Genomic DNA, 60,948 nt, shown 5'->3' with positions numbered 1-60,948 from the left:
CTTTAAGTAATATAATCATCAGGGGCTATAGTTAGGTTTCCCCACCCCCTATCAGCCAGCACTCAAGAGTGTTTCCAACCTAATAGTACTTCATTAAACAATCCTGTTACACTCAGCTAGACACCCACGGCAAAGCCGCAGTGGCAAGTAGTTTATTCAGATGCATATTTTGGACCATTTCTCTAGCACAAGCAATCTTAATTAGTGACTATATCTATGTATTAAAAATCATCTGGGGACCGGTGGCTCACACTTCTAAACTACACCGGAAGCTGAGATCTGAGAATCATGGTTCAAAGCCTGCTAGGGCAGATTAGACTGTGAGGCTCTTATCTCCAATTAACCAGAAATGGAGCTGTGGCCCAAGTGATAGAAAACTAGCCTTGAGCCAAACAGCTAGGGAACAGCACCCAGGTCCTGAGTTCAAGGTCCTGGACTAGTTAGTACTCCCACCCCTATCTTCAGACACACACAGTGATGTGAGTCATTTGGGCATTTTGTGGTTAAGGGGATGTGTCTGGTGCTGGAACGCAGGGGTACCCTTTATTCTTCATTCTTCCCCTGTTCATACCGCATATCACTTGTTGAAGAGTTGCCATAATGTTTTCCATAGCCTTTAACATTTCATGCTTCCAGTGCCTCATGGGGATCTCATTTCTCCACACGCTGGCAACACTAATTATTTTTCTTTGTCTTTCGTTAAATTAAAAGCATTCTGTAGGTTGACTTGTTGATTTGTATCTCCCTAATTTGTAATTTATATCTTGAATGTGCCCACATGTCAAAGGCTAGGTCCCAGCCTGTGATAACATGGAGTCATGGAACCTTCATGGGGCGGGGCTTGGTGGAAGGAAGTGAGGTTATTGGGGGCGTGTCCTCAAGAACACTCTCCCTTTTTCCTTCTCCTCTCTCTTCTCTCTTCTCACCCCACCTCTCCTCTCTCCTGGTCACAATGAGGTAAAAAGCTGTGTTTCTACTGAAGCCATGATGCTCTGCCTCAACATAGCCCCAAAGCCATGACCAAAACTTCTGAAACCAGAGCCAAAATAAACTTAGGTTGATTCTTTCAGGTATCTGTCATTTGTCCTTGGTCTTGCAGAAATGTCTGCTCAAGCAAGACCTTTGCTCATTTTCTTTTTTTTTTTGGTCCGGTTGTGGGGCCTGAACTCTGGGCCTGAGCACTGTCCCTCAGCTCTTCAGCTCAAGGCTAGCGCTCTACCACTTGAGCCACAGCGCCATTTCTGGCTTTTTTCTTTTTGCTTATGTGGTGCTGAGGAATGGAACCCAGGGCCTCAGGCATGCAAGGCAAGCGCTCTACCACTGAGTCACCTTCCCAGCCCTGATCATTTTCTTTTAAGTTGCATCCTAGCCCAGCTTTTTTTTTTTTTTTTTTAAATTATTGTCACTACTGAGATTGAACTCAGGGCCTGTGCTTGCTAGGTGAGTTCTCTACCACTTGGTTATTTTCAAGCTTGGGTCTTGCTGCATCTAGCATTGCAAGGTAAACAGGTACCTAGAAGGGGGATGGTGTGGTATGAGAAAGAAACACACAAAGACATTTTCAGGAACCAAAGTGGAGAAACTAGGGGACAAAGGCCCCTAATTCTTCTCCCAAGCAGTTATTATCTAGCATGGAGTTATAGGAAAGGCAGCAAACTTTATACATAACTAGTGATGAGTAACATCACTTCTCTAACATCATTCTGAGAGGAAAGTAACCTGGAGCCAAATAAGCTATTAAGCTAACACCCTTGAGTAAACTGGCCACTTTCTTATCTTAGCCTTAGAGAAACGTTAGGGAGCCAAGCCAAGAATAAACTCTTAAGCTCTCATTCATGAGTAAACTAGCTATCTCCTTATCTTGGTTTGGGAGATGGGTGGAGGACAGGGCCTAGGGCCATTCTTTTCTTATGCTCACCTCTGCACTCTGCCTCAGTGACCCTTGTCTCTTAGGCATCCCCCCTTTGCATGTAGCCTAGGGTGCTTTCAGCTTTGCTGAGGGAGATCTGTGGTCTTCACTTTTTTATGTTCAGGTCAGCCTGGGCTTTAATCCACCTACTGAGGCTTTCCCGATTGGCTGGTGTGGCAGGTACATGCCATGGAACCCAGCCATTGTGCTGTCCTCATAGCTGAGTGGCCTGTGGCACTGTGCCCATTCATGAGATAGAATCTGATGAACGTCTGTACTTGTTGAAGTTGCCTTTGAATCATGATCCTCCCATCTCTGCCTCCTAAGAAGGTATGGTTGAGCCACCCGTGAAACTATGTAGATCGAGCTAGCCTTGAACTCATGATCCTCCTGCCTCAACTTTCCAAGTGCTGGAATGGCAAGCATGTACCATCACTTCTAGTCCGTTGAGTTTAAAGACTTCCTTATATATTTAAAACATTCCTATTCTCTCCTCCATTTACTTTGGACATTAAATATATGATGAGTATATAGCACAAAGATCCCCTTCTTCCCTTCTTTGGCATAAACTTTTACTGGCCACCAATCGTGTACCAGTTGTGGCCCTAGGCTCTTGTAATACAATGGAGAGACCCTGGTGTGGTTTCCAGGAGAAGTCAGGTGATTGAAGGTCAAGTTAACATGAGGAAAATGTCACAGCTTCCTCCTCTGGCATTTGTGAGTACATACACTACCAAGTGCACCTTTGCCAGACTTGCCCAGTTCAGGTGAGGGTGTGTTTACAAAGATCTTGCCACACATTGAGAGCTTCCAAGGTGATTCAAAGTATTCCTTGTGTTCCTGAGATGAACCATTTCTTCCCCTTGGGAAGAGATCACGTTCTGTCTGGCTTCTAAAATGAAACTACCTTCAGTGACTCAGAGACCTGTCTGGTCAGTGGCCCAATTGCATGCATTTATGGAGTTGGGAAACATAGCAGTGGATTCACTGCTGATCTCTATTTTTTTTCTCAACTCCAGAAGAATTCCTACAGGACAGATATAGGATGTTATATTTGCTCCTCTCTTTAGAAGTTTAAACGTTAGTATCATACCCCTGGAAATACCTGGGTCTAGATGTGGGTCTTTTTTCTTCTTTTTTTTTCTTTTGTTTCTTTTTTTGGGTCCAGTCGTCGGGCCTGAACTCTGGGCCTGGGTGCTGTCCTTCAGCTCTTCAGCTCAAGGCTAGTGCTCTACCACTTGAGCCACAGGGCCACTTCCGGCTTTTTTCTTATGTGGTGCTGAGGAATTGAACCCAGAGCCTCAGGCATGCAAGGCAAGCGTTATACCACTGAGCCACCTTCCCAGCACCCCCTTTTTTTTTTCTTTTTGTCAGTTGTGGTGCTAGAACTCTCAGCCTAGGTGCTGTCCCTTAACTCATAGTGCCACTTCTGGTTTTCTGAGTGGTTTATTGGAGATAAGAGTCTCTTGGACTTTCCTGCCCAGGCTTGTTTTGAACCGGGATCCTCAGATCTCAGCCTCCTGAGTAGCTAGGATTACAGGGGTGAGCCACTGGCACCCGGCTAGATGTGGGTCTTGATTTTCAAAGCTGAAACAAAGCCACAGACTCCCTCTTCACTTGCTGTGTGTCAGGCCCTTTGCTAACCCCTAGGGTGCAATGGCTAGCCAGAAAGACCTGAACTTGCCCTCCTGTCATTCCATAGATCACGTCTAATGGCCTTGAAGATTGTTTTAGTTTTATTGGTACTGGGATTTGAGCTCAGAACCTTGTTGTTGCCAGGCAGATACTCTACCACTTGAGCCATATTCCCAACTCTTTTTTGCTTTAAGTTTTTGTTTTGTGTTTATGTGACAATACGAGGGTTTGAACTCAGAACCAGGTGTGTCCCTTAGCGTGTTTTCTCAAGGCTGACACTCTACTACTTGAGCCACAGCTTTACTTTGAGCTTTTTTGCTGGTTTATTGGAGATGAGAGTCTCACAAACTTTCTTGCTAGGTCTGTTTCAGACTGAGATCCTCAGATCCTGAGCCACCAGCACCTAACGTATATATCCTACTCTGTGGTCCTATCTCAGTGGGCAGGCTCAAACTGAGGGGTTTTCCCCAAAGAGTTATAATTGTATTTGATTCCAGAAACATTAGATTTTATCTAAGATGCATTAAGGCAGATTATAATACTGCCTTCACTTCCTGATCCCTGATTCTGACAGTCTACAACACCTGGATTACTTGGGTCTCCAAGAGTGAGTCTATGGCTACACAAGGAGAAATAGAATAGCAAAAGTTTATTGGAGAAAAAGACAGCAGAGTCCCTGCTAAACAGAAAGTGCCCTTTTTAATCTTTATTATCTTTAAGTAGTGGCAGGAAGGAGTTGCCATTTAACAAAGCAACTTAAGAATACAATATATCTTGATCAATGTTACCTCTTTCAACATTCTCACCCATCCCTCCCATAGGAGGAGTTCCAAGGAAAGGCACCACCTGGAGGTATTGTATAGGGTCATTGAGGTGAATCTAGGAGACAGTTAGGTGACTCAAGATCATTGGACAGCCTGAAGGCTGAGTGTCTGCACGTAGTCTGCACGAGCTTCCCACGTGTTCTTCTGAGTGGGTAGTCATTCCCATGCATACCTCTGGGCTCCAATCAGCTCGTCGTTTACATGCAGGGCCAGTGGACCGTGGTGTGATGCCCAGGGGCCCACATTCCAGACTGTGCCAGATCGTGGTGACCTGATGTCTAGAGGCCTGCATGGAAGGCTGCTCAGGGCCATGGTGAGGGATGCAGGACCTCAATGGGCAGGGAACTTCGCCCTGATTGCCCAGCCAGGCTCTTTCTCTGCTCTCACAAGGACTGGGGAAAAGAACCTTTGCTCATCATTGTAAAGAGGGTGATAGCAGTGCTGTAGGTTAAACTTCTGGGTGGCTTAGAAGTGGCTGGGTGTTTGCGAAGAGCCACATTTACTAACGTTTCTATCAACTCACTTTCCTGGATAGGATAAGTGGGAGGTCTCAAGTTACTTAGCTAATCTGATGGGGAGTCAGAGTCTGACTTCTGGATTGTCTGACTCCAAAGCTTGCTGGCTCACTGTAACAGCAGGCAGGGCATGGAAGGTGCCCTGGCACCTGACCAACACTTTTCTTGGAATAGAGAGCACATTCAGCCGCTCCAGTGCTTCTGAATGTGGCAGTTAGGTTCTCAACCCAGGAGACTGGAACTGCCGCTGCTGGGTCCCTTTGATCTTCTAATACTCTATACCCTGTTTTGTGAACTGGGAGGACCATACACAAATAACTCAGAAATAAAGATGGAAGAAAAAAAAATGTACTTGGCCTGGGAAGGTGGCTCAGTGGTAGAGCGCTTGCCTTGCATGCATGAGGCCCTGGATTCGATTCTTCAGCACCACATAAGCAAAAAGAAGAAAAAGCCGGAAGTGGCGCTGTGGCTCAAGTGGTAGAGCGCTAGCCTTGAGCTTAAGAGCTGAGGGACAGCGCCCAGGCCCAGAGATCAGGCCCCACGACCAGACCCCCCTCCCCCTCAAAAAATGTACTTGACAGGAGGTGGAGATGTAAGGATCATGGTTTGAAGCCAGCTCAGACAAGCAAGTCCATGAGACTCTTATCTCCAATTAACCACCAAAAAGGCAGAAGTGGAGCAGTGGCTCCAGTGGTCTAGTACTAGATTTGGGTGAAAAATTTCAGGGTCTCAGGCCCTGAATTCAAGCCCCAGGACTGGTGTGCACATGTGAACACATGCATGCATGCATGCACGCACGCACGCACGCACACACACACACACACACACACACTCACCTTGAAATCCACGGATGCCATGATATATATTTAAATAAATCCAGAATTTAAAAACAAAAGTTAACTTAATGAAAAGAATAAGTTGAACAAAAATGGTAGAGAAGAATAATTTCTTTTCTCTGAGTTAAGGATTTATCTTTATCACTAAAATCTTTTCAGGGGAGGATGGAGGTTAAACCACTACCAAGGAAGTGACAGCCACAAATTCATAGCTTCCTGGTGACCCCCAAAATTGGGACTCACATTGCTGCCCAGGACCTGATTTTTTCAAAATGATGTGCAATTCTCAGCAAAGTTCTGAGCAAAAAATAGTAAACGTCGTCAGTAACGATGTGGCAATTTATAATATCATGTTGCAGTTATTAATAACATTTGAACTCTAAATGAAAAGACTCTGAAAATGCTTGTGGTTATAGCCTCACTGTGTGTGGGGGGGTTTCACAGTGTACAGGTATATGAAATCATGTACATGTTAAAGATATATATATATAAATATTGATTTGCCAATTATACCAATTTATTATGCAATAAAATTGGGAAAAAAGAAGCTGAAAACTGCATTTATTCAACAATGTAAGGGAAACAGTCTGTATTGTTTTCAATGAGTAAATGGTGAGATTTAGTAATTTTTATGATAGTCCCCACTTAAAAAAAAAAAGATTCAAAAGCTAAAGTCCTCAAAAGAAAAGTGATAAAAAGTTATCCAAGTTTCAACATCCAGTTAGCCTTCAGGGAATCAATAAAAAAAATTGCAAAATACACTGAGCTCCTTAGTACCTAAATTGATAAGGATGTAAATATTTAACTAGAATTTGAGATTTATCTCATTTTTAAATCAATGAACACTGCAATGTTTTCTTTCTTTCTTCCTTCCTTTGGTTATTGGTGTGTGTGTGTGTGTGTGTGTGTGTGTGTGTGTGTGTGTGTGTGTGTGTGTGTGTGTGTGTGTGTGTGTGTGTGTGTGTGTGTGTGTGAGTAATGGGGCTTATATTCAGGACCTTGTGTTCTCAAGAGGCAATACAGTGTTTTCAAAATAAATATTGCTTATAACTCTCTGCTTCCCTTTTTTGGGCAGCATTGAGGATTGACTCTGGGCCACCAGCTTACTAGACAGATGCTCTACCATCTGTCTATTATTTTTGAGGTAGGGTCTTGCTTTATGCCCACCCTGGGCTGTGCTCATCCTACTCGTGCTTTCTTGGAGGACAGGTGAACAGCATTGTTCCCACATGTTGTGTTTCTCCCATAGCTGGCTGCGGTAACAGGTGCTTTGACCACTAGCCATTGCCAGAGATGGAGTCTCAAACAATTTGCTAGGGTTAGCCTTGACTTGTGATCCTTGGGTCTTCACCCTCCTCCCCCCATTCCCAAGGCTTGAGCTACCATACCTGGCTCTTACGGATGTTTTTGACTTAGATCTTTTTGTTCTTAGTCTAGATTCTTACTTCTGCCAGCTATGGTAGTCTGTCATCCCAGCACTTGGGAGGTTATAGCAAGAGAAACGTGAGTTCAGGGTTAGCCTGGGCTACATAGCAACTCTGTCTTCCTTCACCCCTCAGCAAAATAAGCAAATAGATTGGATTAAGTGTCTCAGTAGGGAACATAATGGGGATGGGACACTTGGCTTGGGAAAATAACTTGGCAGACTGTTCTTTGGTGACACTGCCTGGTCTCTACCTTGGACTTATGGCTTTCTCTGTCCTTGAAAATGTCGAGATTGGAGCTAAGGGTGTGCTTAGTGGTACAGCATGTGATTAGGAAGATGAGGCTCTGGGTTTTATTCACCGTACCAAAAATCCAACCAACCAGTCCTTCCCCTCAAAAGGTATGTGATCCCTTTAAAAGAGCTGGAGTGTAGCTCAGGGACAGGGTGCTTGTATAGCAAGTGCAAGGTCTTCCCTGGGTACTATCCTCAGTATGGAGAAAAAACAAAACAAAAATAAAATGAAAGTATTAGAATGAGTCTTTGTACTTGTCTTTAGCTTGAAAGTCTATATCAATAATCCACTCAAGCCATGGTTCCAGTTTGGTCTTTTGCTGGTTAATTTGGAGATGGAATCTCACAGATTTCTTTGCTTAGTCTGCTTTGACACCACAACCCTGCAGATATCAGTCTCTTGAATAGCTAGGATTACAGGTATGACATATTATGGCAAAAAAATATTGTTTTTTCCAAGAGTGATAATGAGCTGACCTTCCTGGTTTCATACATGGAGTCTTATTGATTGATTGATTTAGCAGGGCTTCACAGGCTGGCTTTGAACTCAATTCTTTTGCCTCAGTCTCTCGAATGTGAGTGTTGTGCCATTGAAGGTGATCACCATGTCTGGGTGCTGAGTCTCTTTTTTAAATTCTTGCTATTGATTTCAATAGGCCTCACTTGTAACTTGGTGAACTGAACTGATTGTCTCCCTCCATTCCTCTTCCAGAATTTTATGTTTTCATTCTCTTACTCAGTTTTGCAGGCTTACAGTCCCTTGCTCCAGGCCCTCTAAGAGGCCTGCTTGCTTTCAGATCTCTGGCCCCATGCTAAGAACTCACCCATTGCCTTTGCTCTTACACATAACTTAATAAACTTATCAGGCTGGTGTGACATTCCTTTAGCACATGACAGTCTTTCAGCATGTGACTCCTCTAGCAAGGACCAGTTGAGGATGTGGCTAGGAAATAATGCTTTGAAGTGGCCTCCTGCTTTCACTCAAGCTGCTAGGGCTTTGATCCCAGTGGGTGTCACTCTGCTGGGGTGAAGAGAGTTGTGGGGACCACCCGGGCTTGTGAAATCCCAGGATCTGATGCCTAATAATGACCTCTAATGACTGCCCCAGGAGGTACAGATGAGCTGTGACAAGTGCAAGATGATAATGGTCCTTTGAAAAACCACAGAGAGCTGGGACAAGTGACAGGAGTTTATCCATAATCCCAGCTCTTGCAAGGCAAAGGCCCAAGGATTGCAAATGTCAGGCTGGCTTGGGCTACACAGACCCTGTCTCAAAATCAAATCAAGTCAGAATAAAACAAAGGGAAAAAGGAAAGAAAAGAGAAATGCAGCACAGAATTGGGTGCAGAGAGGAAGTAAAAGTCTTGTAAGACAGGTTTTATCATTGTGAATATATACCACTGAAATCCTAGCAACTCAGGAGGCTGAGGTCTGAGGATCTTGATTAGAAGCCAGCCAGGGTTGACAATTTGGACAGGCTTTAAATCTCCACTTAGCCAACAAAGAGATGGAAATGGAGATGTGGCTCAAGTGGTAAAAGCACCCAGCCTGAGTGAAAAAGGTAAGCAAGAGCATGGGGCTCTGAGTTCAAGCCCTCAGTACAGATATTAAAAAAGAAAAAGAGATCACATCTGGTGAAGATGATAGGTAGATAGATGATAGATTAGATAAATAGCTAGGTAGATAGGTAGGTAGGTAGAGAGAGAGAGAGAGAGAGAGAGAGAGAGAGAGAGAGAGAGAGAGATCACTTGAGCTAAGAGACAGGAGGTGAATAATGAGTGAGGCTGGAGAAGAGAGTCTGCAGGAGGTGGTATGGGGAGCTGGGGAGACTCTTACAGTCTAGGGAGTGTGAAGGATCTTGCCTGGAGAGGGACAGGAACTGCAGCTAGACTTCTAAGGTCAAGTTTAGCTACAGGAAATAGCTACTCTTCAGGACCTTGTTTTATGTAAAATGTGAGTCTGTCTACAGTGTCCTAGCTCAGACTTAGGTTCAGAACTCTTCCCAGCTTTCTATCCCTGGCTCTCTCTGCAGGGGTTTGCTTAACCTGTTCTCGACAGATCCCTACCTGGGTAGCTTGACAGCCTCTTCCAGATAGAAGTGCCTGTCCCAACCAGCCTAGCGGCAGCAAGGAGCAATAAGTTTTGTGTGCTGCTGTCTTCTGTTGGGAAGACATCTTTGAAGAGTGAATATGACTTGGAGGGAAGGGAATGTTTCTTATGCCTGTTGGATAGAAATTACTGAAACTTGTGCAGGCTCATTATTCTATTTCTTTGCTGGCTGACAGTGTGGATTCCCAAATGATTGAAATTTGAAGTCCAAGTGTGTGCACACATGTGTGTGTGTGTGTGTGTGTGTGTGTGCATGTGTGCCTTTGTGTGTGTGTGTGTCATTCATAGCAAGTAATAAAAGGTTGATAATATTGCCTGGTGCCAGTGACTCAGGCCTATAATCCTAAATCCTCAAGGTTCAAAGCCAGCCCAGGCAGACAAATCTGAGAGACTTATCTCCAACTAACCAGCAAAAAACAAAAAACAACAACCAAACAACCCCTGGAACTAGAGTTGTGGCCTAAGTGGTAGAGTGCCAGCTATGACAAGGCTCTGGGTTTAAGCTCCAGCACACACACACACGCACATGCACACACACATGCATGTGCACATGTATGTGCACACTAGACAGTAAAGGAAATAATGAGAATACTAAATTGTTTTTGTCCTTCACACAAAAGAATTGAGAGTTGTCTGTACAAGAAAATCAACTAAGTGGCGCTGTAGCTCAAGTGGTAGAGCGCTCGCCTTGAGCTGAAGAGCTGAGGGACAGTGCCCAGGCCCAGAGTTCAGGCCCCACGACCGGACCCCTCCTCCCCCCCAAAAAAAGAAAATCAACTAGTCTTTCCTTTTCTGTGTGACTGCAGCTTTTTTAAGGTGGCCAAAGTTTTGTTTTTTTTTTTTTTTGGTCTGTTGTGGGGCTTGAACTCTGGGTCTGAGCACTATCCTTGAGCTCTTCAGATCAAGGCAAGTGCTCTACCACTTGAGCCACAGCACCACTTCCAGTTTTCTGGTGGTTTATTGGAGATAAGAGTCTCACAAACTTTCCTGCCCAGGCTGGCTTTGAACCATGATCCTCAGATCTCAGCCTCCTGAGTAGCTAGGATTACAGGTGTGAGCCACTAGTGCCAAGCTGAAGTTGCAAGATTTGTGTTCATATCAATTGAAGACACCTCATTTCCTGATTGACTCCCTTCCTTGGGGACCCCTGTGGTCTCCCCAATGTGAAACACCTTGCAGGGTTGGCACCTAATGCTCTCAGGAGATGTTTATCAAATGAACAGAAGGAATTCATATGTTTCAGGTATTTGCTATGAGGGTCCATTTTTGTATTTCCATGCCTTGTGGTTCCCGTGGGTTGAGCTGCTTGAATCTATGAATGTTTCAAGGACTCAAATATCTTTCTAACACAAGATCTGTTCTTGTATGTTTCTAGATTGTCAAAAGAAAAGATATACAAAGTGCAACTCTGTTTCTTGGATCAAAAAGAGCAACTTTGAAGTTCAGATGGTTCTATCTAGGCAGTTTCTATCTGCACAGTTAAGTTGAAAACAACTAGCAGCTGAGAAACCATAAAGTATTATCATGATCTTTGTACCCATTGCCTTTTTCTGATAAGAGAGAAGTGATAACAAAAAAAACCCTAGGGATTCTCAGCAGTTTCTTGAACATTAAGGCTTTTTTTTTTTTTTATTTATTTTTTTATGAAAGTGCTGGCTATCTGTGAGTCCAAAGGCATTGTAGCATGCTTTCATATGGCCCTCAGTCTCCCTCCTGAGCTCACCTACTATTTGTTAAGGAATAGGGGAGGATTCATGGATACTGTAAGAATTCCAAGAGGCATACTGTGTTTTATGTACTTTCCTAGGTTTGGGGAGCAGAACCTTAGAAAGAAATGCTTCCTTTTCTGACCCCTGGGGAACAACTCCCAGCAAGTTGGTCATAATCTATTGTGTGATGTAAAGGGATTCAGAAATAAAAGGCAAGGCTCTGCAATGAGTGTGAGCAAGTGACCTTAACCTAAAGCAGATTGAGCCCAGGAGGGTGGAATGGCTTATGGTATCTTGCTTTTCCATCCCTCCCTCCCTCTCCTTCCTTCCTTCCTTCCTTTCTTCCTTCCTTCCTTCCTTCCTTCCTTCCTTCCTTCCTTCCTTCTTTCCTCCCTTCTTTCCTCTCTTTTTCTGGGCCCTGAACTTAGGGTCTCATGTTCTCATTTAGCTTTTTCACTCAAAGCTAGAGCTCTAGTTCTTAAGCCATACCTCCACTTCTGGCCTTCAACTGGTTAACTGGAGATAATAGTCTCTCAGATTTGTCTGCTTGGGTTTTCTCTCCTTTCTTTTGTTGTTCCAGTCTGGGGCTTGACCTTCTGGCCTTAGCCTTTTCTTCTCTCTGTGTGTCCTTCTCTATGTGTCTGTGTCTGTCTGTCTGTCTGTCTCTGTCTCTCCCTCCTCCTCCCTCTTCTGGGTGTGTTCTGGTACAGGGGCTTGAATTCAGGGCCTGGACTCTGCCCCTGAGTTGCATAAGGGGGTACTAGTTGAGCCACAGATCTATTTGGGCTTTTTGTATGTTAATTGGGGATAAGCCTCTTCAGGCTTTCCAGCCCTGGATGGCTCTGAACTGCAATCCTCAGATCTCAGCCCGAGTAGCTAGGACTACAGATGTGAGCCACCAGCACCATTGCTGTGCGGACTCTGCTTCCTCAGAGCACCGGCTACTCTTCCCCTTCCACACGATCTGATTTTAGCTCCTGGTCAGCGAGGCCTTCCTCCTACCTCCTTGGTCAGCCTGTGCGCCTGGAGGCTGACCTGGAGGGAGGGCTGCCTTAAAAGGCTCTTAGGGCCTCAAGATGAAACTGTCCTGTGGGGAGAGACTTTGTGCGACGCACTCAACTCCCCCGAGAAGGATGACCTTGGCCCGAAGGTGGTCTCTCCTCAGACTCCCCTCTCGGTGGGGGTCTGCAAACCCCACCTCCAGCCCTCAGGTCTAGGCCTGGCAGGAGCCGGAGGATACGGCTCCACGTGTGGTGTCCGGCTGACGTATCCCCACGGTAACGAGGGCGCCTGTTCCCCACCGACATCTCCGCTGACTGCCCTCAGGGGGCCAACCGAGCCCAGGGCGGACACGTGACCCGGTCAATCACCAAGCGCAAGGACCCCTGGGTGGTACCAGGACCGGACGGCCCCTCCTCTGTCGGACACCTCCGCACAGCCTCCTCTCCAACTTCTAACTCACTGCACAGCGCGGTGCTCGAAGCGAAAGCCACCTTCCTCCTCACACGAGGTGAGTCTGCAGTCCCATTTCACGTGCTGACTTTCATGTCCCACGCGAAGGGCAGCGCGACGCAGCAGCGTCTCGAGCAGGTGGTCAGTGCGGTGTCCAGCTGGGCTGGGCTGGTGACCTGGCTCAGACGCACGCGACAGTCCAGGCCCGGGGACAGCTCTGGCGTGCTCATCCCTCCTCCGCACAGGCTCTGCTAGGCAAGGATGGAGGTGGCGTCCGCCGTCCCGCACTGGTTCCTCGAAACGCAGAGGGCTCGCGGAGGCGAGCAGCCTTTGCATCCCTTCGAGGCCCGTCTTCCCCTAAGATGAGGGCGGGTACCACACCCGCCCGCCCCGCCAGCGACGAGCAGCTCCACGCCGCGCGCGCCGCTGCGGCCCGGACCAGCGGCCGGGTGGGCGGGGCGAAGGTAAGGCTCACGCGATTGGTGCTCGGCCTCCCGCCTCAGCCAATGGATGGCGAGCGCGGCCCGGGGCGGGGCGGACGGCGCGTCTTAAGCAGTGTGACGCGCCCCGCAGCAGCGCGCCGCTCAGCTCCGTCCTAACGCCGCCGCCCGGGGTCCCTCCTGTCTCCGCGGAGCCCTCAGGTACGGCGGGTGCCGTGTGCTGGGGCTGGGGGCGTCGGGCTGCGGATCCCGGCCGCTTCGGGGGATTCCCGTGGCGCGCTGGGCCTCAGCCGGCGCGCAGGTCCGGGCTCCGAGAGGCTCCAGCCTGGCGGCCTGGAGCCCCCGCCGGAGGGCAGCTGCGGCGGGCGGGGGCCCGGCGCGCCCCGGGGTCCTGGCAGCGGACGGGCGGGCTTGAGACCCGGGGGACCGGCTCGAGCGCGAGCCCGGCGACGCGCGGCCCGGCGAGGCTGCGGATGTGGCACCGCCGCCTGCCAGATCGGGCGGAGCCGACCGGCCCCTGGCCCGCTGCCCACGGGGGCCGAGCCTCCGCTCCCTCCGTCACGGTGCGCCCGAGGCTCTTCCCTCTCAGGCCTCGGGGTTTCCGGAAAGCAGGCGCCCGCCGCGGGCCCAGCGGGCCCCGTCGGTCCCGGGGGTCCGCGGGGACGGTGCTGGCTGGATACCGGAGGACGGCGCGGTCCTGCGGTGACACTGACCCCCAGGAGGGGGCGCTGCTGCGGTTACCGAGGAGTCCACCTCGTCTCCACCGCGGGCCCCGCCGCCGGCCCGGCTGCGGCCTCCCCCCCACCCCGCCCTCCTCCCCCCGCCCCCGTCCTCCCCCACCTCCACTGTCCTTCCCCCTCGATCGTTCTCCCCCCTCCACCGTCCTCCCCCCTCCACCGTCCTCCTCCCCTCCTCCCAGCTATCTCCACCCCAACCCCCGCCACTCCCTCCTGCACCGCCGTCCCCCCCCTCTTCCCCGCCCTCCTCCCTCCCACTCCCTCCTCTCCCTCCTCCCTCCTCTCCCTCCTCCCCGCCACTTCCCCGCTACCTTCTCCATCCCGCCTCCCTCCCCCCCATTCCCTCCCAGCCCCTCCCTTTGTCCTGATTCCAGCGGGCAGGGGACGGTCGATCGCTAATTAAATGCTGTCCGGGGATCGCAGCCTGGACGCCTCATCTTAGGGCTAATTTGCAAACGTTCCTGACCGCGAGTACGTGCTAGGTATTTCCAGCGGAACGCCTCACCGCCTGCGTCTCTGGTCTTCCTCGGTGTGCAGCTTTTCCTTTTGGATGCATTAAGGGGTCCGGGCGAGGAGCTTTACCTTAAATTATTGATCTCCGATTTTTCTCCTACCAGGGTTTCAAGTACGTAAACGAGTTCCTTCACTTGAACCGGGAGCTGTTCCTTAGGTTGCAATCCAAAGTCTTTGATCCACTCGAAATGAGCACTGGGTTTCTTTCCTTGGGATTTCCTGAGGAAGAAAAAGCTAGTAGGGAAGCTAGTTCGTAACTGAAGAAGGTGAAAATAGTCTATTAACAAAAACAAGATTTAAATAAGTTTTCCGTTAAAGTTTTTCAGGGTGTTTTTGCACTCCCCCAACGCTCCTCTTCCCAAGTTTTAGAAAATTATGCTGCTTGTTTTTGGCCACGAGGTCTCACTGTGTAACCCAGCTGCGCTGGAATTTGCCATCTTCCTCTTTCAGTCTGCACCACACTCACTTTAACAATTGTATTATTATTAATTCAAAAGGTTGTACAAGGGCTGGGAAGGTGGCTCAGCGGGAGAGCGCTTGCCTTGCACGCGTGCATGAGGCCCTGTGTTCGATTCCTCAGCACCGCATAAGCAGAATAAGCCGGAAGTGGCACTGTGGCTCAACTGGTAGAGCGCTAGCCTTGAGCTGAAGAGCTGAGGGACAGCGCCCAGGCCCAGAGTTCAGGTCCCACAACCGACAAAAAAAAAAAAAAAAAAAAAAAAAAAAAAAAGTTGTACAAGATAATGTAAGAAATTTTAAGATGGTATTTACCCTTTTTAAAAATTTATTAAATGTGATGTACAAAGAGGATGTTAGAGTTACATAAGTTAGGTAAAGAGTACATTTCTTTTTAAGATTTTTTTTTTTCCCTCAAAGAGACATCTATCTCCTACATTTTGGGGAAGAACTACTTTTATTACAGGTATTTTGTGTGCACATTTGACGCACTTTATGGAGCTCTTGAGGATGGGTCCAACCCGTACATGTGAAATAGTAATGAATTGGTGGAATTTTGGAGGTATGTGGAGGGTGCCATGTGTTGACCAAGTTACCCCTCCCCCCTTTTTATGCTGGTTCAGGGCCTGGTGCGGTCCTTAAGCTTTAATTTTAATTTTTTTTGCTAAAGGCTGAGCCCTGCTACTTGAAGCACAGCTCCTTGTCCAGCTTTTTGTGGTTATTGGAGACAAGAGTCTCACAGGTTTTCTTGCCTGAATTGGCTTTGAACCTTGATCCTCAGATCTCAGCTTACTGAATAGCTATGATTACAAGTATAAACCACTGGTGCCAGGCTCTAATCCCTCTAGTAATTCTTTCATTGTTTGTCATTGATGTGCGTGAGTTGAAGTTTAGCCAGAGTATTGATTACATAAAAAACACTTAAAAAGGAGGCCCTATTTGTGAATGCTTACCTCTAGAAAAGCAAATATTTGGCAATAGCAAAAACAAATTTACTTCTCAAGTTGAATATTTTCAATGGCTTTTGATGACTTTACCCAGGTTATTCTTTTAGAGTAATTAAAAAAACAACTAGTATTTAAACATGTAGGCCAAACAAACTTTCAAAAGCTTTTGGAACTATATTGTGGAGACAGAGTTGGTTGGGGAATGAAGTAATAATGGTAGCCCGAAGCTCTGTTTCCTCTGTGCTACTTCCACACTCTGTGTTAAAAGTGCATAGCTTGTCCGGAGCAATTTGTTCTCATTCCAGGGCCTGAGTATGCTTTTGATGTGTGACAGGGCTTAAAGCATACAACATACTATTTTGACATTTGAAAGCCGTTAGGTCTGGCCTGGTGAGTTCTTGTTGAAAAGACAACTGTCAGATGAGTTCACTTAGGGAAGTCTCTTCATTAACTCACCTTGGTTAGCAACCATAACTGGTGACCTATTCTCTCTTGATAGGCATTCTCATCTGCTGTTGACTCTTGAGTGTTTTTTTTTTTTTCCTTGTGGTGGAACTGGGGCTTGATCTAAGGGCCTTATGTTATCACTTGGCTCTTTTGCTCTCAAGGCTTGTGCTCTACCACTTGAACCACATCTCCACTTTTAGCTTTTTGCTTGTTAAGTGGAGAGAAGAGTCCTTTAGATTTTTCTGCCCCAGCTGACTTTGAACTGACTTCCTCAGATCTCAGCCTCCTGAGTAGCTAGGATTATAGGTGAGTCACCAGCTCCCAGCTATTAAGAAAAAAAACTTAAACATACAAATAGATACATATAGTTATATATGTATATATAGCATGTATGTTATATATGTTATATATACATATGTATGTATGTATTTTTGGCTAGTACTGGGATTTAAACTAAAAAATTTGTACTTGCTCATTTTGCTTACTGGCTTGACATTCTACTACTTGAGTTATACCTCTAGCCCAGCTTTTTAGTGGTTATTTTGGAGATGGAGTCTTCCTGCCTAGCTGGCTTCAGACCTCAATCAAGAATTACAGGGATGAGTCACTGGTGCCTGGCTGAAAAATAATTTTTTTTTAAAGAAAAAAAATTCACTTTATAAAAAGAAACCATTGCACTGTTGATTTTTTTTTTTTAAAATACTGTAGAAATTGGCTAGTGCCCTTGTGAATTTAAGGATAGAAGGAAGCTAAATGAATGGCCACTTTGTTGCTGGGCTTGCAGCTTTAACATAACTCTTGAATCCTCCCTAACTCCCTGGAATGACTTGCCTCTTTTTACAAGGAGAAATTGAAGCTCAGACACATAGACAAAATCTCCTGAAAATCAGAGCCCCCGACAGAATTTAAATCCTGGTCACCAAACTCTTAGTACTTCCCCTTCTATGATTTTTCTAAAGCTGTTTGGCAAAAGTATTATTGATATTGGCTATTTTAAAGCACATCTTAACTCTAATATTTCTCAGGTGGTGCCAACCACAGACTCCTGAACACTAGTGTTGTGTCTTCAGGACTCAAGACAAGGTCCTGCATACAACACCAAGACCTTTCCCAGTTCATCTTTTTTTTTTTTTTTTTTTTTTTTGTCGGTCGTGGGGCTTGAACTCTGGGCTTGGGTGCTGTCCCTCAGTTCTTCAGCTCAAGGCGAGCGCTCTACCACTTGAGCTACAGCGCCACTTCCGGTTTTCTGGTGGTTTATTGGAGATAGGAGTCTCATGGTCTCTCCTGCCCGGGCTGGCTTTGAACCGCGATTCTCAGATCTCAGCCTCCTGAGTAGCTAGGATTACAGGCGTGAGCCACCAGCGCCCGGCTCCCAGTTCATCTTTAACAATGGGAAGAACGACTATTACTAATTAATTTACTTTTTTAAAATCCTGAATGAAAATAAATACAAACTTATTTGTTAATTTGTCACTATAAATTACTCTTTAATGAAACTGCCTGAATTGGCAGAAAAATTGAATTTGCATTCCATTTCAAAATGAAAATGTTGACTTTACATAGTCTCAAAGATTCTTTCTCTTGCCGTCTTTATTTGCTTTGTTTTATTTTTGAGACATGGTCTCACTATGTAGCCCGGCTGCTGAGTGCTGATGTTACAGAGATCCCCTTCCACCCTCAGTCTCTTGCAGTCTTTTATCAGCTTGTTAACTGAAAGATAATCTTTGGAGTATGTTTTATTTTTCTCAAAGTAACATTTTAAAATATCCTTTATTGTCTGTCTCCCTGCCGTTGTGATATCACAGAGCTACAGGCCTTGGTAGCAAAATCATCAATAGAGAATAGATTTTCTGTTAGACTTCCCTCCAATTCCAACTTGTCGACCTGATTAGCATAATCAGGATTTTCTTAGAGGTGCACTGGGCTGGACTTAGCCAGGAAGCTTTAGGGAGGATAATGGGCTTTGCCAGCACAGGGCTTCTGCTTCAAGTGTCTGCTGCAATTTGTTTTTAATTTTGTTTCTGACAAGTTTATTTGGCAAGTTTTGTTATGAAATTTTAAATTTGAAAGTAAAAATAAAAGATGAAAATGCTGCTTTGATTTTTTTTTAAAAGACCATTCTCTCAGGAAAGTGACTTCCATCTGCTTTTAATGACATGAGTTTCTCAAAGCCTGTTAGTCCTTTCTTTTAGTTTTGTTGGTTGCCTGACTTTACTCCTTATCAGACAACCCAGGCAGACGTTCGGTTTGTGCTGGTGTTTCTTTCTGGTCATAAATGTAATTTATGGCTATGGTAGAAAATGTGGAAAATAATTGTTCAGAGACAGCCACAGTGGCCTTTTGAAATCTCTTTTGTTACAGTTTTTCCTTGTAAGGTTTGTATAGTTGAGTATCCTACATGTGTATAATTATTCCTCTCTCCTAATCCCTCTTCTTTGACCTCTTATCCTTTCTCTCTCTTCTCCTTTTTTTAGTTTTGCAAGTCCTGGGGCTTGTGAACTCAGGTACTGTCCCTGAGCTTCTTTTGCTCAAGGCTAGCACTCTACCACTTGAGCCACAAGGCCACTTCTGGCCTTTTCTGTGTATGTGGTACTGAGGAATCAAACCCAGGGCTTCCTGCATGCTAGGCAAGCACTCTACCACTAAGCCCATTTCTAGCCCCTCTTGTTTTTTTTTTTTTTTTGGTCGGTTGTGGATGCTGTCTCTCAGCTCTTCAGCTCAACCACAGCACCACTTCCAGCTTTTTCTGCTTCTGTGGTGCTGAGGAATGGAACCCAGGGCCTCATGCATGCCAGGCAAGCATTCAACCACTGAGCCACCTTCCAGCCCTCTTTTTTTTTTTTTTTTTTTTTAAGATAAGGTCTTGGTATTTTGCCCAGATTAGAATCAGACTCCTGATCTTCCTGCCTCAAAGTCTGAGTGCTGGAATTATAGGCCCACACAACAACCCTTATAATCTTATTTTCTTTACTTAAACATATTGTAAAATACCCTTACCATGTCATTAAAAGTTTAATAAATGATTAAACATTAGTATATATATATATGATTATATTGAATTGTTCTGATATTGTTGAACACTTTTTATGTGCCAATATTTCTCCATATTCCTGAATATTTCTTTACAATAAAATCATGGGAATAAAATTATTGAGTTAAGTACAAATATTTTGAAGGCTTTTATAATGGTTACAACTTGTGCTCAGAAAGATGCCTCCTTCTAGAGTACTGCTGAGTGTAGCTTAGGCCTGAGTACTTTTTTTTTTTTCTAATTTTTTTTTTTTTTTTTTTTTGGGTCCGGTTGTGGGGCCTGAACTCTGGGCCTGGGCGCTGTCCCTCAGCTCTTCAGCTCAAGGCTAGCGCTCTACCACTTGAGCTACAGCGCCACTTCCGGCTTTTTTTTGCTTATGTGGTGCTGAGGAATCGAACCCAGGGCCTCATGCATGTAAGGCAAGCACTCTACCACTGGGCCACCTTCCCAGCCCCTTTTCTAATTTTCTAATTTGATTTTTTCCTAATTTTTTTCTAATTTGCTAGGCAAACACTGATGTTGCTTCAATTTTTTTTAAACCAGTTCTGGAGCTTGAACTCAGAGCCTGGGCACTATTCCTGAGCCTCTTTGTGCTCAAGGCTAGCATTACCACTTGAGCCACAGTGCCATTTCTGGCTTTTTCTGCTTATGTTGTACTGAGGAATTGAGCTCAGGGCTTCATGAATGCTAGGCAAACATTCAACCACTAAGCCACATTCCCAGCCCTCAAGTTTTTTGTAAGTCCAACAGTCCTAGATTGAGTAGAACATAAAGGCCTGAGAAAGAAATTGTAAGTCAGCTCCTTAGACCTAGCAGTGGGGAATTCTGTTTAGAACTTGGACATTTTGCTGGCAACAGAGTGATTCTTCTGTGGCTTTTTATTTTTTGTTTTCTGGTTGTAAATACACATCACTGTGAGCTAAGATTTAGTGGAAGTTATAGAGCTCCTCTTTATAAAATGGGGGTGATTGGACCCCCTGAAGTTTCTTCCTGGAGCTCTGGTTACAAATCTGTTCTTGAGGGAGGTACGAGACCTTGGCGTGCCAGTGTGCTGCTTTTATTTTGCTTAGTAATTGAAAATTCTTGAACACACTGGACTTGCTGGGTAGAGCCAAGTTGAAAGGGAAGTCAGCCAGGCTGTAAGTACTATGTTTTGCTAATTTGGCAGCTCAGCTCCAGGATGCGGTGAGATCCTGCATGGTTTGACTTGTCTTTGAGAATGCTCTGTTGAAACACAATTGGACTTGTCTGTGTGAAAATAAGGGCAGTAAGTCTACCTGATTCACTGATTTATTACATAGTTTGGGCCAAGTGTTAATCTAAATATAACACATTTCAGAACCAAAAAGATTTAAATTCCCGTGTATACGTTATATAGCTGTCGTCATTAGTTGTATTGAAATTGTTGTGTGACCTGCTGAGGATTTGCTGCGCTTAATATTGTGAAAATGTGCCTCCCCAAAGCAAGGTGAAAGTGACTGTGCCAAAGTCAAGTGATGAGGGGAAATGTGAGCAGTATTGAAATGTCATGCCTTTAGAGGAAGTTGGGTGGCATTATGGGAAAAATGAATCCAGCAGCCCCAGTTCAGGACAGCACTGAACTCTGGACATCTTGAGCTTGTGTGGGTTTTCTTCAAGGGCCGAATCCTTGCAGATACCAAGGATTTCCTGCACACACACACACACACACACACACACACACACACACACACACACACACACACACACACACACACACACACACACACACACACACACACACACACACACACACACACACACACACACACACACACACACACACACACACAATTTCTACGCATATTCACACACACACAATTTCTACGCATATTCACACACACACACACACACACACACACGCACACACGCAATTTCTACGCATATTCCCTCATTTCCTTTTCCCAGTTTCTCATACCTAGTCCTTTCTCATGGCTTGTGGTGCGGAGTAGTGGGCTAGGCGACACACTGGTGGCGGGTGGGGGCTGGACAGGGTGGACACACCAACTTGTCAGTGCTCTGGATGCTCAGCTTTCAATTCTGAACTTCTTACAACAAACTCAACTGTACTTTGATGTTCTCTAGGACCAAATTACCTTTTTCTCCTTCAAGCAGTTTTTTTTTTTCCTGGTATGTGTTTCTTGAGGGCTGGCATGGGAAGGAGGAAGGAATTCTCTAGAAACAGCCACCCTGGCAGAGTAGATTGTTTCTTTGAGAATTAATTGCCTGCTTTTCATGGTTTTTTTTTTTTTTTGTTGTTGTTGGTTGTAGGGCTTGAACTCTGGGCTGAGGCACTGTTTCTGAGCTCTTCAGCTCAACGCTGGCGCTCTACCACTTGAGCCACAGAGCCACTTCTGGTTTTCTGGTAGAGATTAGAGTCTCATGGATCTTGTCCGTGCTGGCTTTGTGAATCCTGATCCTCAGATCTCAGCCTCCTGAGTAGCTAGGATTTTAGGAATAAGCCACCAGCGCCTGGCTACTTTTCTGTCAGTTCTATTGCTGAGCCACTCATCCAGCCTGTTTTTGTTTGTTCAACTTCTTGGTAAAGCTCTTTAAGACTCTTCAAAACATTTTTCCCTAGGCTTCTTTTACGATGTATAACACACATCTGCCCTTCTTTGTTTATGATACATTTGGCTGCAGAAGTTTTAGATACTTGTGGCTAAATGGTAGATTATAATTTTTATGGTTTCTGTCTTTGGTGTTAAATTCTTTGCATCTCCCCAAAGTTACCACCCCCCATATCCAAATGTTTGTTCGTTTTTTTCTCCTCTTTTTTTGGATGATCTCTAGTTTTGTGAAGCCAAATTCTTTCCTAATTGCTTCATTCCTACATATCAGAACAGAGTCAAATTGCAAAATAGAAGGTGGGGGTGGAGATCCCATGACTGCCACAGAAGCCTCTGGGCTGCTCTCTCTCAGAATTGAACTTCTCTAGGCTGATCTCCCTTTCTCTGATCTTTTCTTTGCTCTGCAGTAGGCACCGTCTGCTAGGATCACGCTGGAGTCAGACTGCCGATGCTCAGCAGATGCCTCTGAGCACACATGCACGAAGCCTGGGCATGTTCTTACTCTTAACGTCTTTGCTTTCGTTTGGACAGGTCTGTGGTTTCTCACCAGAAGGACACACAATGTTCTCCAAACTAGCGCATCTAAAGACCGTGGCTGTGCTCCGTCGAGGAGTTCACATTTCAGTGGCTTCTGCCACGTCGGTTGCAGCAAAAAAGACAGTGCAAGGCCCTCCGTCCTCTGAGCACATTTTTGAACGGGAAGCGAAATATGGTGCACACAATTACCATCCTTTACCCGTGGCCTTGGAGAGAGGAAAAGGTATGTTCTGAAAGACCTCCTCCCACCCAGTAAAAATTAGCTGCTTTGATATGTTCTCAGTGTCCATTTTCCCAGATGCATTGAATGTCTTAGTTCCTTCAGCCTTTCTGATTGGCTAGTGGAGCGGTCTCAGGTGCTACAGGGCACTGGTGATCCATCACGGGTGGCTCCCCAAGAAATATGGAAAGTGCTATTCTCCTCTGCCTCGCTGTCATTTTTTTCTGATTAGCTTTTATTTTGGTGTGATTTTAGTTAAAGGTTATAAGCACATGTGTTTAATTTATAACAAAGCCTTACAGACACAGGTACAAACAGTAAGTCCTCTTTTGCAACCCAGAACTCATTGCTGAATATGAGATTTTTGGTACACGTAAGAAGGAATATGATTCCTACAACAGTTGGCAATGTGGGGGTTGGTTCACTCACATAAGTTGGCTCTGAGAAGAAAGTTGATGTAAAAGCTAAAAAAAAACAACCAGTTGTGCTCATGCCTGTAATCAACTAGTTGGGAGTTGGAAATGTTAGTTTAGTTAGATCCTAACCGAAAGTCACAGTGGTGCGTGACTATGTATGCTCAGCTTCACAGAGGCAAAGGTGGAGAATCGCGGTCCATGGCTGGCCCCAGGCAAAAAGTACAAGACCCTCCTTGAAAAATAAATAAAAAATGGGCAGAAGGCATAGCTCAAGTGGAAGAGTGGCTGCCTAGCAGGACACGGCTCTCAATTCAAGCTTCAGTGCCTTTAGGAAAAAAAATAGTATGACAGCAGTAGTGTAATGTGTCTTCTACTCTCACCCAAATTTCTTGTTCTGTTTTTATTTTTTTGGGTTGGTCGTGGGGCTTGAACTCTAGGCCTGGGTGCTGTCTTTCAGCTTTTTAGCTCAAGGCGAGCATTCTACCACTTGAGCCACAGCACCACTTCCAGTTTTCTGGAGGTTTACTGGAGATAAGAGTCTCATGGACTTTTCTGCCCGTGCTGGCTTTGAACCGCGATCCTTAGATCTCAGCTTCCTCAGTAGCTAGGATTACAGGCGTGAGCCACCGACTCCCGGCTCCTGTGCTGATATTTGAAGTTTTGTTTTGTGTTCTCTCTCTCCTCCTTGTCAACAATATTTTATATTATTTCCTGAGCTGTGAAAGGAGAAACTGCAGACAGGGAATCTCTTCACACTTAGATGCGTAGCGTGCCCTCCCTCTGATAAAGCCCAAGGACTTTATCTTTTTCTTTTCTTTCTTTCTTTTTTTTTTGGGTCCGGTCCTGGGGTCTGAACTCTGGGCCTGAGCGCTGTCTCTCAGCTCTTCAGCTCAAGGCTAGTGCTCTACCACTTGAGCCACAGCGCCACTTCTGGCTTTTTTCTTTTTGCTTATGTGGTGCTGAGGAATCGAACCCAGGGCCTCAGGCATGCAAGGCAAGCACTCTACCACTGAGCCACCTTCCCAGCCCGGACTTTATCTTTTTTTTTTTTTTTTTTTTTTTTTTGTCGGTCGTGGGGCTTGAACTCTGGGCCTGGGCGCTGTCCCTCAGCTCTTCAGCTCAAGGCGAGCGCTCTACCACTTGAGCTACAGCGCCACTTCCGGTTTTCTGGTGGTTTATTGGAGATAGGAGTCTCACGGTCTCTCCTGCCCGGGCTGGCTTTGAATCGCGATCCTCAGATCTCAGCCTCCTGAGTAGCTAGGATTACAGGCGTGAGCCACCAGCGCCCGGCTAGGACTTTATCTTTTATAAGCACGTGATTATCAAAATCAGGGAAGGAACACTGACACAGCACCATCATTTATAATCTAGATCTAACTTTATAATAAAGGAAAACTTCAGATTGTAAGTCACATCCACCTGTCAGATTTGTCTTTAAGACAGAACAACTTCTCTTTCCCTCTTCCCTCTTTCTTCTTGTCTTAGCTCTTTAAAAGCTGTCAATTCTTTTTTTAGCAGCTGTATCATTTGAAGTTTCCAAATTCTTCACATCTGCCCTTAAAAAAAATTGTAACCAAGCTGGATTAGCCAGTGCCTCTAATCCTAGCTACTCAAGAGGCTGAGATCTCAGGATCACGGTTCAAAGCTGTCCAGGCAGGAATGTCCTTGAGACTCCAATCTCCAATTAACCAACAGAAAACCAGAAGTGAAGTGGTAGAGCACTTGCCTTAAGCTGAAGAGCTCAGGGATAGCACCTAGACTGAGTTCAAGACCCACGATTGACCAAAAAAAAAAAAAAAAAAAGTAACCACACAAGTGTTATGAGGTAGTGTTTCATGGGAGTTTTGATTTACATCTCCCTGATGACTGGTCAGGTTGAACTTGCTGTACATTTGTGGATCTGAAGAAGTATCTATCAAGTTACTTGCCCAACTTTTCTTTCTCTTTTTGGCAGTACTAGAGTTTGAACTGAGCCTCATGCAAGGCAAGCACTCTACTGCTGAGTATACCTCTAGCCCTTTTTCGCCCTGGTTATTTTTGATAGGGTCTTTCTTCCTGTAGTGCTTCTGGACGATGGCCTGGACCTCTAATTTGGGCTTCCTGTTGTAGCTGAGATGACAGGTGTATGGCCGCCACACCTTTCTTCCATGAGCTGGGGCCTGGAGGAATTGTCTGCCCAGGCTAGCCTGGAACCATGATCCTCCCAGTCCTTCACTCTCAGCCTCTCATGTGGTTTAGGAGAACCATCAGGCACTCCCTCATCTATCTCTCTGTTGGAAGGTGGTCTGCCCAGGTTGGCCTAGAATTGTTATTCTCTCATCCAGCCTTTCAGGTAGCTAGGATTGTAGGTGTGAACCACTGGTACCTGGCTGGACTTGGATTCTTCGGAGCTGTAAACCCAGCAGTATTATTTCGAGAATACTTTCTTCCTGTAATCTCACCCATGTAGATAAGGCTTTAAATATTTAGTAGAGTGTTTACCCCTGTACAAATGGGAAAATTAAGTTTTAATGTTTCTAGATATTTTTAATTTTTTTGAGGAACTTCCATAGGTTCCCATAAGTAGCTGGATGTGTTTATCTTTCCACCAGTGGTGAATAAGAGCCTCTGTTTCCCCCCATCATTGCCAGCATTTGTTACTTTTTTTTTTTGTTGGTCGTGGGGCCTGACCTCTGGGCTTAGGCACTGTCTCTCAGCTCTTCAGCTCAAGGCTAGTGCTCTACCACTTGAGCCACAGCGTCACTTCCAGCCTTTTTATTTTCTTCTGCTTATGTGGTGCTGAGGAATCGAACCCAGGGCCTCATGTATACAAGGTAAGCACTCTACCACTGAGCCACCTTTCCAGCCCCTCCCCCCTTTTTTTTGTCAGTTGTTGGGCCTGAACTTGGCCTGGGTGCTGTCCCTCAGGTCTTCAGCTCAAGACTAGTCCTCTACCACTTGAGCCATAGTGCCACTTATATGTGGTGCTGAAGAATCAAACCCAGGTTTTCATTCATGCGAAGCAAGCACTCTACCACTGAGCCACCTTCTCAGCCCTGTTATTTGTTTTTTGATGGTGGCCATTCTGACGGGGTTGGGAGGGGTGGGGGTGGGGGGATGGGGAGTGGAATCTCAGTGTAGTCGGTGCCAATCTCTGATGGCTAAGGATGTAGCACAGTTTTTCTAAAAATGTATTTATTGACTATTTCTACTTTTTCATTTGAAAAGTATTTATAGTTCACTTATCCGTTTTTTGACTGGTTTATGTGTTTGGTGTTTATTTTTTTTGAGTTTTTTATATATGTTGGATTTTAATCTCCCATGGAGTAAATGTGGGCTCTTATAGTCTACTTTTTATGATTGTTCTGTTATGTATCACTCCTCTGTTTTTAAATTCTAATTTTGGCTCCTAAATGTTAAAATTATCCTTCCAGAGTTTATGGCTTTTTATGGTATTCTTGTAAAATGTGTATTTTGGAGGTAGACTGATAGAATATATACTTTGTAATTTCTTATAAACTGCCAGGTGCAGTGGCTACTTATGAGGCAGAAATCAGGAGATCGAAGTTCAAAGAATCTGGCAAAATGGTTGCAAGATGTTATCTTAACCGACAAAAAGCTAGTTGTGGTAGTGTGTGCCTGTTGTGCCAGTTAGGTAGGAAGCACAGGCTTGTCTAGGTAAAAAGTGAGACACTATTTGCAAAAAAGTGAAAGCCAAAAGGCCTTGAGAGAGGGGCTTAAATAGTAGAGCACTTGCCCAGCAAAGCCTGAGGTCCTGAGTTCAAACCTCACTATTTAAAAAAAAACCCAAAAACAAATGTGTATCTATCAATTTATTATGCTTGAGCTAAAACAAATCTTCCTCATAACATAAAGAGGACTTTGGACTTTGGCATACAGTAGCTTTCTAAAGTCATTTTCCTTCCCTGTGCACTTTAGGTATCTACGTGTGGGATGTAGAAGGCAGAAAATACTTTGACTTCCTGAGTGCCTACGGTGCTGTCAGCCAAGGGCACTGTCACCCCAAGATTGTGAATGCCCTGAAGACTCAGACAGACAAGCTGACCTTAACGTCTCGGGCATTCTACAATAATGTTCTTGGTGAATACGAGGAGTACATTACTAAACTTTTCAACTACCAGAAAGTGCTTCCTATGAATACAGGTAAAGCATTTGCTCATTGCTGAATAACGTCCAAGAAAACAATCACATTTTCTGATGAGTTAAAATACCGACATCTGAGCATTTCCCCCCATAGGAGTAGAGGCCGGAGAGACAGCCTGCAAGCTTGCCCGTCGGTGGGGTTACACTGTGAAGGGCATTCAGAAATACAAGGCAAAGATCATTTTTGCAGGTAGGTGAGATTAAACATCGACGAGTAGGATTTTAAACATACAACATCATTTACTATTTAAATTTATTGGTGAAATATTCCTAGGGCTGGGAATATGGCTTAGTGGTAGGGTGCTTGCCTAGCATGCATGAAGCCCTGGGTTCAATTCCCAGTACCACTTAAACAGAAAAGGCTGGAAGTGGAGCTGTGTCTCAAGTGGTAGAGTGCTAGCCTTGAGCAAAAGAAGCTCAGGGACAGTGCCCAGGCCCTGAGTTCAACCCCAGAACTTGCAAAAGAAAAAGAAAAAAGAAAAAATTCCTAATGTGTTTGCTTGCTACATCATGTTATTTGCAGAATGGTTTTTTATTTTTATGAATAAAAATTGGTGAGGGATTTCCTCTTGGATTTTTTTCCTTATTATGAGCCTTTTCTCCTTCTCCCTCCTTCCCTCCTTCCCCTCCCTCCCACCCTCCATGGGTACTGGAGATCAAACCCAGAGCCTTGTGCATGTAAGCTGTATCACTGATCTACATTTGAGCCATATTTGAGTCTTAATATTGGACGTGCCTTTGTGCCAGGTTCTTAGGGGTTGTTGGGAAAAAGTGCCCTGAAGTAGTTTTGTCAACTTCTGGGCATGGTTAATTGGTCTAACTTGAACTTTGGGAATCTTTATATAATGTCCAAATGCTACGTAAGTTCTGACATCACAAGCTTTGATTTTTAATTAAAAAAAAAAACCTAAGCATGTATCCATTCACTATTGTAAAGATTAAATTCATGCTTATAGTCATTTAAGATCATTAAATATGTGGCCCTGTGCACACAGAGTTCAGTTATAAACTGTGTAACATAATAGAATCAGAGTTCAGTTGCTGGTGAGAGGCAGTTGGCATTGGAGGTGACAGATTAGTGTTTGCAAAGAAGAAATCTTCATGCAGTGCTGTAACATGGCACTTTAAAATCTTGTGTCTTAGTTGTAGAACAACGTAACTGTCTCTTGTGAAATGATATTTCTGGTGATTTTCCTTCTTACAGACTGTGTCCAGTCTCTTTCATGTTAGCAAAGGGTGCAAAGATGTTTTCACCTGAGTATTGAAAGAAGCTGGTGAGTCAGTGGGGTGGAGAGACAGCCGAAGACTGTCCTCAACTGGAAGTCCCGTAGCCCTGCAGGTTGAGCTCCAGAGGATGAGACTCGTGAGGCTAGGTGGAGGAGAGCAGGCAGGGTTGTTGGCTCCTCAGTGTGTTTTCCTAAACAAGCCCGGTCAAGATCATTGCACTCTGTGACAGAGTAGGATCTGGAGTTCTTCATGGCTATGGTGAGAGGAGCTTTTGTAAGAACAGTGCTTTGAGGTGGGAGGAAGCTAAAAGTACAGCGATCCAGCACAGAATTAATTGCTGGCAGAGGAGGTGGGAATATAGAAAAGCATTCTTAATTATGGCAAAACTCCAGCCTCTCTACTGTTCTATGTAGTTCTTTTCAAATTTAACCCCCTGTGAAGTTTCCTAGTTCAGTTACTTTGCTGGTTGATGTTATGGTGTTTGTTCCCTATCAGAGAAATGCCCTGAAGGCAGGTTGTTTGCCTGATACCTAGAAGGCCGCCATGGGTTAGAAAAACATGAAGAAAGGCAGGTGTCTGTCATGTAGTATTTGCCACTGTTTCAGCCTTGTGTCAGCAATGGTTGGATTATCAAATCAAGAGAGGTAAAATGTAAAGTGTTTGAATTGCCTGATAGAAGACCAGTGCTCTAAAGGAAATTGAAAAGGTAATCTGGCCAGTTCTTGTGGCTTACTCTGTAATTCTAGTACTAAGGAGGCTACAATTTGGAGGATCTTTAAAGCAAGCCCAGACAGAAAACAACCAGCACAAGACCAGGCTGGAGGCATGGCTCAAGTGGTAGAGCACAGCCAAGCAAGCCAGCTGTGCAAGTTCAAGACTTGAAAGTTCAAGACTGGAAAGAAAAAACAGAAAAAAATATTCTATAGAATATTTAGCTTGCAGTATTGTTTTTAAAAGATAAACTTCTAATTCTCTGTGAATGATATTCTTTTTCTCCTATCAGTTTCATAAATGTACCTCTTTTATCTTTAAAATATGCATTGAACATCTCAAGTGGTTTGGTTACTAGGCTTGGAATGAGTCTAAGGAAAGTATCCTCAGGCCTCTGACCATGCAAGGGCCTACAGAGAGTTCCTGAAATAGCAATGGCAAGGCCATACCTCGTGTCAGATTAACAGTGATGTTTAATATCAGATTTGAGGGATTTGAAATGCCCTGGGGGCTCTTTAAAGCAAACTTTTTTTTGTCAGTTGTGGGGCTTGAACTCAGGGCCTGAGCACTATCCCTGAGCCTTTTTGTGCTCAAGGCTAGCACTTTACATTCTTGAGTGGCTAATTGGAGGTAAGAGTCTCATGGACTTTTCTGCCTAGGCTGGCTTCCAACCGTCATCCTCGGATCTCAGCCTCCTGAGTAGCTAGGATTATAGGTGTGAGCCACTGGCACCTGGCTAAGTCAAACCTTTGATTTCTCAGTCAAACTGTGTGTGTGTGTGTGTGTGTTACATTTGTGGGTTTCTTTGCGACAATCACTGCTTGTTTCTCTTTTCTAGCTGGAAACTTTTGGGGTAGAACATTGTCTGCCATCTCAAGTTCCACAGATCCAACCAGTTATGATGGGTTTGGACCCTTCATGCCAGGTTTTGAAATCATCCCATATAATGATCTTCCTGCACTCGAGGTACTTCAGTAGAATGATAGTGCTTGGCTCATAGTAAATAGAAACTATTTTGCATTAATTATGTCCTATGAATATGTTAATATTAAAAGTAACACTAAAGATGGCTAGGGATATTGATTAGTGGTAGAGTGCTTGCCTAGCATGCTTGAGTCCCTATGCCCAATACTCACTACTGCAAGACAGACTGACAAAGCACATTATATGACTTTGAAAGTGAACTGGAGCTAGGCCAATGTTGTCTTAGCAATAGTTGGTTTGTTTCCAGCACAGGGAAAACTTATGACTAAACCCTGTGCCCTACCAGCCATGTCAGATTTGTGTTTTTCTTTCTTTCTTTTTTTTTTTTTTTCTGGTCGTGGGGCTTGAACTCTGGGCCTGGGTGCTGTCCCTCAGCTCTTCAGCTCTAGGTCAGTGCTCTACCACTTGAGCCACAGTGCCACTTCCGGTTTTCTGGTGGTTTATTGGAGATAAGAGTCTCCTGGGCTTTCTTGCCTGGGCTGTCTTTGAACCGTGATCCTCAGATCTCAGTCTCCTAAGTAGATAGGATTACAGGCGTGAGCCACCAGCGCCTGGCAGATTCATGTTTTTCATAATAACTTGGGTATTGCCTGTTTTTGGAGTAAAATTATAAAATGGCATACTTTATTCAGTGGTAACAGTGATGGAACCTAGGGCCTTTTGTGTGTTAGGTATGTACTCTACCATTGAGTTACTTCTCTACACCCAAATGGAGTACTTTGATTAAAAAGTCTTAAAATGGCTACCACAGGCCGTTTACATTAGGTTTTATCTATCATATATTTATGTGGTAGGAAAATGTAGGGATGTTGTAATTTAATGAATCACATTGTGAATCCAATGTCAGTGAGAAATGTTAATGTTTGTGAGGTGGAATATAAATCAGTGCAAAGCCTAATTTCTTAACTTTAGAGGAAAATAATGCAATGTATGATTTCACATTTCCAAATATGGGAGAGTGGAAGTTTATTTCTTTTTGTTTTGTAGAGAGCGCTTCAGGATTCAAATGTTGCCGCCTTCATGGTGGAACCGATTCAGGGGGAAGCTGGTGTAGTTGTTCCGGACCCCGGCTACCTCGTGGGAGTGCGAGAACTCTGTACCAGACACCAGGTAGCCCATGCTAACTTTGTGATGCCTTGACTCTCCTTTTCTCTTTCTGCTGACAAGGATATGTTATGTGCAAAGACTAAATCTTCTGTCCACTAGGGGGCAATATCATGCCATGCTTAGGAACTTCTTACAAACCTGGACCAGGAAGCTTAACTGTCTGGAAGAAAGCCTAGAATCTGGGCTGATCAGAGCTGCAGACCTCCTGATCCACATCGTGTTTTCTTCCTTTCTTCCCTGCGGACTGAGCTCTTAATCCCTCCTGAGCCCCCTGCTCCCCCTTCTCCTACCAAAGCTAATACTGTGTATTTTGTTTGCCATCGACAGTCCAGAAAGAATCTGATAAATCTGATAAAAGAATTAATGTGTTTCCAGAGTGTAATCTTAAGCCAGAAAAAGCCCTTCAGCCTTCTCACATTTGCCTAAGTGTCTTTCCATCCTGAAGAGAAATGCCAAATGGGCCCCTGGATATCTACAGATTTTTATAGAACACCCTTGAAATTCTGTGGGTAGTTAAAACATTTTCATAGATTGGAGGCCATGTCAGAATTCCACATCTGTGGGAAGAAGGAAGTGAAGTCATGGTCCCCATAGAAACAAATGACAAGTAATGTTGTTGTGTTACTTCCCAACAGGCCTTGTTCATTGCTGATGAAGTACAGACGGGATTGTCCAGAACTGGGAGATGGCTGGCTGTTGATCATGAAAATGTCAGACCTGACATAGTTCTTCTTGGGAAGGCGCTCTCTGGCGGGTTATACCCTGTAAGTCTTGTGTCTAGTCTGTCTTTCCTTCCTTTCTTCTCTTGAAATATCTACCTAAAATACTTTTATATCAGCAATGCCTAGAACTAGGGGAGGGAATAACAGAAAATAAATGTCTTTATACCCACTGATGGTGACACTAATGCCTTTTGAGTGGTTTGCTTTTACCAAGTTGGTTATAGGCCACCAAATGCCCACACTAAGAATATTTTAGGGTTTCATTGTGTGACCTACATAGTTAATGTTGACTGAGAATAAGGTGTGTGGTGTTTGGCTTGATGTCTTCAAAGTTTCTTCTGCCTCTCCTTTTTGCTCAGAGCCATGGCTCTGCTTCTTGTTTGACCGAGGAGCTTAGCGAAGTGTTATTGCTCTTTTCTTGGCCTTGCTATCCAGAGCACTAACTGGCACTGGTTGGAAGGCCACTTCCAGGTCATTTCTGCTGAGCTAGACCCTCTTGCTGAGGTGAATGCACAGCTTAGTTTACTGAACAGTTAGACCAAGTTTACCTTGGTGCTGTGAAGTCTGTCATTGCGAAACAGCTTTTCTCCGTAAGTTTCAAAACTGTTCTGTATGTCTCAGGTTATCTATCACTTTGGGGGACAGATGTAAACTCGTACTTGTTGAAGTTTTTTATGGGAATGTATTGTCCACTGCATGTAAGCATGTGTGTTGCTGCTCTGAGCAATGAGCGGGAAACTGGCTGTCTTTCAGGTGTCTGCCGTGCTGTGTGATGATGAGATCATGCTGACCATTAAACCAGGGGAGCACGGCTCCACCTACGGTGGGAACCCGCTGGGCTGCCGGGTGGCCATTGCAGCCCTTGAGGTAAAAACTGCTGTGGCTGACAGGAGCACCTTTAAGTGCTGGTGAACAAGTTCTCATTTGGGTCCGTCATGTAAGGAGAAATTTAGTAAAAATGCCAAGTGTTGCTGAGCACTGATGGCTCACTCGTGCCTGTAATCCTCCATATTTAGGAGGCTGAGTTCTGAGGATCAAGGTTTGAAGCCAGCCTGAGGATACAACTCCCAGAGACTTTTACCTCCATTTAGCCAGCACAAAGCCAGAAGTGGAGGTGTGGCTTGTGTGGTAGAGCGCCAGCCTGGAGAGCTTATGAGGCCCCTAGTTCAAGCCCCCGTACTGGTATACAAAAAAATACATTAAAAAATGCCAGTTATTAAAGAACACGATGTTCAGAGGAAAGAGTGGAGTAGCAAGGCAATCTAAAAAAGTTTACTGGTTGCCTTCCTAGCAGATGTGCATTTCCTTCGAGGTTTTAGGACCCTGGGGCCCTAGCTGGCCCTGGTCGCTCTCACACACTGTGACCTCCTACTAAGCCTCTCTGGCTCTGCAGCAGGCCTTCGAAGGACTTACAGGGCTGGAGGAATAGCTTAGTGTTATCATGGAGTTAAGTTCCCATGGCTGTTGATGTCATCATACATTTCCTGTGTGTATAGGCCCTCCAAGGAACAATTCAAACCCTTTAGCATTTGTGTAATGTTTGTTTTCACGTAGGTTCTAGAAGAAGAGAACCTCGCAGCAAACGCAGAAAAAATGGGGACTCTGTTGAGAAGTGAGCTCCAGAAGCTTCCCTCAGACGTCGTAGCCACTGTGCGAGGAAAGGGGTTGTTGAACGCCATTGTTATCAGAGACACCAAAGGTAGGCGGAGATGCTGGTTAGTCCAGGCTAGTGTTGAAGGAGTGCAGTGGGGAGAGGGGCGCTCTGGTCCTCTGTCGCCATCCACGAGGCTGTGGGCCTGTGGGTCAAGTCTTTCGGGCAGAGTATCCGACTTAACATTGTATTCATAGCTCTTTCCCACACGAAGGCACATTTAACTAATATTCTTCTGAGACATTTGATAGGCAGGCAGGCCTTGGAGTTACTTCCTGTTACTTAGGATTGGGGAGTCCTCTGGGCCATTCTTCCTCATTTGAGTGCCTTGTACCTGGAAGGCTGTGGAAGCAAATAGTAGGAGGCGCTGGTGGTAATGGGAGCAATGGTGGCATCTCACTTGATGCCAGGCTTGGAGTTTCCACGCATTATCTATCACCCCCAAGGGCTCCTTGCTGGGGTTCTTAGGCTAACCCTTCCTTGGAAAGCAGTGAGTCAGCACTGGCTACACTTCAGAATCACCCAGGGAGCTTTTGAAAAAGTAAAGAGCCTGGTTTGATGGTGATTTCTGCCGTGCGGCGCAGCTGGGAACCATCCCTGTGAACTCTGGGTCCGGCTGTCCTGCCCAGAGACACAGCTACTCGTGGGATGTATACTGATCACTGACTTTGGGTATTATTCATTCTCTGGAGTATTCCCAAGTTCCTATGCATTAGTTCCTTGTGTAATTATAGTTAGCTGTCCCTAAGTAGAAAATCTGTAATACCCCAGATCTGAAACTTTGGTCACTAACATGACACCACAGGCAGAAAACACCATACTTAATGCAAATAGTTATAGTCAAATAAAATACTGTGCAAAATTACCTTCAGGCTCTGTGTAGGTAAATAAGGAATAGTCATGAATTTCCTGTTTCCAGATGGATGCTTTCTAAGGTATCTCATCTCCTTACATCTATATAGGAGACAAATAAGCACAACCAAACAAGTCCCAAGCACTTCAGATAAGGGATACTTAGTCTGGAACATGGCAGCCTTAGCCCATTTTGTGCTTGATTTTTCTTTTATGAAAAGCCAAGTAAAGTTGGACACTCGTGGCTCATGCCTGTTACTGTGGCTACTCAGGAGTCTGAGATGTGAGGATCATAGTTCAAACCCACCTGTGCAGACACATTCTAGACACTTTTTTTTGGTCCATCATGGGGCTTGAACTCAAGACCTGGCCGCTGTCCCTGAGTTTTTTCACTCAAGGTGAGCACTCTACCACTTTGAGCCATAGCACCACTTAGTTTCCTGGTAGTTAATTGGAGATGAGTCTTATGGACTTTACTGCCTGCACTGGTTTTGAACCATGATCCTCAGATTTCAGCCTCCTTGAGTAGCTAGGATAACAAGCGTGAGCCACCAGCACCTGGCTTCCTTCCTAGAGACTGTTATCTCTAATTAACCAGCAAAAAGCCAGAAGAGGAGGCATAGCTCAAGTGGTAGAGCACGTCTTGAGTGAAAAAAACAAGAACATAAGACTCTGTGTTCAAGCTCCGGTACTAGCATGAAGAAAAGAAATCTGGGTGCTGGTAGCTCACACCTACAATCCTCGCTACTTGAGAGGCTGAGATCTGAGGATCATGGTTCAAAGCCAATCCAGGCAGGAATGTCCATGAGACTTATCTCCAATTAACCACCAGAAGACTAGAAGTGGTGCTGTGGCCCCAAGTGGTAGAGCACTAGCATTGCATGAAAAAATCTCAGGAGACAGCGCCCAGGCCCAGAATTCAAGCCTCATGACTGACAAAAACAAAACCAAAAAACAACAAAGACACACATCTATCTAGTTCTGTGTGTACCAGAAAATCAGGAGTAACTTAACTTTTTTTTTTTTGGGTCCGGTTGTGGGGCTTGAACTCTGGGCCTGGGTGCTGTCCCTCAGCTCTTCAGCTCAAGGCTTGCACTCTACCACTTGAGCCACAGCGCCACTTCCAGCTTTTTTCTTTTTGCTTATGTGGTGCTGAGGAATCGAACCCGGGGCCTTAGGCATGGCATGCAAGGCAAGCGCTCTACCACTGAGCCAACTTCCCAGCCCAGAGCTTGCTTCCTTGAACAGGTTTTGGGGATTCTCTTTTTGCGGCTATCCATGTTGAAACATAATTGTTGGCCTTCCTGTGTGGCGCCTTTTCTCTGTAGATTACAATGCTTGGGAGGTGTGTCTTCGACTTCGAGATAATGGGCTTCTGGCCAAGCCCACGCATGGCGACATCATCAGGCTTGCGCCCCCGCTGGTGATCACAGAGGATGAAATCCGAGAGGCTGTGGAAATCATTAACAAGACCATCCTGTCTTTCTGAGGGGAGAACCTCTCTGAGCCCCTGCCAGCGGCTGGGGAGCTTTGCTCTGAACTCGGCGCATTCCATCCCACGTGTCTTCAAAACTTTTCTTTTGTTAAGCACATATATATATATATATATAGTTGATGCACAACAGGGTGACATTTGTGAACCTGCTGGAGACTGTCACATGACTAAGAATGAATGCATCTCGTGTGTGATTGCCCGTGGACGTTCAGGTGAACGGCGTCCCTCTATCTGTATATAAACAGCCTTTAAATCAAATCCTCAGTGTGATTTATACATTTTTCTTATAACTTCTTTGCTGGTATAAATATTTTATATTTGAAAAAATTACCTGAATTATCACATAAAAGATTTGCCTCAGTTTATAAAGTTGAAGACTTGCTTAACTTTATAAAGTTGAGTCATGGTACTCATTGACTGTTAGATGACTAATGGCTAAGCATATGCTATCAGATACTAGTTTTAGCGAGTAAACTTTATATTGGCCAACACCAGGAATGTATTGATGCCATCATTTTGAATTAAGAATCATTTTTAAGTTGTAGATGCTCAATTATAATCTGTTCAAAAGCTTATTTCCAGTATTTCTTTAAACTTATAATAAAGCTAATGTAAAATGATGGTTTGTGATCGGCATTCTGCCAGGGAGGAGATACCCAATGTCTTTGTACTCCTTCAGCACATTCTCCCCTTGCCTTTTGTTTTGTTTTGTTTTGTTTTCTGGTATTTTCGTTCTGTGATCTAAGGGAAAATGCAATAGAAAATCTAGAGGATAAGTCTCTAACACTTTCCTGTCAGAGTACTGGCTTTTTTCTTACACATATTTGTTATTATTTTAAAGTTATCTTTACATGATATTTTACAACTTTTCTGTCCTTCCCCCACATTAAAAAAATAGCATCAATAATCTGATTTTCTTTTTTCTTTTTTTATTCAAACAGCATTTTGTATTTCCATGTTGGTAATTCTAAATATTTCTCATTCTCAAATGATGGCAGTGTTGGCCATAGTGTGAGTCACTGAATGTGGCTGTATTGTAAGTTCCTCCCAGCGCAGAACCTTTGGGCTTGTTTCCAGGATTTCACTTTAAATAAAGCTATGACTGCTACCTATTATAATGGTGTGATGTTTTCTTTGTATCATTTTTGTTAACATTTGTTGGATTTTCATGTGTTTTTTGTGGCATAAATCCCTAGTAAGGGCTTGCTGTTCAAAAGAAATGAACTGCAGTTTACTAGTGTCCTGTTGCCCCCTGCTCATCCAGGTTCTGACAGTCAGGGAGGAGGCTGACTCTGTGGGCTGGCACCCAGGCCATGTCATTTCCCGTCTCCCCACGGGACCTGCAGACAGCGCGGTCCAGATAGAGAACCTCTGTGTTGATCATCTATCATGCAGGTTTGTGATCACAAGTGTGCGTGTGTGCCTGTGTGTTCATGCTCAGTTTGATTTGCCACAGGCTCTTTGGGATGCAGAGGCAGCCTTAGGGCCCACGATCACACACGCAGCAATTCGCATTCTTCAGGGGAGAGAAGGCCTCTGAGCCAAGGAAGGAAGCTTCCTGTTCAAGCTGGCAAGGCTTTGATGTGTGGGGCAGCCGAGAGAGAAGTGACCAGCTAGAACCTCAGAGCCACAAGGTTGGGAAGGGAAGGGAAAGGTGGGGAGCCAAGGGAATGCAGAAGGGAGGGAAGCAGGGAAGGGGTGGGGCCTACTGCTGCGCTTCCATAGGCTTTGGAGTGGACCTTGCTCTGTGGACTGTTCGGGCTGTTGGGTCTTCACCACTCACCTGTGAGGAAGCAGGATGCTGCCTATCGGGAGGCTGACAAGATGGAGGGAGGGGGTGAAAGCCCTTGACATGCTACTGTTGATGTAAAATAGCTGCCAGGAAACAAGGACTCAGGTTGTTCTGAATGACGTGTTCCAGGTGGAGGAGGTTATAGGAACTTTATAGCAGCTAAGTGTGGCTCACATTGAGCATCTGAGGCCCTGAGGCCGCACCCCAGTACTGCCCAAAGAAACAAAGTGAGGTTTGTTTCGTGCTCTCCAGGGTAGGGCATGGCAGACACTGTGTAGGGAACACTTGGGGGTTTAGATGTGTGCATCACAATGCTGGCCGTGCACTAAGAGTCAGTATGCTTCCTTGCTGAAAAATAACATGTCCAGGCTCCACCAAATGGTAGTCTAGGAATGGAGTTTGGAGTTTGGAGTTGGATATTAAATATTCCTTGGGGAAGCCCAACACCTGTAATCCTAGGTACTCAGGAGACAGACCTGAGGATCGATGACAGTTTAAAGAAAAGAAAAAGCTGTTAGTGGAACTGGGCTGAAGTATTAGAGTGCCAAGCCTTGAGTTTTTGGAAAGACAAGGCATAGTGGACACACACACACACACACACACACACACACACACACACACACACACACACACACACACACACACACACACACACACACACACACACACACACACACACACACACACACACACACACACACACACACGAAAGAAAATATGCATATGAACAACACACAGACTGCAGACCTTCCATAGGAAGAATATTGGGTGGGTGTGCAGGAATCTGGCTTAGGGTCTGCTAAAAAGCACTTGCTGCTTAACTTGGGCTCATGAAAGCACTAAAAGTAGGAGAAAGGCTTGGTATCCCTGCCTCCATTTTGTCTTTTTTTGTCAGTTGTGGGCACTGTCCCTGAGCTCTTCAACACAAGGTGAGTGCTCTACCACTTGAGACACCGGTTTTCAGGTGGTTAATTGGAGGTAAGAGTCTCACAAACTTTCCTGCCTGGGCATGATCCTCAGATCTCAGCCTCCTGAGTAGTTAGGATCAAGGTGTGAGCCACTAGCGCCAGGCTTGTCTGTGTCTTTACAGCATACTCTCCATTTTCTTGGCAATCCCTTTACAATTACCTGGACTCCAGAAAAGACAGGACAGACTGACAACATCTTTAAGGTAAAGGATCAAAACTACCCCTGTGGCACAACAGTCTCCTGTGGATAGACCGCTTTCTGGGCACCCAGGCCTCAAGGGATGAAGCAATAACAACTCCTTGTTATGGAAACACAGGCTGAAATGATCAAGCAGCCCGCCCTTAGGCCGATCATTTGCATATTTCTCTACTTAAATGTTTAGCTCCGGTCTGTCCTCAAGACAGCTAAAGAGGAGCTGTTCTGCTTATACTGGCTTCTTTCTATACCAAGGAAGGGTGTAATAAATCTTTCTCTGCCATTTATCACGTCTCTATTTGGCATACAGGGAGAATTGCCAGACTTGACATGTCAAACTCTTGGAGTTTAGGCCTAGCTTCTCAAATCTCTGGTTCCACTTCTGGCTCAGGAATCCTCTCGTCATGGAGGACCCAATGGCAGGACTTCAGGGAAATGAACAGCTGGAGGCCCAGGGAGTGGATGACACAGCAGCGGCAGGAAGGACCCAGATGGCTAAGGAAGTGGGGGATAGCCTCCATTTCTGCTCTTGCCTCTGTACTGGGTGACTTCAAGCGAGTTGGTGCCTCTCTGTTCATGAAGAGGAGGTCGGGTTGGTGTTTTATTTTGCTGTGATGGGGGTCAAACCCAGAGCCTCATATATACATAGCCCTGAGCCCAGGCTATACCACCACCAAATCCCACCCCTCTTCTAGGCCATTAGTAAAGGCATGGTGCTACTGGAGTTGATCTCTGGAGGTGGGCCTGGACTGAACCCCCAAGCAGTAAGTGCCTGGCTCAGGTGCAGTCTCAACCCAACTTGTGAACCCATAAAGGAGCCTGAATGAGACCTGCAGAAGCTTTCACATACAGACCCCCAGAGAGCTCCCACCCATGGGGTTTTAAGGTCCTCCTTGTGACTTAGTTTTTCTTTCCCTCAGTCTGGAGGGAGTGGTGCAGGGGTGGAGGGGGGTGGGGGAGGGGGAGGCGAATAAGCCTCTTGTATGGATGAGGGGTGTTTGGAAGTGGGCAGGGGTGTAGCTGGGTGCCTCCTCCTTTCCAAGAATGGCCAGTCTGGGCAGCAGGGGGCTCTGTGGGCAAAGTGTTTCCAGCGTGGCCTAAGCGCCTTGGTGGCCAGCAGCATGCCTGGCTGAGTGGCTTGCAGAGAGGACTATGTCCTTGTGCTGCAGGACGCTGCATTTGTATCTAAGGTGCTAATGATTGTGACGATGGAATGCCGTTCTATAGACAATCCAGAATTGCAGATATGCGCTGGGCCTGGGTGGGGACGTCCTGAGCCCTGGGAATAGCCAGCCCTCCACGAGGCTTGGGGACCAGCCGTGGCTGGAGGGCTGAGGCCTGGGGAGCTGCCCGGTGTGCCACCACACCCAGGGTGACCAGTGCTTGTCCCTGATGGTCGGGGCGGGGGTGTGGCCTGGTTCCTGGTGGGCTGTGGTCAACTTCGTGGGTGTGGCCTTGTTGACTGCTGGCCACCAGCCCTTGAGATGGGTGACTGCAGGCAAGTCTGGACCGGCTACATCTGGCAGGCCCGGGTGGGTGGAGAAACACCCTTTCCTCACCCATCCTGGGTTTGGGGCTGGGGTAGATGCAACTGAACACAGACTCATAAAGAGAAAAGCATATACAATTACTGGGAAGATCAGAAGAAAGGGGCGTTCTGCGTATCTGGGCCTGACGTGGCTGGGCCCGCGCTCAGGTCTCCTTGCCTCTGTCTGCAGAGACCGGCTCTCCTCTTCTCCCTGAAGGCCTTAACCCCTTCCGGGGAGAAGGCCCACCACACGGGAGCTGTGTTCTCCAATGCCAAGGTGCCATCAACACCTTTGGCCTAGACCCATACTTAGAACAGAAGAGCAGAAGCAAGGTGCTGTGTCTGTCTGCCGGGGTAGGTGTTTGCTGTCTTGCTTAGAGTAGAGAGGAAGCTAAGCCTTGGACAAGTCAAATGCCCTCTGAGGTCTCAATCTCCTCATTTCGAGACTGGGGCAGCAGGTGGAGCTCAGAGTGATATTCAATCCTCAGTCCTGCTGGCAGGGTCCTCTGGCCTCCACCCTTCAGGACTCAGTCCCCCAACCTCCAGGGTCACCCAAGGTGTGGTACACATAGGGGTGGCTCTGCCCGACAGCTGGTTCCTAGGGTCTGGGGAGCAGCAGGAATCCAATGGGAGCAATAACGCCGCCGCCTCCCACATTGTGAAAGGAGGTCCCATGGGACTATGTTGAAAATGGGAATTTTGATGGCTTGGGTAGCAGGGAGGGAAGGGAAGGGAGGTGGAAGAGGTGGACCTGGGATTTGAACTCTGGCCTTGTTTCTCACTAGTTTTGATTTAAAAAAAATATTTTTTCTTTGTGCCGTACTCGGGCTTGAACTCAGGGCCTGGGTGCTATCCCTTAGCTTTTTTCTCAAGGCTGTTGGCCTATCACTTGAGTCATACACCTCCACTTCTGGCTTTTTGCTGGTTGGTCAGACACATAAGTCTCTGGGATTTGTCTGCCTAGGCTGGCAAAAACCTCAGTCCTCAGATCTCAGCCTCCTGAGTAGCGAGGATTACAGGCATGAGCCCCAGATGCCCGGCTTCACTGGTTATTTTTGAGTTAGGATTTTGCTTCCCACACAGTGCGCACCTGCACTGCAATCCACCTACTTTAGGCTGTTCATTTTTGCTGGGATGACAGGCACATACTACAGCATCCAGCTTCTCTCGTTGGAGATGGAGTCTTTTGGACTTCTCTGCCCAGAATGGCCTGGAACTGTGATCCTCCCAATCTCACACTACCTTGTAGCTTGGGATGACAGCCACATGTTACTGTGCCCAGCGATAGATTGAGAAGGGGCTCTTGCTAACTTTTCTGCCCAGGCTGGCCTTGATTTCAGCCTTCCAAGTGGTATTGCAGGAGCGAGCTGGAGGGTAGGATTATGGGTAGGACCCCCAAGCTGACGTTCCATTGGAGGCTCCTTCTTCCCAGAGAAGTGAGGACACCTGGAGCACTGGGGGCCTAAGCCAGCTTCACCTGGCCAAGGCCTGGTGGTGCTCCTGGGTCCCCTGTCCAAGGCCATGGTCTCTTGGCAGGTTTCAATTGGATGAAGGAAACCATAGTAACAGTTAACCCTCCTTAATGAGCACCAGCTCCTGCCGTCCCACAGCAGTCCCCGGAGAGAGGCTGGGCCTGTAGATGGCGTTGGCCAGGGTCCTCAGGGAGAAGTCGAGGCTGTACCCAGGGTGCCGGCACCTACACAGCCCCAGGCTCAGGACCCTGTGACTCCACGTCTCCAGCTCAAGCGCGGTCCTGGCTGGTGTGGTAAGTGTGGCAAGTTCTAGAGGAGGGGGCTGTGGGGAGCCTGCCACCTGTCATTAGCTGGAACCCAAATCCACCTGTGGCCCCTTCACCTCAGGTCCCCAGATGCAACCCCTGAGCCGAGAGCTGGATGGAGGGACCCCTGCCTGGCTCCCTGTGGGAGCGGGGCCTTCCCACCCCTGCCTGCAGCATGCTGCTGTCTGAGATGGGCCCCAGCGCCCGAGGCCTTGCGGGCGGGCGGGCGGGTGGGTGGGTGGGCGGGCGGGACCCTTCCCTTCCCTTCCCTTCCCTTCCCTTCCCTTCCCTTCCCTTCCCTCCCCTTCCCTCCCCTCCCCTCCCCTCCCCTCCCCTCCCCTCCCCTCCCCTCTCCTCCCCTCCCCTCCCTTTCCTTCCCTTCCCTTCCTTTCCCTTCCCTTCCCTTCCCTTCCCTTCCCTTCCCTTCCCTTCCCTTCCCTCAGCATCCGGGCACAGCTCTTGTGGTGAGGATGGCCTCCTGGCACAGGGTCTCCTCTGGGATCTAGAACAGCACTGTGACTCACATGGCTTTGGAGTTGGGTCTTGACCCATGACCCCCTCATGGGGGTGAGCTGTGAGAAGCTCCCTGGGCCCTCCTTCCAGAAATGACCACCCCACGTGGCCTCATTGCAAGAGGGCTGACCTTTGACCTGGCTGTGGCTGGGTCTGTGTGAGATAGAGTCTAAAGTGCAGACAGGTGGGAACACGAAGACAGGCGCTGGGCTTCCTGGGAACGAGACCCACTCTGTACAAGGCTGCTTAGGCCCACACCTGGGGCTGGGGGTTCCACGGGGCTAGAGTGGCAGCTGAGAGACATTTCTAGATCCTTCTCAGGATCGGCTTGTTTGGTTAAAAGGAATCTGAATGAGTGGTGCTGGTGGCTCCCGCCTGCAGTCCTAGCTCCTCAGGAGGCTGAGAGCAGAAGCATCGCTTTTTGTGGCTAGTCCTGGCAGAAAAAATTTGATATTCTATCCCAAAAGAAAGACTAACAAACAGCAGGACTGGAGGGGTGGCTCCATTGGTGTAAGCCAGTCCAAGGCCCCGAGTTCAAGCTCAATATTGCCAGAAAACAAGGATAAAGAGCATCCTAGTGGCAAGCACAGGCTCATGTGAGGTGACCCTGCTAAGCACCCCAGCTCATCCTGCCTGAGCTTGACCTGGCATCACACAGACCCTTTCCTCGGGGTCTGCATTCTCTGGCTCTTGTGGCTGCTGGATGTGAAGCTGGACTTGACCTGGCAGCGCAGGAGAGCTCCCTGTTGGCCTAGGTCGGGGAGGAAGCCTGGAGGGAGAGGGCCAGTGGGTGATTGAAGTCCAATAACGTGACACCTCTCACGCTGCTCTCTGTGCTCGGGATGACTTTTTGCTGTTAAGGTCTTTCATGCTGCCACATAAATTTTAGGATTACGTTTTCTGCTTCTACAGAAAATGAGGTTGGGATTTTGATGACAGTCGTATTGCATCTGTAGATTGCTTTGCATACATTTTCAGCATAGTCTCTCAACTGCGCTGGTGAGTTTTGAGCTGGAGTTTCTCCCTTTGCCTAGGTGCACACTTGGACTGAGATCCACCTACTTATACTTCTTGTCATGGCTGGGATGACAGGCAAATACCCCAGCATCCAGCTATTGGTTGAGAAGGGGGGAGGGTCTCATCCGTCCGCTTGGCTGGCCTTGAACCTGATCCTCCCTATCTCAGCCTCCTAAGGGGCCAGGATCTACAGCTACTAGTGCAAGGCCAAACCTTTTTTCTTTATAAACATCCTAGCCTGAGCTATTTTGTCATAGTAATAATGGGAAAAGAAAAGATGGCTAAGCTCTGCCAAGAGGTATCCACGGTGGACTGACCTGAGTAGGATGGAGACAGAGACTTTCAGTGCTTTGATTTCTAGATGAGGCTTGCCTGGATTCCCTGGGGGTCTGCTGGGCTCCACATTGCTGGCTGTGTGGTCTGGGGCATGGCTTAGCCTCCACAGCCTCCCCCATTGGCCTCCTTCAGGTCTACTCCAGTTGCATTGATCAGTCCGTAATCCCCTGAATGCGGCACATCAATTAAACAGGATCCTCCCCGAGAAGCGCTCTGATTTCCTCCTTCAGCTCCAGCAGGCGGTGTTATTGATGTTGGTGCCTTTTCCCCATCGTGTGGGCCAGAGCCGTTTGTCTGGGCTGTGAGAGGCGCCTCTTGTTTGCGGTGATTTATTGCACTTCCGACATGGATGTTCACAAGGAACCCGCATATTTATTCAGGCGTAGAAGTTTGCTCCACCAAAACACACGTGTGAAGGAGAAACAGAAGCGCGAGCGTGTGAAGGTCTTCCCTGCGGGTGGGAGAGGTGGGCGTCTGCATTCCGCGGCACGCGTCTGCTCCCGCCCAGCTGGGTGGCGTGAACTCATTTACAGACAACTGCCAAGAAAGCTGGAGGTGGATTCATTTTGGAAATTGATGAGCAATTTAAGATTCAGCCAGAGTCTTAGGGTGCTTCATAGTATCAGAACTGTGCCAGGGGCTAGAGGGTGAGACCTAAGGAAAGACAGATGGTGCCTCGAGGAGGGGAGGGGAGGGAGAGACAAAAAACAGACATGGAGCCAGGTGCTGGTGGCTCATGCCTATAATCCTAGCTACTCAAGAGACTGAGATCTGAGGATTGCAGTATGAAGCCAGCCCAGCAGGAAAGACTGTGAGACTCCAATCAATCTCCAAAATAAAGCTGGAAGTGGAGCTGTGACTCAAGTAGTAGAGCACTAGCATTGAGCACAAAGGCTCAGGAATAGCACCCAGGTCCTGAGTTTAAGCCCCAGGACTGGCACAAAAAAGTAAAACTATAAAATATAAATATAAATTGTAAAAAATAGAAAAATATGCTGTGGCTCAAATGGTAGAGCGCTAGCTTTGAGCTGAAGAGCTGAGGGACAGCACCCAGGCCCAGAGTTCAAGACCCACGACCAACAAAAGAAAAAAAAATATAATAGGGGCTGGGAAGTGGCTCAGTGGTAGAGCGCTTGCCTTGCATGCATGAGGCCCTGGGTTCGATTCCTCAGCATCGCATAAGCAAAAAGAAAAAAGCCAGAAGTGGCGCTGTGGCTCAAGTGGTAGAGCGCTAGCCTTGAGCTGAATTGCTGAGGGACAGCGCCCAGGCCCAGAGTTCAAGCCCCATGACCGGACCCCCCCCAAATAAAAAGAAGAGTAAAAATTATACAAATGCCAGGCGCCGGTGGCTCACGCCTGTAACCCTAGCTACTCAGGAGACTGAGATCTGAGGATCACGGTTCAAAGCCAGCCTGGGCAGGAAAGTCTGTGAGACTCTTATCTCCAATTAGCCACCAGAAAACTGAAACTGGTGCTGTGGCTCAAGTGGCAGAGTCCTTGCCTTGAGTGCTGAAGAGCTGAGGGACAGTGCCCAGGCCCAGAATTCAAGTCCTATGACCGATCCTCCCCCCCACCCCCCACCCCCACCCTGCACAATATATCAAATGGAAGGTGCTGAATCATCAGCCTTCTTCGTTTTGCTATTCCTCTTGTCCTCAGAGTTCATCGCCTACCCTGAGCTACAGAAAAAAAATGTGGTCCTCAAAACTGAAGGCCTGGGGTACGGCCTGCCCCCCATTTGCAGTCTGCACTCTATCTCTGGAGCAAAGTGGCTGAATAGGGCTTTTTGTTAGTTAATTGGAGATGAGAGTCTTGTGGATTTTCTTACTTAGGCTGACTTTGAACCTTGATCCTCAGATCTCAGCCTCCTGAATAGCTAGGATGACAGGCGTGAGCCACCAGCACCTGGTTTATCATTCAGGTTCTTCACTCGAGCCCCAGTTTGCTGGAAGTGACCCTAGTTCTCTCCTGGGATATCTGTGAGGGCAGATGGTAGCTTTACTGTAAGCCTACCACATTCTCAGATTTATTAATGCAATTTTGACCAAGCACAATAAAAAATAGATCATAAAACCACAAAAGATTTTTAAGCCCCCAGTGCGGGCATTACTGCACAGCACAGTTGATGCCAGAAGGTTCCATCAGCCCTGCCTTCTCTTCAGTTGTGCTGAAATTGTTGTGTGATCTGCTGTTTACTTGCCATTCATTTTGAGAAAATTAACTTTCTAAAAAAACAAGTGGTGTCAAAAAATGCAAGGCAACGTTATGGTAATCCTTGCAGGCCCAAAGGGGCGTGCCGGGTGCTTGATTTAGAGTGCTGAAGTGGAAGTTTGAGATGTGTGGAAAGGCAGGGTGATTTTTGTAGAAGTCGAGTGGCATGATGGGAAAAATGAACGAAGCCTCTACAGAATAGCCGGGAACGCTAGACATCCTGAGCAGGCGTGGCCCCTCCCCCACCCACAATGGAACCATGGACTCCCAGTCTGCAAGCGTCTGCTCACTGCTACTGTCGACAGCAGGCTAGACTCCTGTGTCAGTCTCTGAGCTCTGCACTGAGGCCTCGGGACGCCCTCTGCACCCCCTCTGCTCCCCTTTGATCCGCTCATCATTCTAGGCCTTCCTCAGCTACCACCACCCCAGAAAGCCCTCTGTGCCTCTGTCACTGAGCTGAGGGGCATGGTAGCCGGAGGGAGGCTGCCTGTGTGGAAAGCACGAATCCTGAGTTCATCACCGGCTCGTGGTCTGCAGGCAGCTCTGAGCTCGCTTGCATGCCGGGCTGTGAATAAGACGTTTCCCTGCGAGCCGCTGGCAGGCCTGGGTGCTGGGGTCCAAAAGTGCAGCCCTGACCCTGGTCCTCAAGGTGTTGCCTCTGTAAAGCATGGAAATCTCGGCCTCACTGAGGCAGGTGGATGGAGATGCCCGTGTCTAGTCTTGGGGCTCCTAGCATTCACACTGGCCGTCTGATGAGCAAACATGGGACATAAGTGAATTTCTATGAGACTAAGTGTGTGATTAACCATGGTGTGGCCTGTGGGAGCGGAAGTCATTCCTAGGATCCTTTGTGCTGTTAAGGGAAGAGATGGAAACTTTCCTCAACATAGTTAGTGTCCAGTGATATACACTCCTGACGTCCCAGCTACCCAAGAGCTCGAGGTGGGCTTGACGGCCTTAGCCCAGAGGTTTGGGGGCAGCTTGGGAAACACTGCAGGTCCCAGAGAGGGGGGTGGGGGAAGAGAGGGAGACAGAGTGTGGAGAAGGAGGAGAAGGAAGAAGAAAAAGAAGAAGAGGAGGAGAAGAAGAAAAAGGAAGAGCAGGAGGAGGAGGCAGAAGAAAGGAGAGGGAAGGAGGGAAGGCAAGGGAGGGAAGAAAAGAGAAAAGAGGGAGAGAGAAGAGGAAAAGGATAAAAAGGACAAGGAGAAGGGGAAAAGGAGAAGGAAGAAAAAGAATAAAAATGGTGTGGGTGTCAGTGGTAGACGTTTTAGGCCTGCTGGGCAGTGAAGAAGGTCCCCTCCTCCCTGTCCCCCCTCCCTGCCCCCTGCCCCCATCCCCCTGCCCCTTGAGCCCATCTGGCTGTGGTTAACAAGGCCGGCGCAGGGGTGCGTGCTCCCCAGTCCCGCCTGTCTTTATGGCCTTTATCACTGGCCCGGTGCTGGCCGTGTCTTTGCCCCCATTGTCCGGGCAGCCAACCCCATAACACAAGTGTTGTCCTAAGCTTGTTCCACGGCCATAAATACCTTGTTAAACTTGCTGGGGAACAAGAATACTTTGTGTTGGTGGAGACGGGGCCCTGGCCATTAAATCCGTCCCAACATAGGCTGGGGCCCACAGTGGCCCCGGGCCAAGCCCTTTGTAAGCCCTTGGTGAGGGCTCTGAGCCTCAGCTCGTGTGGAGACAGCTGGTTATGTGGGGCTCAGCCTGGAGTCCCACAGCCTTTCTGGGCCCCAGGGAAGGGCGGGCCCCTGTCCCCCTTCCCAGCAGGTCCTCTCAGGTGGCTGGACCCCTTCATCAGGTCCTTGGGGGCAGCTCTCTTGATATCTGCGGCTTTCAGTCTCGCCATCTTCCTTCACCACCGTGGATGCTCTCATGCTCCTCCAGGAGGAGGGATTTTGATCCCAACACAGGATGGGGCTTGGGGAACTGAGGATGGGGTGGGGGGCTGGAATTCTGATGCCTAGAAGGCCAGGGTGTCCACCCAAGTGTCCATTGGAGGGCCAGGAACCAGTGGCTCACTCCTGTAATCCTAGCTACTCAGGAGACTGAGATCTGAGGATCACAGTTCAAAGCCAGCCTGGGAAGGAAGTCTGTGAAACTCTTATCTCCAGTAAACCACTAGAAAACCAGAAGTGGTGCTGTGGCTCAAGTGGTAGAGCGCTGGCCTTGAGCTGAAGAGCCCAGGCCTGAGTTCAAGCCCTACAACTGACCCCCCCCCAAAAAAAGAAGTGTCCATGGGGGTGCCTGGTGTGGTGGGGTGTCACCGACACCAGACACAGGTGAAGGTTTGTGCAGTGTGCTTTTAAAAGTAGAATTCTTCATTTAGGGTCCTTGACTTTGATTGCTAACTAAGAATTTCTGGACGTCATGATGGTAAGAAAACTTGGTGGAGCTTTATTGAGTAAGTAAGCAAGCAGGCAAGCAGACAAGCAGGCAGACAGACAGAAAGGCAGGGGCACACTCTAACAGTGTGAGTGCTCTGGAAGGGAGACAGACACACATACGTAGGCAGCTCTTTGGCCCGTTGGGGTAGTTATGTGATAAAGTCAGAGGGCCTGGCTTCCAAGCGATGCAAAGCTCGGTGCTCCATCTTTGCTCTAATCACGCCTGGTGTTACTTTCTGAGTTTCTGGATGACTTGTGCACTCTTGCCAGGTAAGAAGGCATCCTGCCATAAAAACAGATCTTTATCCTGGAGATCAGGAAGGCGCCCTGTGATCTGCGTGTGGGGCTGAAGTCTTGGGGAAGCATTTTTCTCAGGAAAGCATACAGCCTGTCAAACAAGTGTTAATTCTTGGGGTGAGAAACGCATCCCTCAGGAAGGAATGCATCCCGCTGCTGTCTCTCTTTGAAGCAAAAATGGCACTTCTGTGTTTCTAAATACCATGTTTCTGAGTTGTCTTCACCTGGCCTCAGTTTCTCAAGCTATCCTGCCTCATTTTCTCCTAGATGACTTTGGTCCCTTCATCTTAAGGGGTACCTGAATGACCGTCTCCTGTATTTGCTGTAAGCTGGCCATCTGTCCCTCATTTTCCCTTTGTCTATCCTGCCTTGGGGCAGATCAGACCCCGCATGGAGGATAGCACTGAGTTTTGGGGCTGAGGACCCCTGAGGCAGGCAGGAGGCCTTTCTGAGGACTAAAGGCACCTCTGCAGCGTGTATCTGGGCCTGGGGTGCCTGAGAGCAGGTCAGCACAGAGTCTGGGGATGGAGGGCCTAGCAGGGGAAGGAGGGGAGGAGGAGGGCGCGGTGGGCAGCCACAGGCCCTCCTGGAGCGGCCCTGCGGCAGGGCTCAACCCACAGGGTGGCCCTTCCAGAAGCTCCACATTCCACTCGGAGTCCTGCAGGGAACTGAACGGAAGCGGAGGCCATGGTACATCTCATAAGGTATTGGACCATTTCAATTAGAAATGGTCCAAATGAAAGGACTGGTAGTGATTAAAGGATTCGATTTTATCTGGAAGATTCCAAGCTGTGCTGAGCTCCACACGAACATGAATCAGGCTTCTCCCATGGCCAGGAGAGCGCAAGGGACGCCATCCCTGAGCCAGAGCAGCCCTGCTCTTCCCACATGGCGTGCTGTGCCTGGAGACCTGCTCATTAGCACTCAAGGGTCATGGTCCCTCCCTCCCTCCCTCTTACCCTCTTTCCCCCCCCTCCCTCCCTCCCTCCCTCTCTTCCTCCCTCCCCTCTTCTGTTCTTCCTCACTAACAATTTCTTTCCCTCCTTCCCACTCCTTTCTTCTCTCCACTCCTGTTTTTCCATCCTGTTTTTCCCCAACTTCCTTCCTTTCCATTCGTTTCAACTGCTTCCCAACAAATTCCCTCCCTCCTTCCCTTCCTTTTTCATCTTTCCATTTCCTTTTTTTCCATTCAATGTTCTTCCAATTTCTACCCTCCCTCTTCCTTCTAGCTAACTTCTTTCTTTCCCTCCTCCCAGCTCCCCTCCCTCTTTCTCTCCCTTCTTCTTCCTCACCTTTCTTCTTTCCTTCTCCCTTCCCTCCCTCCCTCCTTTCCCATCAGGTCCTCCCTGAGCCCTGAGCTAAGGGAGGAGCAAGCACCAGCTGCGTCCTAGGTCCTCACTGCATAGACTGTCTTCAGTGTAGCCACCCCCTTTCCTGAGATCCAAGGCAGTTAGCTTCCAACACATGACTGTACGAGGGGGTTGATGTCTATTGCTCCTGGGGACAACCCCTCCCCCCCCAAGTAGAGCACCAGTATTCCTTTCTCTTATTTGGGGACTGATATCTAATTAACAAGAAATAACGGCCATCAGACAGTGGCCAAGAGTGGGACTGTCACTTGGGCCACATCTGGGACATCATCCCGAGACTCTGTGACCCCAGGCATTGGGGACCCACCCTCAGTGTATACCAGGCTCCCAAAGGCTTTGCTGAAAGGTGGTGTGTGAGCACAGGGAGTGGAGGAGCATTCTGGGTGTGGCAGGAAGGTGTGGTGGAGCCCGGCCTGGGGTCTGAGGAGGGCTGTGAGGTGGCTGGCCTGTGGGGGCCATGCCGGGGCTGGCAGAGGGGAGAAGGATGGGGGGGGCTGTTGCTGGGTCTAGACACTCACCCAGACTCCAGCTGCGGCTTGGCAGAGCCTGGCTTCTCCAGATGGCTCCTGTGCTGGCCGGTCATCTGGGAAGGTCTGCTGTCTTGGTCCCTTGGTGTGCAGAACGGAGGGACCACCCGGTGCAGGCCTGCTTGCTCTGGGCAGCATGGAAGGTGTGCCCAGGGTATTGACTTTATTCTAGTCCCCTTTCCCTCCCCCTCTCTCTCGCTTCCCTCTTCCCAGTAACACTGTATGTGTTTCCATGCATTAATTTCTGCTCTTCCAACCCACTTCCAACACATCATCCATTTTCGTTTAAAATAAGGGACTTCTTGAAAAACGCCTAGTGCTATTTTGTGTGTGTTTAAAGCCTCCATAAATAGTATTGGCTGTAATCTCATTTTGCTTTATTTGATGGCCATTTTATCTCTGAGATTAGTCCTTGGAGCTATATGTAAATCTGGTGTAATACATTTGCCGACTGCATGCAATTTCCAGGATGAGAGCATACTTAAGAAGAAAACAAACTTTGTAAATTCCTGAGCCATGGGCCCATCCCTCTCTACGGCACTATGCTCTGTACTGAGGATGATGTGATGAACACATTCTCAATGTCTCATGGATGGTACATGACTGGGGGGTGGGTGGAGGATTCACAGCACCATGAGATCTCCTGACCAGCTATCTATTCCCCAGCAGCTGGATCTGAAGCATTGCATTTCCTGCCCTCTTTCCCTCCCTCCCTCCCTCCCTCCCTCCCTCCCTCCCTTCCTTCCTTCCTTCCTTCCTTCCTTCCTTCCTTCCTTCCTTCCTTCCTTCCTTCCTTCCACCTGCCTGTCTCTGTCTGTCTGTCTGTCCTGGAACTCGAAATCAGAGCTGCAAGCTCTCTCTTGGTTTTTATGCTCAAGGCTTACACTCTACTATTTGAGTCACAGCTCTACTCCTGGCTTTTTGGTGCTTAATTGAGATAAGAGTCTCACAGACTTTCCTGCCTGGGCTGGTTTTAGCCCAGCTGGGCTCCCCAGCTCTCAGCCTATTGAGTAGCTAGGATTACTGGCATGAGCCAATGACACCCAGTTCTAGCTGTTTCTTTTATCTGTGGTATTCTTTTCAACTAGGAATCCTTAGTTTTGATGACAAAAAAATCTGTCATTTAAAAAATCTTATAGTTGCTTCTTTTGGTAACTTTTAAAAGAATTTCTAAGAACTTAAAGCTTTTTTTTTTCTCCTTTGAAAAAAGTTATTAGCATGAGTTAATTGTACAATGGGTGTTATTCTGATGCATCTAATATACTTTGATCAAATTCACCCTGCTCTTTTCTGTTATTAGATTTGTAATTTAACTTTCACATGAATTCCTTAAATTTACTGTCTGAGAGCATGGCTCAAGTGGTAGAGTGCTAGCAAGCCTAAGGCCCTGAGTTGAAGCCTCAGTATCATAAGACACAACAAAGCAACCTTTAAGGACTTGAATGTGTATGTTTGTAATGCATTACAATATATGATACAGTATTTCCTGTTATACACATATATAATGATTTTCATTTTTATCTTTGTGCACAATATGGAGACTTTCCAAACGCTGTAAGTAATGTCAACTCAGAGCTTTTAGCTGACGTTTTGTCTTCTTCTTCATAATCTGCTCCAAGACTCCCCTGTCTCCCTGCTTTTAAGGGAAGCCAGGACCCCCTGGCCTCCTGCTTCCTGGGGTGTGTGGTGTGGGGTGGCTGTGCTCAGCCTGGGTCTTGCACTCTGTAGAAGCGGGGTGCTCGGATGGTTCTCCTTGCTTTTGAGGCAGCTTCATTATTTGCTTAGTTCAGTGTAAGGATTTCAAGACTCTTGTTCATTTGGAACTGGATTCTTCTGACCACTCTTCCAGGCAAGAAGCATTTGAATTTCATAAGCCCTTACTATGCATTACATGCGGGAAAGGGATCACACATTGACATTGGAACAACAAGATCCATCACAATACCCAGACCAGTAGTGGTCAAAGAGGCAGCACAGGTTTAGGGGTGGGGAAACTTTGATTCTGCCGAGGGCCATTTGGATATTTATAACATCACTCTTTGTTGTTGTTGTTGTTGTTGGTTGTGGGGCCTGAACTCTGTCCCTGGGCACTGTCCCTGAACTCTTCAGCTCAAGACTAGTGCTCTACCACCTGAGCCACAGCACCACTTCCGGCTTTTTCTGCTTATATGGTGCTGAGGAATCGAACCCAGGGCCTCATGCATGCCAGGCAAGTACTCCACCCCAGAGCCACCTTCCCAGCCCTTTAACATCATTCTTGGGTGACAGAAAGTGATCAGTACAGGCCATTGTCGCAGGCAGTGGACAAGGAGCATGCAGTAAGCATATGTGTCTGACTCATCTTGTAACAAATGACTTCTTGAGCCTCTTAGGGCCAGAGAGTCAGACAGTCCCTTTCTCATACGGTCAGGTGTGGCCAGTGGCTTTCTTCCTTCCTTTCTTTCTTTCTTCCTTTCTTAATTCTGTGCTGGTACTGGGGTTTGAACTCAGGGCCTTGCCTTCTCCGTTGGTGTTATTCATTCAAGGTTGGTGTTCTACCATTTGAGTCACACCTATACCTCTAGCTTTGTTTTGCAAAGTAATTGGAGATAAATATCTCCAGGGTGGTTAAATGAAGATAAGAGTCTCACAGACTTTCCTGCCAGGACTGGCCTTGAACTGTGGATCCTCAGATCTCAGCCTCCTGAGTAACTAGCATTCTAGGATAGCCATTAGTGTCAGGCCATATTATTACGTATTACTATTCTTATTAATAACACATTTTTTCCTTGATTCCTGAAGAAACGCATGCTTATGATTGAAAACCAGAAATACACAGCAAGAGAAGGAAATAAGCTGGTCATAGACAAATATGTTAGCATTTGTGTATGCCTTTATACTTCTCTGTATTTATGTGAATTTTTTTTCTTTTTGTTGGTCGTGGGGCCTGAACTCTGGGCCTGGGCGCTGTCCCTCAGCTCTTCAGCTCAAGGCTAGCGCTCTACCACTTGAGCCACAGCACTACTTCTGGCTTTTTCTGCTTATGCAGTGCTGAGGAATGGAACCCAGGGCCTCATGCATGCAAGGCAAGCACTCTACCACTGAGCCACCTTCCCAGCCGTATGTGCCTGGGTTTTGAAAATAAAGTCTGGATCCTAATTCTACGTCCTTTTCTACAGAAGGGGAATATGTCACTACAGTTGGGAAATATTCTCCTAAATCATTAGGCTTATGACTCTCTCATATTCCATTTTTTTTGATGGGCCACCAGAGCTCAATTATTTTAATGTCCTCAATCAAACAGAAGGTTTATTGAATCAGTTAATTATTTCATTCAATACTTCTTTTTTTTCTTTCTGTACTGGGGTTTGAAATCAGGGCCTTAGTTTGCTGAGCAGCTGCTAAACCAATTGAGCTGCACCTACTAATTTTTAGTTATTTTTTAAAACAGGGCTTGAGCCTGGCATGGCCTGGAATGCAATCCTCCTGTTTTATTCTTCCTGCATAGCTGAAGTCTCATTTCACCACACCCAGCTTTTTATTGGTTGAAATGGGGGGGGGTGTCTTATGAATGTTTTTTTTGCCCAGGCTAGACTTGAACCACTGTCTTCCTGACCCAATAGCTAGAATTACAAGTGTGAGTCACCACATCTAGCTTCAGTTCATATTTATTGAACATTTTCACTGTGTGGAATAGAAGAGCTCCAAGTTGCCAAGGCCGGGGGTGTAGCTCAGTGTAACCCTTGTTAACATACACCAGGCCCTGGGTTCAAGCCCCAGTATGGCAAGATAAATAACATTTTTAAGAGGCTGTTCATACCAATCGCTCTCCTTTGGCGTCGACGTGGATGTGATGCCGTGTTGGACCATGGTGCCCCAGGCGCCTGGCCATTTGCGTTGGCCTCTTCAACCCCTGGAGTTGTTTCAACATCTTTGGCCTTTTGAACTCTACTCCACACAGTCATTGCCAGTAATAAGAGGGATGTGCTTTGCTCTCATGTGTTTTTGAGAAAAATCATAAAAAACAGTTCTGTAGAAAAATTAATAAGCAATGCAATGATTCACCCACCCAGAGTTTGTACTTCCGACTCTGGGTACAACAGTGTCCCTGGAGAAAGCAGACTATGTTCTCATTAGCTTCTAAGGAGAAAGCTGAGCCCAGGGCTTTTGGAGATAAGGGGGAATGTGGGAAAGGGGGCTCTGTGTGTGGATTGAGCTGGCTGCCGTCCTGGTGTCCTGCCTAGAGGAGGGACAGGAGAAGTGTGGTCTCCCCAACACCTTCTTAACACCCTCGTGGGTCTGATGGGATCATTTCCAGCTGTCTCCATGAAGTGGTTGGAAATGTTCTCCTGTCAGGAGATGGCATTTCCTTCAGCTCGGTCTGCCCCGTCTAAAAGCATCTTAGAAGTATGGCCCAGGGGCTGGGGCCTGTGTTTTACAGTTGGAGACCTGGGTTCGAATCCCAGCATCACCTGTTTTCAGCTGGGGGTCTAGAATGTTCCTGCATCTAAGAGGTAGAACCTGCCTCCTCACCCCCGCGTGAGGTGGCCAAGGAGCACGGGACCTCAGTGTCCTCCTGCCTGGCTTCATTGGTCTGCCCAGGAGGATTCTGGGAGTAAGAGCCCCTCTTTCCAATTTCCCAGCTGCTTGTTCCACCTCCCACCTGGAAGCAGACCCTGAGCCTGGGTGGAGGGGTTGGTGATATGGGAGGGGGGTGGCCCTGGAGGTACCCTAGTGCACAGGTCAGGTGAACCGGGGAAGAAGTATTGGGCCCACAGGGCTGCCTGTGTTCTGGGAAGCGCCAGGCTGAGGAAATTCCCCCTGAGGGTGAAGGGTTGCCGGGTTTCTGAACACCAACCTCATCAGTCAGCGGGTGGCACAGCCCTGGCCTCGCTGGGCCCGCAGGGCTCGTGGCCGATGGCCGCCTGGTCCCCTGTGCCTTCAGTGGCTGGGGCTGCGATGGTGGGGCAGGTGTCTGTGGATATTCCCTGTCCCTGCTCAGTGCTGGCTCAAATCCTTGCTGGGTTTACTGCGCACAGCTAAGGAGGGGCCTGGGGTCCCCAGAGGGAGGTGGGGATCCCACTCTTCAGAGCAGGAGGGTCAGAATTCCCCTGCATGGCCCTCAGCACTTCCTGGAGAACTTGCCAGAACCAGTTGAATTCTGGGAAAAGTTTTGTTTTCCTTCCTGGGGCCTCCAGGCTTCCCTGGCCCAGCTGGGATAAGCACAGCCTCCTTTTCTGCGTTGGGTGAGGGGCAGGCGGGAGCAGAGACACCCCGAGGGTGCTGGGAGTGAGCTCTGCAGGGTCCACGGCTCCAGAGCCCTTCAGAGAGTTCTTGTCCTTGCTCAGGTCCAGGGTGGAACCGATGCCCACCGCGGAACCTGCTTTTCTGGCCCTAGGTGAGGCTGGGTTGCTTAGTGGGAGAGAGGGCTCGGGGAGGGCCCAGGCCCGAGCGTCGGCCGAGCAAGGCATGAGCCCTGAGCTCTCCTGAGCCTGGGTACCAGGCTTGTGATGTTGTTGGAGAGAAGAATTTTGGGTCAAGGTGAAATTAAAAGAAAAAATCATTAGTAAAACAAAGCAAAGGTGAGGGCAGTGTACACCCAGACAGGGGGCAGGGCCACCTGGTCAGAGGTACGAGAACTGCTCTAAGAACAGAGGTATTTCTGATGAAAAAGTGCGCGGGACTTGTTTTTTTCTCTCGCTCTACTGTCCTGAGATTTGAACTCAGGGGACTCAAACTTGCTAGGCAGGTGCTCTGCCACTTGAACCATTCCACCAACTCCATATTTGGTTGGTTCTCTCTCTCTCTCTCTCTCTCTCTCTCTCTCCTACAGCTTTAACGCAGGGTCTGGATGCTGTCTTTGAGCTTTTTTGCTCAAGGCTGGCACTCTACCACTTGAGCCACACCTGTATGTCTGGCTCTTTGATAATTAATAGGATGATATTCACATGTACTTTACAGCCTGGGCTGGCTTGGAACAGCGATTCTCAGATCTCAGCCTCCTGAGTAGCTAGGATTACAGATGTGATCCACTATCCAGGTTTTGGTTGGTTATTTTCAAGATAGGGTCTTGCTTTATGCCCAGGCTGGCTTGAACCGGTCTTCCCATTTGTGCTTCTCCACATAGCTAGGATGACAGGTGTGCTGCTGCACCCGGACATAGCTTGGGACCCACGATAGCTTGGGACCATAGGCACACACCATTGTGCCAACCTAGCCATTGGCTAAGATGGAATCTCTTGAACTTTTTGCCTGGGCTAGCCTCCAACTGCTATCCTCTGCTGTCCTGCTCCCAAGAAACTAGGAATACAGGCAGGAGCCACTGTGCTGGTGGGGGCTTGGCTTTAAACTCACCTCAGGGTGAGTTCTTATCTTTGTTCAGAATGCCTACCTGTGTAAGTCATTTCTGTTCTTACACTATTTTGCCACTATCAGCTGGGCACAGAGATATTAAGTGTGGTCGTCTTATTAAGTTTGGGTCACTGTGACATGTACATCTGTTACACAGAGAGTGGATTTCACTGGAGGTGCCCTGTTGGAGGGGTCCTTCCTTGGATAAATATTGTTCTCCCGTAAGCATTTCTGGGATCTGAAGAGTCATTTAACCAAGTGTCCCTGACCCCAGGATAATTGTCTTTCTTTAAGATGTTCTTGCTCATTCAATCATTTGGGCAAGGTCAGATGGAGGAATTGTGAGTCTTAAAGCAAAGAAAGAAGTGATTGTGTGCTCTTAATCAAGCTAATCACTAATGCACTGTTCATCTCAGAAAGCCTGGGTGCTGTTCGTCGGGTCTCACTTTTCCTGATCTATTTACCTGGTCTCAGGAGCACAAGGATCCCAGTATGGAGAGACAGATGCTGGAGCCTGTCTGAGAACCTAGAGGAGCAATGCGGGGGGGGGGGGGGGGGAGAGGGTAGAGTTGGGAGGAGCAAAGGCTGGGAACCAGAAAGCACTTCCGGGGCAGGGGGCACAGGGATCTGAGTGCACACTGCAGAGCTCAGTGTTTGGGGCCCATCGATCCACTCCACTCTACTTTTGCTTCTGGGGCTCCGTGGTGGTCCAGAATTCTTACATTTTCTCTGGTGTGAGAAGCACAAAGATGGCTCCCTCCACGGTGGGAAGCTGCAGCTGTAGGTCAGGTTCTGCTCTCCTGTCCTGCACACGCCCAGCAGGCAGACCAAGAGGAGTCAAGTAACAGGGCACTCATGGTGCATTCATATCACATGCTTGTATCACTCGCTGGAAGCCTGTCTAGGAACTCAAGAGAATACTCAAGGACAGGAGAGGGCAGCCCCAACATTGGGTACAAGCTGAAGCAGGCCCCGTAAAGGTTCACACTTCCATTCAAGCTCCCCCCCACCGCCAATAAAAACCCCATATATGAGAAGATACTCCTGTTGTAATTCCTAGCAGGGTATCTAGGCAAGACCCTGGAGGCCCAGCCCCCAGCCAGCATGTGTGTCTTCATTAGCAGATGCGTTTGGAGTGGGTTTAGATGCTTGTCCTTAAAATATTCTCAGTAGCAATGAACTGCACCTAGAGACTCTTACTTATTTCTCCTCCTCCTCTTCTTCCTCCTTCTTTCTTCTTCTGTGCCAGTACTGGGGCTTGAGCTCAGGGCTTGGGTGCTGTCTCTTAGCTTTTTTGCTCAAGGCTGGTGCTCTACCACTTGAGCCACTTGAGCCATTTGAGCTTCATCTGTAGATTTTTGCTGGTTAATTAGAAATAAGAGTCTCATGGATTTTTCTGCCCAGGCTGGCTTTGAACTGTAATCCCCAGATCTCAGCCTTCTGAGTAGCTAGGATTACAGGCGTGAGCCATCAGTGCTGGACATGGTACACGTTTTGACTTCTGCTGAGTTCAGGATAGTCCAAGATACATTTTCCTACCTTCTTGGTATCATATCCTGGGGTTCTAATTATCCTAGCTGGTGTAGGGGGTGCAGAGAGTGCCAGAGATACTGCCTCAGTTTCCCCATTCACCCAATGGACGCTTCTCTCATACTTCCTGTGCTCTCAGGAAATGAAGCAGAAAGTGCAGCAGAGGTGCTAACGTAGGGCATCCACCACAGGGGGGCGCCCTTGTCCCCATCTGGCACTGAGGCTTGGCAACCATGTGCCTCCAATCTGTGATCAGCCCGAGGCCCCAGGACCCAGATCAAATGTGTGAATCTTCAAAGTCCCGTGAGCTTTGTTCCTTGGGGTATCTGCTACATAGACCACTGGTTATTCCTGCCCCCTGCACATGGCACCAAGACGTCTGATGGCATCAAGCGATTCTCAGCCAGCTTACTCCAAGGAGGGTGAGAGGGCGGTGCGCCCTGCGTGTTCTCACAGTTCTGACTTGGTGGTGTCGATGCCTCGTATCTGAGGGGCGTTCACCATTGGCCCTGTGCCATGCCCGTTATTGAGCAGGCAGTATGGAGTTGGATCCCCGTGTTGTTTCCTGGGATAGGTTCCATCATCCTTATCCTCGTTTCCAGGAAAGGATATCAAGGCTGGGAGACCTCGAGTGACTATTGAGGTCTCCCTGCTGTCCTCAGCGCTGCCTCTTGGGGTGTGCTTGTCGCCTGGGGTACAGCAGATGGGAACAGGGGCAGGGTCTCCCCAGCCCTGACCTTTGCTGTGCACAGGGCTCTTGGATGTCCTGAGTTGCAGGAAGGACTCCTATCCCTGCTGCTCAGGACCCGTCGGCAGCCCCATGGGCGCAGTGACTTCTGCAGGGAGCTGGCCGTCCATCCTGGGAAGGAGGCAACGGGGGACAGCGTTGTGGTGGGGTGGCCACAGAAGGGAGGGACAATCGTGGGAGCATGGGTCCTATACACACACATTCTCAAGGGCTTTCCTCAGCTCATGTCCCGGCCAGCCCTGGGCGCCACCAGTCACTGCTTTGGACTTGCTGCTCTGGCCTGGGCCTCCCTCAGCCTGGCGAGGCCTGAGGACCGTGGTGAGGAGGGCAGTTGCTTTCTACAAGCATGCTGGAAGGTATTTACCGAGAGTGTGCTAGAAGATCACACATGTTCTGAAAGGGAACAACTGGAGGATGAACACACATGTGGTTAACATGGGGAGATGGCAGTACATGGCACAAAACTGTAGCTGCACAGTGGCAGAGTGACATTTCAACACAGCTCTGTAGATGCAGCTTGGCCTTGACCTGCCACAAAGATCCGTCAGGCACGCAATCACCGTGCAGCCAAGATCCACATGGGGAAATGCAAAAGACATCGGGTGCCTTCTGCACGGATGGAGAGAAAGTGTCTATGGCTGAGGAAGTGTTCCGAACCGGAGTCCCTTCCAGAGTAGAAATGGCTTCAGAGGTCAAGGTGGAGCCGTGAAAGAAACTTCTTAGAGTGTGGATGCAGAAATGAGGTCAGATCACAACGGAGGCTTTGTTTCAGATAGTTCTTATCTTTGACCCTCAGTTTTCCCATCTGAAGAGATCATGAAGAGTATGGTTGAACAAAACCCTATCTCAGTTAGTAAGCTAGGCCTGGTGATCCGTGTCTGTGATCCGGGCAACCTGAGAGGTGGAGATCAGAAGGATCACAATTCAAGCGCACCTGGGGGAAAAATTGCCAAACCCTATGTAAAAAATAAGCTGAAAATGGCTGGCGGTGTGGCTTGTGTGGTAGAGTGCTTGCCTAGAGAGCACAAGGCCATGAGTTTAAACCCCAGAACCACACTCACACACAAAGCTGGAATCAGCTCCATTCCAAGAAATTGTAACTGTTTATATATAGTCCCTTGTCACTTAATGACAGGGACATGTTCTGAAAAAGGCATCACTGGGTGATTTTGTGGTTGAATAAACATCAGTAGGCAATAAAATCTCAAGGTACCGCTGTCATACATGTGGTCCATCATCGACTGAAGTGTCATTAGGTGGTGTGTGACTGAATACAAAAATTCCTGGTAGGATGGTTGGGGGTATGGCTCAGTGGTAGAGTGGCATTTGTGAAATCCTGAGTTCAATACCCAGTATCGTAAAAGAAAATCTGGGTGCGGTTTTGATGGGAATGGTGTGAAATCTGTTAAATTGTGTTATATTTATCTGGGGGGCTCTGGAATGCCGACTCCTATTCACAACCACGGGAAATCTGTTGATTTATTTAGGACTTCT

At 47.4% G+C, this 60,948-nt stretch overlaps 1 protein-coding gene and 1 non-coding gene across 3 annotated transcripts; both read left to right on the top strand.

Moving 5' to 3' along the window:
• The first annotated feature begins 13,250 nt into the window (after positions 1-13,250).
• On the top strand, positions 13,251-37,048 carry Oat (ornithine aminotransferase). Of its 2 annotated transcripts, none has more exons than XM_069988251.1 (10): positions 13,251-13,347; positions 22,397-22,625; positions 26,957-27,181; positions 27,276-27,371; positions 29,958-30,085; positions 31,091-31,213; positions 31,846-31,974; positions 32,686-32,799; positions 33,487-33,631; positions 35,764-37,048. In XM_069988251.1, exons 2-10 carry the CDS (start codon positions 22,427-22,429, stop codon positions 35,922-35,924), a joined length of 1,320 nt encoding a protein of 439 aa, XP_069844352.1. In that variant the 5' UTR covers positions 13,251-13,347; positions 22,397-22,426; the 3' UTR covers positions 35,925-37,048. The 2 variants fall into 2 exon arrangements, with proteins under 2 accessions (XP_069844352.1, XP_069844353.1); XM_069988252.1 differs by lacking the exon at positions 13,251-13,347 and adding an exon at positions 14,277-14,508.
• LOC138804000 (small nucleolar RNA SNORA40) lies at positions 22,890-23,010 on the top strand. The gene has a single exon (XR_011365121.1). It is a non-coding gene; the product is annotated as a small nucleolar RNA SNORA40 (small nucleolar RNA).
• Positions 37,049-60,948: the final 23,900 nt, after the last annotated feature.

The sequence above is a fragment of the Dipodomys merriami genome, unplaced genomic scaffold (assembly GCF_024711535.1).
Source record: "Dipodomys merriami isolate MVZ:Mamm:240054 unplaced genomic scaffold, mDipMer1.0.p SCAF_35, whole genome shotgun sequence".
NCBI lineage: Eukaryota > Metazoa > Chordata > Mammalia > Rodentia > Heteromyidae > Dipodomys > Dipodomys merriami.
The sequence above is the reverse complement of the archived record's forward strand: the minus strand, read 5'-3'. Positions and strand labels throughout refer to the sequence as shown.

Bases quoted from the DNA above. Each gene is read 5' to 3' on its own strand.
- Oat (XM_069988251.1), top strand. From the start codon at position 22,427: ATGTTCTCCAAACTAGCGCATCTAAAGACCGTGGCTGTGCTCCGTCGA. The intron at 27,372-29,957 runs GTAGGTGAGATT...TCTCTTTTCTAG, and splicing joins GGCAAAGATCATTTTTGCAG to CTGGAAACTTTTGGGGTAGA. The intron at 32,800-33,486 runs GTAAAAACTGCT...GTTTTCACGTAG, and splicing joins TGGCCATTGCAGCCCTTGAG to GTTCTAGAAGAAGAGAACCT.